This window comes from Sciurus carolinensis, chromosome 5 (genome assembly GCF_902686445.1).
Source record: "Sciurus carolinensis chromosome 5, mSciCar1.2, whole genome shotgun sequence".
Classification (NCBI taxonomy): Eukaryota; Metazoa; Chordata; class Mammalia; order Rodentia; family Sciuridae; genus Sciurus; species Sciurus carolinensis.
This window is the reverse complement of record NC_062217.1, coordinates 69,168,407-69,240,495: the sequence shown is the minus strand read 5'-3', so window position 1 is coordinate 69,240,495 and position 72,089 is coordinate 69,168,407. Positions and strand designations below refer to the sequence as shown.

Here is a 72,089-nt window from a genome sequence, read left to right as displayed (position 1 = left end):
ATCTGCAAGATGGAGACCCAGAAAAGCCAGTGGTGTAGTTTGAACACCTGAGGATCAGAGAAGCAGTCCCAGTATGAGAAATATGAAGGGCAAGAGAAGATCGATGTCCCAGCGGGCCAGGCAGTCAGAGGAAGCATGCAGCTCACCTTCCTATACCTTTTTGTTCTGTTTAGCCTTTCAATGGATGAGACTATGCCCACTCACATTATGGAGGACCATGTTTTCACTCAGTCCCTCAGTGCAGATGCGAATCTCTTCCAGAAATACCTTACACATGGAAACGGAAATAATATTTAAACAGATAGCTAGGCATCCTATGGTCCAGTCTCACTGACATATAAAATTAATCATAACGAGGTTCTTGAAAAAAAAGTTTGTAAGTGGCAATCTGGAATGAGGGAGTCTTTTCTGTTAATGATTTAGCTAAGGATGAAAAAAATTAATGAACTGAGGATGTATGATGTCAAAGTTTCAAAATATATCTCATGATTTGGTGATTTAAAACTGAAATTTAAAAATGCTTTAAGATTCTATTTATTGAAAAACATGTATTTCATACTCCTTTTAAATAAATGAACAAATAAATATTTGGGGTCAGCATTTGGTGTTGGGCCATGAAATTAAGAAATACTTTTTATCTTTTCTTATAGTAATATTACAACACACAAGATATTTTATTTTTAGGTGACATTTAGGTAGAAATTGATCATTCCTGATATAATAATTAATGCTATACTAAGATATGCTAAGGTTAGAAATTCCTCTCTTTTTCTCTTGTACTTTTCCTTTTTATTTTATCTTATTTATTTATTTTTGGTACCAGGGATTGAACCCAGGGGCACTTAACCACTGAGCCACATCCCCAATCCTTTTTTATATTTTATTTAGAGACAGGTTCTCACTGAGTTGCTTAGTGCCTCACTAAGTTGCTGAAGCTGACTTCGAACTCAATCCTCCTGCCTCAGCCTCTTGTTCTGCTGGGATTACAGGCATGTGCCAACCCCACCCAGCTCCTTTCTGTTTTTTATTTTTTTTTAAGTTACCTTTTCTTTCTTTAATTTCTGTTTGTACTGAATACAATGCCAATATTAATTAAATTCCAACTTTAGCTAATTTGTACCAAGACATGTGGCAGACACAAAGATAAACAGTGCATGGCCCTGAGCCCAAGGTCAATGTGACCCCAAGTAGCCTTTGAAAATTCCAGTGGGAATGTGGAGGAGGGGATGGAGCAGTATGGCATAGAGAATTCATGCTCTCGATTAAGGTCATAAACTGAATCTCAGATTTGCTGCCAGGAACTGTGCCATGATCTTAGGCAAGGTAATCTTTCCTAGCTTCAGTTTCTTTATTCTAAAATGGAGATATAAAATGGAGATAAAGTCCTTTTTTGGGGGGAGGGTTACTGTGAGGATGATTAAAATTATATCTAAAGTACCAACACTCTAACACAAAATAGTCAATTTTTAAAAAAATCAATGATTCTGAGTAGGGACGTGAATGAAGCTGTCATGAAGGAGAATACACCTGAGCTGCTCTGAAGCAGTAAATAAGCTTTTGACAACTGATCGAATATTCCCAAAGCAAGCAAAATGTAATAAAGAAAGGGGAAGTTTGCAAGTGTGCTGTGTATTGAAACAGTATGGACAAAAATATGGAGAAGAGTAATTGCCCTTGATAGTTCACCCTTCAAGGCTGAGTTTTCTGGCACATATTGGTTGGGCACAAAATTGAGCTTTAATTTAGCTGCATGATTTTGAGAAAATTATATAACCTTTCCCAGTCTTTTTTCTCAGCTTTAAATGAGGATAATAAATTCTGCAGCTGGCTGTTCTTAATGCTCAATATAGAATGTTATTATTTTATTAGTATTTGGGTGGGGTTTTTGATAGGCAAAAAGAGTGAGATATGAAGGAAAAAAGCACTTTGGGCAAAGTAATAGTGTACATGAAGACAGAAATGTGAAAAAAATCTGCTAACTGAGAAATTTGCCTGGGTTATCTATAGTATAAGAGGTAAGAAGGGAGATGTTGAAAGATAAAGCTAGCAAGGTCGGTAGTGAATGCAGGTTGTACCCTTGAATGTCGATTTGTATTTAGTGGACAGAAAATGGACAGAGAAATAACAAGAGCATAGTATGTTCTATAGGATGATGTTTCGGTCTTCTGGTTTTCTTCTTCCTGTTGGATGTTCTTTTTGTCCCAAATCTTGAAGGTGCTCCTTTGTCCTTTTGTGTTTACATCCTCAACTTAAGTCCTTTTATTTGTTCTGTAACTTCCATTAGTTTTATCAAGTTATCCAGCGCACAAACACTTATTAAGAAATAGACAAGATGTAAATGTGAGGAAGACATATTTTCTGTTCTCATGGGTGATGAAAGACATAATTCAGTAATTAAAATGCAGTACATGTTATGATATCCAAATGTGAACTATTGGGGGAAAGAGGCAAGTGACATAGTCTGTAGAATAGGGAGGATTGAGAAAGCTCTGGGTAGAAGGTAAAGCCTGATCTAAGTCATAAAGAAGAAATAGGAGTTATTCCAGAAATTGGCAAAGTAAGATGAAATACATCGTGGAGAATTTCCTGGAAAGAGAATAGCAAGAAAAGAGAGAGAGAGAGAGAGAGGGAGAGAGAGAGAGAGAGAGAGAGAAGAACAGCATAAAGAAGAAATGCACTTAATATCATTTCATATTTGATTCATACTCAAATCTCTCTAATTGTCCCAGGAATGTTTTCATAGCTATTTTATTTTCTCAAGCAGGGATCCAATTTAATTTTATATATTATACTTTTTTCTTATGCTTTTAAGTCACTTTTAGCTTGAAGAAGTCCTTTAAACTGCCTTTTAAAGAGTTTTCTGAATTCATATGATTGTTTCTTCATGATATCCTTTAACTTGTTCCTCTATCCTTAAGATTTACTAGTAGACTGGGAGATTGTTAGGTCTAAAAGCTTGGTGAGTTTCAGGTTAAAAATTATGACACAATAGTTGGTATAGATTACCTCCTATTGCAAAACATCAAGAGGGATACAATATCACCTTTTCCCTCTATTGGTGATGTAAAATTTCATCATTAATTAAGGGGTTGACCACGAGGTCATACCAGGTAAAGCAGAAAATTTCCATTTTCAATCATTAAACAGCCTGTACAATGACAAGTGTTAGGAAAAATGATTCATAGGTTTCTTCTTTTTCTGCACATTTTGCAAGTGTAAATATTGATTACTTTTGTTCTGTGTTTTTTTCCTACATATTTTTTTCTATATTTGCATAGCATGCAGCCTAGGAAGATTGAGATAGTGTTTTCCTCCAGAACCAAGAGGCAGATTTACTTGCTATCCAGTATAATAAAGATAATGTCTCCTCCAGTGAAGGTTGAGTAGGTTTGCTGAGTTCGGAGTTCCTAACCTAACAAGCAAACCTACTGGTTGCTTAACATTTACCTTAGTTAGTCTCTATCCTTTGCAGACTTTGAAGAATCAATGTAAACATGGTAATGCTGCCTCCTGGGTTGAATAATGAAGTCATTTCACTCTGACCTAGGAGTTTTGAGTCTCCTCCAGCACCCATGGAATTGTGCAACTTTGCCTTTAAGCTGTACAGAATCTCTGCACTTAAAAGTTCTTTATCTCCAATTATTCACCCAATGCTGAAATTCTAACATGATTGTTTCCACATTTTTAATTGACTTTCATTTGTCCAAAAAGAGGAAACTCGTTTCCTTCTCTTTTCGATTGCGTGTGGATTTCTACTTATTTGAAGTAAATAAAAATTTCTACTCAAAAAGTCACTTCCTTTTAATGGGAATTGGTACATTGAAACCCAGATCTAATCTCTAGGTATTTCTAGGCCTTCTTATTGGACATATTTAGCAAATTTATTTTTAATAGTCATGAATTTATATTGATATTTTAATTTTAACAATATAGGGATTTCCTCCTAACTTTATTTTCTGTTTGCACCTTTTTGTATTACATTATCAATCTTGATAAACTTCTCTTTAGTACAACATTCTAATTCTCTTGAGTGACTTTTTGAGTATCTGGTTGTGATCTGGATTTGTGATCTGGACAGGCTGATTGATCCAGCCTATAAACATGTGAATTCTTACACCCTCTAAGAGGCTGCATTTCATCCCATAGGAACATGTTTGGCATATTAGGAAAAGCTTCATTCAATTCATTTCATATTGTGAACCAAATCTCTGAAACTGAACTGTATCCATCTCCCTTACTTTCCTGAAACATCAAAACAAGCTCCTGATGGGTTTTCCTATTTCCATTCTTGACCTCTTATGTCCAATCTATTTTTTAATAACAGCTATTGAGTGTTCTACAGTATTTTCACAAATTAAAGATAGGACTGACCTTGAGGTTATACTATTATTTTATTTACTACTAAGAAAGAAAATGCCTAGCCATTTAAATGATGACTTGATTTTTTTTTAGCCATTAAAATTTCTAAACATATTGAAAATATCTTTTAGATTCTATTAGACATATGTATCACTTTAGATACATAAGTTTAAGGAAATAGGCAAGGGTTTTGATCTGACAAGTAAAGAGCTTGGAAGTTGAAATTTTGATCACTAAAGAACAAAGCTGAACAAACTGAAAATCAAAACTGTCCAAATCCATCAGAAAACTATGGTCATAGGGCAAACTACTACCCTAAAAACTGGGGAGACAAGCAACTATGGAGATCAGCATTTACTGGGAGCTGAAGGTGCATTTGGAGCTTTAAACTTAAATATTGAAAAGATAATTGAATAACAGCAGGAGAGTGGGGTGACACTTTCATGAATTTTGCCTCCAGGAATGCCACTGGGCTCTCAGGGTCAAGGTCAGAGAAAATTCCATCATCCTTTGGTGTGAGGGAGGAGAAAGGCAATCATTTAAAAATATACTTAGCCCATTTGTTGATTGGGTTATTTGTATTCTTGGTGTAGAGTTTTTTGAGTTCTTTATAGATTCTGGAAATTAGTGCTCTATCTGAAGTATGAGTGGCAAAGATTTTCTCCCACTCTGTAGGTTCTCTCTTTGCATTGCTGATAGTTTCCTTTGCTGAGAGAAAGCTATTTAGTTTGAATCTATCCCAGTTATTGATTCTTGCTTTTATTTCTTGTGTTATGGGAGTCCTGTTAAGGAAGTCTGATCCTAAGCCAACAAGTTGAAGATTTGAACCTACTTTTTCTTCTATAAGATGCAGGGTCTTTGGTCTGATTTCAAGGTCTTTGATCCATTTTGAGTTAATAATCCAATCAACAAATGGGCTAAGGAAATGAGCAGACACTTCACTGAAGAAGATCTACAAACAATCAACAGATATGTGAAAAAATGTTCAACATCTCTAGTAGTAAGAGAAATGCAAATCAAAACTACCCTAGGATTCCATCTCACCCCAATTAGAATGGCAATTATCAGGAATACAAGCAACAATAAGTGTTGGTGAGAATGTGGGGAAAAAGGTACACTCATACATTGCTGGTGGGGCTGCAAATTAGTGCAGCCCTTCTGGAAAGCAATGTGGAGATTCCTTAGAAAACTTGGAATGAACCCACCATTTGACCCAGCTATCCCACTCCTTGGCCTATACCCAAAGGACTTAAAATCAGCATACTACAGAGATACAGCCACATCAATGTTCACAATAGCCAGATTGTGGAACCAACCTAGATGTCCTTCAATTGATGAATGGATAAAGAAACTGTGGTATATATATACAATGGAATGTTACTCAGTAATAAATAATAATAAAATTATGACATTTGCAGGCAAATGGATGCAGTTGGAGAATATCATGCTAAGTGAGATAAGTCAATCTCAAAAAACTAAAGAACGAATGATCTCGCTGATAAGTGGATGATGACACATAATGGGGGGGTCCGAGGGGGGCAAGAATGGAGGAAGGAAGGATTGTATAGAGGGATAAGAGGGGTGGGAGGGGTGGGGGGAAGAAGAAATATAACAGAATGAATCAAAAACTATTACCCTAGGTAAATGTATGATTACAAAAATGGTATGCCTCTACTTCATGTACAAGAAGAGAAACAAGATGTATCCCATTTATTTACAATAAAAATGAATTTAAAAAAATATACTTAGTGTTCTGTTCTTATTAACAAAGGCCTGCTATCTGTTTACCAGGGGCTAACTAATGTGTTTTTTACCAAAGCCTAACCAACCCATGAGGGTGAGAAAATACTCAATTCCAGCTCCATTGATTTTTCCTGTCTCACCTGAGAAAGGAAGAACAAAACAAAACAAAACAAACAAACAAAAAAATAAAGTGTCTGTGAAGGACAGGCTCATTAAAAGATTGAGATACAATAATTGGATTGTATAATATTTAACTTCCCCTATTTCTCCCTTATCACCATATCATTAGTGTTCTTGTGTAATAACAGGGAATTACAGTTGGGAATAACTGCAAAGCACAACTCCATTTAGGAAGGAGTTTCTAGGGAAACCCAAACACAAGAAAGGAAAGAATACAACTGACGATAGTGGAAATTTTAGCCTCTGATGCCTATGATGACAATAAGTAGTAAGCAGCCTAAGTCCTAGCTAGGTATAAAGGCCTATCTACCTTAGTTCCTTTTGCCAGATACAACATGTTTGGCTTTCGACAACACAAAATTGCAAGGTATGCCCGAGGTATGGCAAAAAGCACAGCCTGAGAGACAAAACAAGGTGGCAGAACCAGATTTAGTTAAGGAAGAGGTATTGTAATTATCATATTGGAAATTTAAAATAACTAATTAACATGCCAAGGGAGCTAATTGAAAATGTGGGTGACATGCAAGAACAGATGGGTAACATAAGCTGAGAAGTGGAAACTCTAAGAATCACAAGAAAATGTTAGCAATGAGAAGCAGTGCAACAAAATAAAGAATGCCTTTGATGGGCTCACCAGGGGACTGGACATTCCTGTGGAAAACATCAGTGAGCTTGAAAATATGCCAATAGGATTTCCAAAATGCAAATGCAAAGAAGAAAATAAGGAAAACAATGGAGCAGAATGTCCAAGATCTGTAGAGTGGATATAAAAGGTGTAAAATACATATAATGGCATTACCAGCAGAGAAGAAAGAAAGGGACTGAAGAAATATGTGAAACAATAATGACTGAGAATTTTCCAAAATTAATGACAGACACCAATCATGAAGTTGAAGCTCATGAAGCTCAAATCATGAACACAAAGCAGCATCTATACTTAAGTACATAATATTTAAACTATAGAAAATTAAAGATGAAGAGAAAAATCTTGATAAAAGCCAGAGTGGGGGAACTTCACCTTACCAGAGAGGAACAAGGCTAAGAATTACATCAGATGTCCATCCAGAAACTATTTAAGCAAGAAGAAAGAGGAATGAAATGTTGAAAGAAAGAACAAAAGAAAGAAGAGACAACTTAAAATTCAGTGTCCAGCTACATTATTGCTCAAAAGTGAAGATGAAATAAAGATTTCCTCAAACAAATATTGAGGGATTTTTTTATTCACAAATAAAAAATCGATTGATTATAAGGCAAATCAATTGATTTGCCTTATAAGAAATAAATATATATATTTTTTAGAAAGAATAAAAATGATAGAGGTCAGAGGCCTTATCTGCAGAAAGAAAGAAAGAACATTAGAGAAGGAATAAATTAAGGTAAGATAGCACCTTTTCCTTTTTCATAATTGATCTAGTAGATAAAATTTTATTCAAAACAGTAAGAGTAGCGTTTGATTAATTTATTATATTTTAAGTGAGATAATTGACACCAGTGCTCTGAGAGATGGAGAGAGGAATTGGGAATATGTATTACAAGGTGCTATGTAGGAAAGAGTATTGGTATTTGAAATGAACTTAGATTTTGAAAAGTTATCTTATAATCTGTGTAACATCAATGATCTATTGGGAAAAAAAAAACATTAAAGGTTTTCATAAAACTTCTTCAAATTCAAAGCCAACTCTCCTGGCAGTCACTTCTGAATTCAGTCTCTGATGCACAATATTCTCCTCAAGAACATGGTGATACACCCTTATTTTTAAAAGAATTCACAGAACTAAAAACCAATGGTTTTAGAATTATGTGATTTGCTGAATTTTGACTCTCTCGTTAGGAAATCTGAAACATTGTTGAACTTGTCTGACATGCCACCTTCCACACTTTTCCCATAATCATCTGGTTCCTGTGTCTTAAAAGTGGTACAGATTTTGTATCCAGGCTTTTCTTCTAAACTGCTGAGACCTGTAAGTTTTGGTGCAAGCACTGTGGATGTTTGTATGTACAGAGGCAAAAATGACTATTTGACCCATGAGGATTATCTGATACTAGTAAGATACAGCCCAATTTTAAAGAAATTAAATTATCTTTAATATTTAACTCTAAACAGCATCTTAAAGTTGAAGAAATATAGTGAACTAAGTTGTATCACTCCTGTGTTTTAAAGTCCCTCGTGGATTCTGAAACATTCCACTCAGATCTTCTATAAAGAAAGGCATCGATGTCCTGCCTCTGGGAGAGCTGTCAGAGGACAGCCTTCAGTTGTCAGCCTGTTCAGGGGTTCCATAGCTGCAGAGAGCTCTCTAGACCCACATCCAGGGACCTATGGAGGCAGGAGTGTAAAGGCTTAGTCATGCCTGCACAATGCGGTGGCCCTGTTATTGGCCATACTACCTTCAGAGATTCCTGGGGGGGATCTCTGATCACCTTCTTCAAATCAGTACCACTTTCTCATTCTCTTCATAAAATTCGTAAGTTTATATGAAATCAACCAAATTGCCATATTGGGGCATTTTTTAGTTTGTCATTTATTTGCTATTTCCCCACCTCCCCACGTAAAAATATCAATTCCAGGAAGGTACATCATTGCAGCCCAATAAATGCTAGTCATAAATAGGTCTGCTCTAGAAGGATGAATGTTACCACTGCCACAGAGTTCTAGGGAATCTGAGAGATGTGAGAAGACTTGCTGTAAGCCATGATTCTCCCAAAGCTGGCCTGGCTTGGGAGAGCATATAGACAAGATATAGATTCTCTATCAGGTATCAACTATTTTATTTCTCTTTGTCACTTTTGTGAAGTGCTTGGCCAATTAAGACATGAGCACTGGTTAGGAGATGCTGCAATAACCATATTATGAAATTTTCAAAACAGGCTGAAAATTAACGCAATATTTGTGGTGGCAGATGTCACCCAAATTGGGCTGTGTATTCCCAGGAGCCCCTTGAAGAGGGCGATCTGGACTATGTATCTCTCAGAGTGGGTTGGAACCAGATTGCCCTCTGAATGTCTGGGACTCTCCTGGCCCTCACCTTCTGGTGTGTGTACTCTCCTAGAAGATTTCCAGTTGTAGCACTCTCCTGGATATTTAGTAAAAAATGCTGAGAGCACCTTTATCTTTATCTTGTACTCTTGCTAAACTGACTGAGTTCAATAGCAGCTTCTGGAAAGCATTCTAATAATCTCCAGCGCATTTCAGAAGCATTACTCACATTATCGCAGAAAAGTCTTGCTCCAGAAATGTATTTACTGTTCCTTTTTAGAAACACAGATGCAGTCTAGGTAAATAATTTAAAACAATTTTTTTTCTTGCCAAGGGAAAATGCTGTTTTTGTATTTATCTATTTAAAGAGCAAATGAAATCATTCATACTGGAGGAGGATGTTATGATAGAGGAAGATCTTAAGACTTGCTCACTTATTAATCTCTATATTTATTTATAAATATGTTTTCAAGTTTATCCTTGTGGAAGGCCCATCTTAATTCAGACTGGTTATAATGGAGAAAAATATATTGTCTTAGCTCTTTTATAATTAAGAGACAGGGTCACTATTAATTTACCATCTAGCAGTGTGTTCTTGAAAAAACTGGATTCAAGTCATTCTTGGAATGAGGAATTTGAAGGCTTAGAATTTAGAGGTTATCTATTTATAAAGTTTTAACTTATTAGGAATATAAAAAATTCCCCTTTGATGAGATGGAATTTGAATGCGTGCATAATGGCAGTAAAGATCAGGCCTCTTCTTGTTCTTGTCCCTGGATCTCAGGATGAAGAGCTATACCATTTACAGTTCAATGGTCATTTTCAGAATGTCCATAGATTGTAGGTGTGATGACTAATTCTTATTGTACCTCAACTACACTTGCATGATTTAACATATATGGCTGAAGCATTTTAGCCATCAAGTTCTTGATGCAAATCTGTAAAATACTGAATATGAGCCAAGTGTGTGGCTTATGGTATATACTCAAGAAATAAATTCTGAATGAATGTGTCCTTGCCTCTGAAATTCCATTTATGATATTGCAATAGCATGAAATTTTCACTGAGTCCCATTGCTCATGAGATTGGAGTTGAGGGAGGCTTTACCAGTTGGGACCTCCATGGCATATTTGCCAAAGAGTTCTGAGTGAACTTGAAGCAGCTGGCTAAGGTAGAAACCCTAGATATGGCTATTGGATCCATCTTGCAGTTCAATGTGGGATTTCTGTAGATTCTCACAGGAGTTTTTCTCTTCTGTTTATGGGCCCAGAGTCTATGGAGACCCAGGTGCCTGATTGGTTTGAAATGAAATGTGCAGATTTTGGCACCCCAAGTGTTTCTTGTTCTGCTCTGTAGTCTCAGAGAGAAAATCCAAGAATGAGTCAGAGGGACGTTTTAAGGCTGACAGGAGCTGCATCTTGGGCTCAGCTGTACGAATTGGGGAATAGGATGAATGAACTGTTGGCCCACTGATGTGCTGCCTGATTTGCCTAGCATATGTTATCTGACACCCCAGTCCTGGAACACTACTAATAGCTGCCTGAAAAATATAAAATCTCATGGAAAAGTAGCCCACTGAACCAGAAGGAATCAGCTGTTCATTCTAACTCTATTGGAATTTTTCTTAAAAATTCAAAGCAAGTCCGAATTTGTATCATTTCAAAGTCCAGAAAAAGGAAAGTTTTTAAAGCATCCTTAATAATCTGACCCTCTTGCATATCTAGTCAGTTACATGAATTTTGTGAAGAATTTTGTAAAATAGATGAATCCTTGACTTAAAACTTTTCTTGTGGGTGGGATCTACTGTTCTCATTAAGTGGGCTACTGTTTCATTGACACTCACTAATTCCTGTTATGGCCTATGAATTACCAGTTCTCCTACTGGTACAACAGAGTCCTATGATGAATTCCTCTACCAATTTCCACAACTGCTTTAGAGCTCCCCCTGGGCATAAAAATTTAAATACCCCTCAGCTGTGTACCCTGCCTCTGCCTTCCTCTCCCACCTGAATCATGGACAGTTCACTGTTTATGAAAACTAGTTTTGGCAAGAGGTCAAGTTAATATATTTTTATGATTATTGCTGGTGCAGAGCATGGTGGTTATGAGTGTGCATTCCACATTTACCTCTTACGGAAGCAGGGACAATGTAAACAGAGTCATTAGACAATGAATGGATTAAGTGGGATTCGTAGAAAGATCTGGGGTTCCAGCACACACGAAGGCACTAAGGGCTTTATATTAATGTTAGCCAGAAATTCTGGTTAATTTTAGAGATATTAGTTGACTGTTAGAATTTTAAGCATTTTTAAAAATTATAGTGCCTTAGTTTGGACTGTTATAACAGAATATCAAATACTGAGTAGCTTAAACAACAGAAATTTATTTCTAACAGTTTAGTTGGCTGGAAAATCCAAGATCAAGGTGCTGGCAGATTTTGTTGTCTGGCAGGGTCTGCTTCTTGGTGTGCAGATGGCTGTATTGTATCCTCATGTGGTAGAGAGCAGAGAGCTAGAGCAAATTCTTGTGAGGGCATTTATTACCTTCCTGAAGTCCTAGATCCTAAAAGCATCACATTGGAGGTTAGAATTTCAACATATGAATTTGGAGCAGGGGTGTGAGTGGAGGAGATGAGTGCAAATATTATGTCCATAGCATATGGAAAAAGGAAACTTCTTCATATGGTTATAACACATGGGAAGTACCTCCCAACTGTGGGTGAAGGTTATTTTTTCTTGATATTACATTGTGTTCTTTGCTTGTTATCTTTTAGAGTTCATGTGTTTGATGACTTGCTTGTTCTCAGATATACCAGTTGAAAGAAGTGAGTGCAGGACAATGTAATATGTAGAGCTGCCCACATTCCATGACTTCTTTGGTCAGAATCCTACGGGAACTATGAAGTGATGGAGAGAGCCCCACTCGGGGAGTCAGATGATTGGTGGCCATTCCAGCTCTGCGGGGCATCTCTAAGTCAGTCACTTAACAGGATGAAATTTCAAGTGTTCACTTGTAATGAAGAAACAATAATAATCCTTGCTGTACAAACCCTGTGGACTGGCTATACATGTCCTTACTGAGAAAGTACGGAGGAAGACCCTCTGAAAACTGGAGAGCATTAGACATGTATAAGGTATCAAACTATCAAAGAATTGTCCAGAATTTCTTAACCATTGGTTATTTAGTCAATTTAAATAATCCTTATGGGTGGAGATACATACATGGATTTTTCCCAAAAGGAATAGTTGGATATAAGCAGTTGTTTTTGGAGCATCTTCTGCATGGGATGACAACATTCCACTATTCTCACTTGAAATTCTAAAGGAGGACAAGTTATTACTTTCTTAATACATTCAGCAATTTTAATCCCTTTTCAGTTTATGAGATCCCAAATGCAGTACCGTTTCAAACCAGAAATCTCTATCATATTACTCTAGGGGCAAGTGGGAAATCTTGTCCCTGGACTAAAACAATTTATAATCATTGCTACATCTGGAATGCAAAGATACAGGAGCAATTTCAATTTCAGTTGCCCCAAATCTAGCATTCAAAGTTTACTTTCAACCAAGATTCTAGATGGTATGTCAATAGTGAAATAAAGTTTACTCCTTGACACAAATTGTGTAGCAGTGTTAGATCACACTGATGACGTAAGAGTAGGTTTGACAAATGATGTTGGGTGTTCAGACTACAAAACAAATTGTTGTGAGTGTCAGAGACATGAATGTCATTCAACCGTCATTTGAAACAATGTGCATATACATTCCATGTGATCATTCAACAAACAATTTTCTGATCATTTTTCTATATATTGTTATTATGTAACTCCTGGGAATATAGAGATGCACATATAGTATCTTCCCTCTCTGTTGGTGGTTTTAGCCAAGGCAACTCTTGAAGTATTTTTAAAAAGCTATTCTATAGTCCTAAAGATTTAGCATCAGTAACCCTGCAGTGGGACCAGGGCAAGCAGATTAACAAATACAAATGCCCCAGGGTTTTGCTGTGCCACCCTGGTTAATATTCAAACATGCTGGTAAGTGGGATGTATGTTACAGAATAAAAGCAATTTCTGAGATAGGAACAGGATATTGTGGACTCTCATATGGGAACACTTCATCTGTCCTCAGAGGGAGTTGGGTGGGGAAGGATTTCTGGGGAAGGTGTCTCCTAACTTTTCCAATTATTTTGTGCTATTTTTCTAATCACAAAGTCAATGCAGGGAACAAATGAACAAAAGAAGCAAAAGTCATTCATTATCTATGATGTTCATATTCTTATATTTTGCTATAAAATGCATATGGTAGATTTTATTAACTATTCCATTTTTAATTCTATAAATCTTTGAATTTAAAGATCCTTGATCATTCCGTAATTGAGGGGAATAGGTCATAATTATCTTCAAATATCTCAGGATTTTTGGCATTTTCTAGGATTTCTATTATCTATCTTTGAGCATCTAATTCTATTCATCATGTCTCTTAATTTTCATTTTTTAATTTAAAAAATATTTTAATTTTTGAGTGTATGTGTATATATATATGTATTCACAAAGTAAGAAGATTAAGAAAATAAAATATTTTCCTAAAACTTTTCCAAGACAGTTATACCATGATGAGAGTAACACACAAATTTCAAATACCCTGAAAGAATAAAAAGATGGAATTTACTGGTGAAACTAAAATAGAATTGATTCTTAAGTCTAATCACATTTGAAGATCTAGATCACATTTGAAAAGAAACTTATAGGGCTGAGGTTGTAGCTCAGTGGTAGAGCATTTGCCTGGCCTCTGTAAGGCACTGGGTTCAATCCTCAGCACCACATAAAAATAAATAAAAATAAAGATATTGTGTCCATTTACAACTAAAAATATTTTAAAAATTATTAATCAAGGAACACTAAGTTGGAAAGGATAAAAGCACAAAGTGAATTAACTTAAGAAAATAAAAACAAAGGGATTCCTTCATATAGTAGTTTTTATTTCATATCCCTTTGTAGACTCCACCAATTCTGCAATTTATTCCATCTCTTGTATTTGTATTTTCAACCATTGCATGTTTGTTACACAATATTTCTATTTGTTTTTTCCTCTTCCCCTGAGGGTACAACTATGCTTTTGGTGTATGGAAGGAACTATGATAAACCTGAGCACCAGCTTGTACACCTTTTGGTGAGTTTAAGGAAAAAACAGAGATGAGCTCCTCTTTCCTGTCCAGGTGGAAGATTCCAGAAGATTGCTTCTTTGTTTTCCTGCAAGGGGGTCTCATAGATTAGTTCTTTGAATATTCTTATTTATTTTTACTTCATAATTTTATTATTATTATTTTTTCAGAATTCAGCAGTCCAAGCACATTCTTCATCTGTAGGAACTGAAGGTTCTTCATTATACTTATTTTCTAAATAGTCTTTAATTATAGCTTTTATTTCTTCCTTGCCCAAGGAATTATTTAGAACAGTGTCAGTTTGTTTGCTAAAATTTTTATTCTATTCAATTAGATTTTATATACTTTAAAAGTATTTCCTACTTTTATTGCATTGTGGTCAAAGTGGCCTGTACAATTTCTACTTTAGAATACTTTCAGAATTTGAAGTTATTTTTATTGCTTAGTTGTACAATTATTGTTGCTTTTCGAAGGAATCTTGACTAGAATGTATTCTTTCCTTGTGAAACTGTATTTTTTTCCGCTTGGATTCCTTTTAGAATTCTCTCCTTATCCTTGAAATTCAGAACATGTTAAAGTCATTTTCATATGATGATCTCTTTTTGTTACTAGGCATATTGCAAAACAAACCATTTTAATTTGCATATGTAAGTCTTTGACTCAGGATTTTTTTCCAATATTAATCTATAATTATGCCTATTATTCATGATTTCATGTCTTCTTTAAAAATTCTTTTCCATCTTTCTCATCCCAAGATTATTAAACTGTTTTAAATGCAGTTTGATCTTTAATCTTATCTGGAAAAAAATTTATGTGTAGTAAGTAGCAAATCATTAGTTTGTTTTCTTTCAAAACTTATTACCAGTATTTCAATACTCGTGATTTAAGTGACGTATTTTATGATGTTGCAATTCCCATGTATATTTAAATATATTTCTGTACTGTCTAATTGTCCATTGATCTATGGTTCTATTTCTTTTAACATTTTCAATGTTGTTTTAATTATAGTGACTTTACATATATTTTAAAATTCCTTCAGGGAAAGTTCCCTTACCTTTCCTCCCTTTTGGTATTTTTATGATTCTCATAAATATATGTTCCAGATGGACTTTTGAAATTCATCAAGATAATTTGATGTTTATTACTTTTTGCATATTAATGTTCTGGGAAAGAAATATTCTACATCTGCATTCTCCAATTTAGTGATCACTAGCTACATGTGACTAGTGGCTACTGTATTAAACTATGGCTATCATAACTGAGGAACTGAATTTTAAATTTAACTTCACTTTAACTAATTTAAATTTAATTAGCCACATGTGATTGGAGGATGCTGTATTGTAAAATGTAGTCCTAAGAGCCAGAAATAGAGGGGGAAGGAATAAACCATAGGTATTTCCAGAAGGGAATGTTTCATTTTGATTCTGGGTTTTCTTTTCCTCCAATTATTGATGTCAAAATTCCCAGGTAAATTTCTTTACATAGACTTCTCTTTAGCCCAGCTTTTTATTCAGGGACATGGTGTGATTACATCCCACTTTCCTCCTGGTACCAATGGTCATTACGTCAAGGAAAAGTCCCACCAGACTGGGAAAACTTTCTCTTTCGTACACTTCAATTTCACACGTACTCAGTTGGCAAAACAGGTCGTAAGTAAGTTATCAGAGCAAGAATCCAGTAGCCCTCTTCTTGTTTGCTGCTTCATCCTCTTGAATTGTGAGAAGTTAACAAAGTTCTATTAGAAGATCTTTTATTCACTTGCTGTGCTAATTCACTACTATCTCAGTTTAAATAGAAAAATGTTGGTTTCTAAAATTGTGATTCATAATTTCTATCATTCTGGTTAAAGAATTAGTAGTCCCTTATGTCTTGGACACTATCTTGCATTGGATAAATCAACCATTGTAATATCTGCCATGTCCATGCCATCTTCTCCTTCCTGCTCTCAGAGTAATTCTGTTTTTATCATGGGAACTTGGCCTCATTACCACACTGTTTGGCCCAAGGGTGTCTGAAATTGACCAACAAATTTATGGATTAGGTAGCAATCTGTGCAGTGGCATGATAAAATGAATCCAATCAATTATTATTTTCCCAAAGTTTGAACTAAAAAAAAAAAAAAAAAAAGAAAAAAGAAAGTCTAAGTAAATGATCCAGTAGCATTCTTAAAAATTCTTGGAAGAATCAGAGGGATGTCAGCTTTGATGTGGTACTTTATAGACTAAGTAACTGGAGTGCAGATAATGAGAGTAAGCAGAAGCCAGTTGGTAACTAAGGGGCCCGCAGTGTAAGAAACAGCACGCTGCCTGAGGAGAAGGTAAAACGAGCAAAGTTAATAGGGTTGCTCCAGTTTCTGAAGTTATTAGTGCCCCAAAGTATAAATATGGTTAATACATTATAAGCATCTATTTTAATTTAATTTACTTCAGCATTTGCTCATTTATCTATTTATCTGCTTGAGATAACTTCTTGAGATAAGTTTATATTCCTTAACAATTAAAAGAACGTAGTCTGGAGGTTTGATTGTTTTCCCTGATTTTATGTCTTGTCTTTTTCTTTTAGTGAGGAGGTGACTAGATACCCATGCTCACGTCTCCTGTTTTCCTGATGGTTACCTGCGACCTGTTTGATCACAACCAAATGAACTGAATGGTGGAAGGGACACAACTTAGGCAAAGTCAGGCATTAGGAAAGGTAGCAAAGCAAGAAGTAGCACAGTTTATCTTCATAGTTTCCGAAGCAGTTTGGCATTTTGTAAATATAAATTATGATACAAAGAACAGGAAGAAAAGAGGGTTTCTGATTCCATGTAAGGCAGAATAATGTACTGAAGCATGATTTGTGTTTTGGTTTTTCTGATCTTAAGACATACAAATGAGGCATTTTCCTTCTCCTCCCCAATTCGGTTCCATGGTCTTCATTCATTTGGTCCTTCTCCCCTTCCTTCTTCCAACAATATGTCACTCTCCATCAATTGTCCCCTTCCTGTAACTTCTCCATTGCTCTTTATATTAGTCACCCCAATGCTACCTTAAAACTGTCTTCTTTATCCCCTTAAGAAAAAAAGAACCATTAATCTTTCTCTTTATTCTACACTTTGCACACTTTTAAGTCTTCACCAAACACCATGAAGGAATAGTACAGTCTTACTTTCTCATCTCCCAATCCCCCATTAATGTGCTGCAATCCAGTTTCTGATCCTGTGACCTAAAGTACTTACACATCCTATTTTAGCTTAGTTTTCTCTCTACTATATACTGTGCATGCCTTGGAGGCAAGAAAGACTGTCTTTTCAGATGTGGCAACAGGCATAAAATGTATAATCGAGAAAATGATTCAATCAACAAACATTCTTCACTTAAGCTTATATAGATGAACTTATATTTCCTAGGGTTTGAGAGTAACAGAAATCCAATGTAATCTACTATTTTATATATATATATATATATTATATATAACCATACTATTATGTATATATATATATATATATATAATGTACAATACCTATATTTTAAACATCCAATATTTATATTATACTGATTTTCTCTTAGAATTCAGTAGGATTATCTGTCCATTTGTTTCTCTGTCTGCATCCACCTGCCTTTTCATCATATATCTATACTATAATTTGATTTTCCATCTATGTTTAAAACCTGACTCTATCAGATTTATATATTGACTTAATAACTTTACACTCTGATGGTTCTCAATCCAAAATAATTTATATGAATGAGGCAGGCAAATGACACTTTTTGTTAAGGTAATTGTCCCCCATTAGTGTAGCAATAGAGTTAGTGACCAGTAGCATAAAGGCCAGTGTGGTTCGGGAGGTTAGATGGAATCTGGTTATTCCTGTACCAAGTGCTTGTGTCACATTTTTCTAACTCAAAAAAAAAAAAAAAAAGGTGTAAATTGCACGATATTATTGAGGCTATTGAGGCTGGGGCAAAAGGACAGTCAGTGTAGATAAGGAGTGATTGGGTCAGGAAGATGGGGGCTGGTTCAAAGGAAATAAAATGCTAATATCTCCAGAGCACTTCCCTCTCCTCCAACTTGTTGCCAAGGCTACCTGCCTCCAGGGAATTTTTCCTCCCAGCAAGAAGTTGTTAATGAAGGCCCCCTGGGCAGCTCCTTTCCTGCCTCTACCCCTGAAAGGATCCTTTCCCAGCTCTTGGATTGCTCCACCTTTTGGTCATGTAGGCAAGGCAAGAGGAGGAGGGGGCATGAGAACAAAGGAAATCTGAAATTTATAAAAGGACAGGACACCCTCCCCACTCCCTCAGGCACCAGCTTGGATGCCCTCCTTTACGTAGATCCTTGAAATAAAATTTTTCTCTTGCCTCAGTCTTTCTTGGGTGTTCAACCTTTAACACCGGGGGAATGGGACCTGGATCCTTATTTTCAACACTGGTAGACTCTCTGATCTCCCTATTGTGTAGTCGGAACACTGTACCTGGTACAAATAGCAAAGGAAATAAGAAGGAACTGATTCCTTTACCTGGAGAATTTTTTTTTTTTTAATTGGAATAGACAACACATACATGAGAACATCCCCAGAGACACATATACCCAGGTATGTTTGGGTTGTGTCCACTACCAAAGATTGCTAAAATTATCTTGAATGAATTGCAGTTTATTGATGGGGTGGCCAGCACCCGATGACAGAATAGGTTCCTGCTCAGGAGTTGTGAGCTGCCTGAGAAAATAAAAAGTCCGAAATAATCAGTAAAAGATTAAAGACAAAACCAAAGGTCAGATATAAAAAGCGTAGCACCTGATGGGTCTTCCAGTCCTGATAGGAACTGGAACTGAACAACTGAGAAAGGACCTCATTCTTTATTTAAGGGGGCGTACATCAAAGGCAGGGATAAGATTTCAGTGGGAGGAGTCTTGTTTCAGTGCTTGTTTCTCTTTGTGGCAGGGGTCTTGCAGTAAACAGTTTGATTGGCATTTGGCAGGCTACAACCATCTCAGGGAGGTTGTGCTTAAACTTGAACGGTGAGCAGGTCAGGGTGCCAGCAGTAAGTGGGCGGTCTCACAAGACAGTGACTTCCCTGCCTATGGCTCCAACATTGCTCAATTCACACACATGGTTCATAGATGGCTTCCAGTAGCTTATCTGCATTTGCTTTGTGGGAGAGGTCAATTTTAAGTCACATTGAGATTGAGAGTTTTTATCTACAAAGAAAGGGTGTGCTTTGAAGAGGATGATAAGACTTCCAGGTAAAGAAAACTTCGCATTTTGGGGGTTAACAAAGAAAGCAAACAAGATAGTAGACTGTTCTGGTCCTACCAATTAATAGATGCCAGAAGCGGTATGAATTATTTCTTAGCTGAGAAAGAAGTGTTGAAAATGAGTAAACACTGCAGGTGGGAAGTTGTTGCTATTTAACCAAAGAACTTTGAGTCTTGTATATAATATATAACATATAAAATATAATATATAATATAATTATGAACATGAGACTGAAAAGGCAGGAAGTTAATGTAAGCGTGGGGCATGGCATGTGACCATGAGGAAGAGCTAAGACATGGAGGAAGTGATAGCTCTGAGACATTATCATGATGTTGCTAGAGACCACGGGTTGGGTCCTGACAAATTGTTTGCATCTAAAACAAAACAGATGAGTAGAACATGTAACTAGAGGTGTTCTTTAGAGAGAGGGTAGAACACCAAGGGAGGAGAGGGAGAAAGATTAGGTTTTTAAAAATAATTATTTAAAAAGTAGTATTGAACATGGAAAACTGGTGAATTATTCGAAGATAAAGGAATGGAAAATGAAAGTGAGTATCTGGCAACAATACTACATGAACTAGGCTCTTTCCTTCCTGGGAAAGCTATTAAAAAAGCCCCAAAGTAAATGATTATCTTGGAGGTTTGAGTACAAGGGAGATGAGACTTTAGAGTACTTGATGAATTACAAAGAAATGGAATATTGGGTTTCAGTTCTTCAAGTGCAGCCCCAAGACCAGCATCCACCTCACCACCCAGGAAACTTAGGAAATGCAAGGTGTCTGTTCCCTCCCCAGACCTACTGAATCAGAAGCTTAGGGGCGGGTGAGGCAGCCAACTTTGCTGTGATGAGGTCTCCAGATGATGGAGAGGCAGGTAAAGTTTGAGAAAAGGATATAGCGTGTGCTCATTCCTGTATCTACACATCATGGTCAGTAAGAGTCCCATAGACAGGAAGACTGCAGGATGTTAATGTAAGCAACCCTGCAAAGAGAATCCATACATGAGTTGACAGAGAGGAAACTTGTGAGAAGGAACAGTAGAGAAAGTTTTTGGTTAGGAAAATGCCTTCCTTCAACAGTGAGGAAAACATTAAATTTTTATCAACCATGGGGCTTAAATTAATTTTATTTTGATGTAATTTTCTAAAAAACCAATTTGTGAGTGGCATTCACAAAAGGACATACACTCACTTCTTTCCCCTCCTTTTCTATATCAAATATTTTCTCAGTAGCATGGGGCAAAATTTTCTTTCTAAAATTTTTGTTTAGTTTTTAGAGATTCCTCTTGTACATTGTGAGAGAATGGTGCTTTCTCTACCTAAAGCAGCTGTTGAAATCTAAGGCTTTGCTAAGATGAGAAGATAACAATGGTTGGTGTATTAATCCTTTGCAAAGGCCATATGTGAACATGGAAAACACTTGAATCTGAAGTTTTAATTGAACATCAGTCAGAATTTGCCTTTTCTAAAATGTTAAATGATCACCAGTTTGTGAGCAATAAAGTCAATATATTCAGGAATAATTATGGTTGGCATATTCATTTTGAGAATTTGAGGGGAGGCAATAAATTAGAACACATTGTAATGGGTTAAAAAGACATTCATACAGTTTTTTTTTTTTTTCTGTGTTATCCAAGAAAAAGTCAGATTTGAAAATAATTTGTTGGAGTTGATAAGCATTGAGAAGCACCTAATTGTCACCCCAGTTTACAAATAAAGTTTCTTGTAAAAAAGTATAGAAACAAACAAAAAAAGAGCATAAAAATAAGGGTAGAGCATGGTGAGTTACCACACAGTAGATACGCCCATATAACCACAACCCCAAGCAAGGAATAGAACAAGAACAGCACCCAGGATCTCTTCTTGTTGTGTATTTCCCAAAAGCATCAACTGCCCTGATTTGCAACCTTATAGATTCATCTCACCAGCTCATAGAAAGGGTACATTCATCCATCATATTGTGTGTCCCTTTGTTCTGCTTTCTTTTGCTCATCATTTTGTTAGTGAAATTCATCTCCTGTTGAATATAGTACTTTGTGCACAGACAAGAATCTGTGTGGCATTATTTTTAACTTTAAAAGTAAAATTGCCACATTAATAAAAATTGGGAAAATAGATGTACAACAAAGTCCCATTAATATTCAAGTATGCAGATAGCATAAACTCAGGTTGATTTTCCTAAAGCTGACATCTGAGACTAGGAAGTGAGAACAGGTAGTTTATTAGGAGATGGTTCCAGGAAGTACCAATAGAAAGTTCTACAAAAGAGAGAAGGGAGAAGAGAAAGCCAATACTGGGTAACTAATAAGCCGACTACTATTTTTGGCTCAAGTCCACTTTAAACATGTCAGAGACAGTATAGAAGTCACCCTGAACTGTCCCACCCAAAGGACAAATAATCTGGGATATTTATCCACCAACCTCCACATTCGTTGGAGGTGCTCACCATGCTGCAAATGTCCACTTGGCAACTCCAGCTCACCTGGCATGAAGGTAGAACATGTTCCCACAGTTGAAAAAAAAACTCTCTGAGAGTTGCAGATTCTGTCATTGCCAGTGAACTCTGCAACCAGGAAATCTGAGTGCTAAGAACTTTAATGTGAGGCCCTGGCAGCACCTGCTACCAAAACATTCTCAACCTTGAAGCATCTCTAAGTAAAACACAGTGATGAATTACTGGCTGGCAGGTTGCTGTATCCAAATTCACAGTGAATAAACAGTAAATGTTTGGATGATCATCTTTTTATCTTGGGGAACACATTATTTCTAATAAGCATATATAAATTTCCTTGGGGTCCAAATTGGGTGTTTGTCTCTACTTCATGACTGAGTGTTAACTTTGAGCTCCAAGGAGTAGACTATTTAATCACAGCAGTGGCTCTCTATTGCAAATTCCTGGTTTACTTTGATAATTAACCATTCATAATTGACCTCTTAAAAAACACTGGATTAAAAATCAATCAGGACGTTCACACACAAAAATGGAATTGTGAAGGCAATAAAATTACATCAAATTGAATTTTTAAAACATGGTCTTATGTAAAGAATGAGATTAAAACTGACCCTCAATTTTTGATGACAGATTATTGCTGTGTTTGCACAAGTTTTAAACTTGGAGCTACAACTCACTTGTGTTATTTAGAGAGCTTATAAGAAATCTTTTTCATTTGAAAAAGAAAGGTGTATTAAGATGTATAAATTTCTTTATGTACTTCAATTTCCTTTTTTACTACCTGGAAACCATTTGTAGCCTAAGCCCATGAACACTGCATATTCATGATTATCCATAAAGGATATGATTCAGAATTTGGTCTTAAATGATTGCCCCTACTTTACATATTCTTCAGGCTCCCACTTTATTCATCAAAACTACTCAGAGATGAATATCATTCTAAAAAATCTAGACAGCTTCTTTAGCTCATTAAAAAAAAAAAAAAATCAGACTTTCTTTTGAGGTAGTTTTTGAACAGGTTACCATTACCATAAAGTTGTTTTCTGTTGAACAGAAATTCCCCTTCTTGTGTTTCTTGCTCATTCTCTTCTGTCTTAACACAGCAGCATCCAGAGCACCGGTCATTCATTCTGGATAACAGGCACAGACACATAACCCTCAACCCCTCTTTTCCTATTCAATTATCTTTCTTAAGGTGGAACCATAAATTGTTCATAATGACATTGTGTCAGGTCTCATTTCCTCTTACCTTTTACTTAAGCTTAAATTGGTGATGATGTGTTGGTAACATGTTATCTAGAAGTAAAACCAACCAGTTCTCTAGGTGTGTTCCTTGTATGGAATATGGCAGAACGCTTGACCCTCACAGTTTTGAAATCAGTTTCTCTTGTTGTGGAGAGGGTCAAATCAAGAAATCTTTGATGGAGACGATGTCAATAAAGAATTTCAAATCTGTATAGGAAATGGAAATCATGAGAGGCTTTAGGAGGAATTGTAAATCAGATTCAACTTTTAGAAAAGAAAGTTTGGTAGCAGTAAAGTATATATATCACAAAGGAAAAATAATAATTTTGGACTGAATTTATTCTGTTTTTACATAATCTATAGATTTGATCAGTAGACAATTCAAGTCTCTTTCTATGACCTATAATGTACATATTGAGCAGAGATGGGGGAAGATACAGTCCTACAGAGTCAACCAAGTTCCCCCTTCCAAGACACTCAGACCTTCTTCTGTATGATCATCCAGCCACTAACATCTCACTAGATGCATATTTATCTTTTATTCAGGTCTGCTATGATACAACAGTAATGATCAATTACACATCATAAAAATGGTATGCTCCTGAGTGCTCTAGCAATGTAAACTTATTTAATGCTCTTCTCAGCTCTTTGAGGTAGTATTATTTCCATCATCATTTGTCAAAGAGGAATCTCAGGGACAGAGATCATGGGAGGCTGAGGCAGGAGAACTGTTGAGTTCAAAACTGGCCCCAGCAAAAGTGAGGGGCTAAGCAACTCAGTGAGACCCTGTCTCTAAATAAAATACAAAATAGGGCTGGGGATGTGGCTCAGTGGTCCAGTGCCCCTGAGTTCAATCCCATGTACCAGAAAACAAAACAAAACAAAATTCCAAGAAATGTTAATTTTAAGAAGTTACCAATTCAGACTAACTTCATGGTAACCTTGATAACCAAAAGAATGTATTAATCTCTACTATTTTTCCTGCAGAGATTATTTCTCTTAAAGTCACAATAATTTTAGGTTGGTTTTAAAGATGAGACTCATACGTATTCTTCTATTGGTTCAGAATTCTCTTGCTGAGACGTGCTAATGGTATTAGCTGGGTTTGAATTCTACAATTTCCCTTTGCTTTACCTCTTAGAAACAGAGGATTATAGGCATTACAATTATATAAGTCTTTATAAAAAAGGCTTAAACATCTTTATATAAAGAACTGTTATAAAAGCAAAATTAGTCAAACTGGCGAAGACCAGAGACAAATCTCAAAAGCAGACAGGGACACATAATACACATGACCTTAAAAAATAGCAGTAATAAAGTCAATGACCAACTTTTTAACACGAAATTTAAAATCCAAAAGATAAAGAACGGTCATCTTTAAGGAGCTGAAAGGACAGAACTGCAAAGCTGGAATTCTACATATCAAGAAAATATCCTTAAAAACTGAGGGCTATCTAAAAACTTTTTCAGTTGAAGAAAATATTAGTTTGATACTAGCACACTGAGTGCAAAAAATATTAGCAGAAGTTCTTCAGAAAAGTGATCCTTGACAGAAAGGAATAAAGGAATTTTGTAATAATTTCAGAGCAAAAAGTGCAATGGAAAGATACATGTGTGGGTAAAGATAATATTGCATTACCTCTTTGAAATAATAATCGTAATATTAATAATAATGTCTTATGGTGTTTATATCTTATATTAGAAGTAAAATATATGAAGACAATGACAAAATAGGTAAGACTGTGTAGATAGAATTAACTACTTATAAATTCCTTGTATTCCTTGGGAAGTCCTAAAAGTACTTGGGTAAGGTAAAATGTAGTAAGTGAAGGATAGCATCATAAACTCCAGGATAACCACTAAATAATAACACAAGAATCATAGCTAAGGTAAGTAAGTGAAGGAGAATAAGAAACAGTACTCAAGTCACCTAAAAGAATGCAAGGAAGGAAAAATAAAGGGGTAAAGAGCAAATGGATACAGAAAATAGTAAAGTTCTAAGCATAAACTGAACAATTGCCCTATTAGGTCTTAATGTAAACAGACTAAGCATCCCTATAGAAGAGAAAATTATCAATCTGAACAAAAAATCAAATAAAGACCATATGTATGTACTTTAGAAGAAATACAAGGAAAATGATTGTCAGAAGAACAGGTTGAAAGTAAAGGATGGAAAAAAATACCTCAAAAAAGTCAATGTGACTGTGTTAATATAAGACTGACTTTACTTTGATGTAAGGAAGATTTCATAATCCTTAATGTCAATTCCAACAGAAGATGTAAAAGTCCTAAATGTGTATGTAACTAGTAACATACAAATATATAAATTTGTATGTACCTATAAAACAAAAATTAACCAAACAATCAGGATAAATAAGCACATTTATAATGAGAGATGGAGATTTAACATACTTGTCACTCTGTTGTAGACAAAAGAAGCAGACAAAAAAAATCTCTAAGGATATGGAAGATTTGCCAGTTACAACTAAGATATTTTACTAAATTAAAATATATAGAACTCTAGACTCAAAAATTCAGAATGCATATTTTTTTCAAGTGTCAGTGGAGCATGTACAAAAATCTATACTGAAAAACAAATTAAAACAACAGTTTTCAAGGGATGAAATAATATGGAGACTATTCTCTGAATATAGGAGACTTAAGCTAGAAATCAATAATGTAAGCATGACTAAAAATCCCTAAATATTTAGAAAATGATTATGGATAAAATAAGAAATCATATTGGAAATTAGAATGTAATTTGATATGTGTAGTCATGAAAATACACATATAAAATTTCCTTCATATCAAAAATTCAACATATTCCAAGGAACTTATAAGTTCATGACAAATTGAACTTTTGTTTCATCTTGTGTTAATTTGTTATATTTTTCAAGGACTTTCTTTATTTGTTTAATTGATCTTTGAAATTGTCAAATTTGCTTACATGCATTTTTCTTATTATTCTCAATATCTTTTTAATAATAAGAATCTCTAATGATAACTTCTCTTTGATTCCTCATATTGTTGACTTATATTCTGTCTTGTTGGGAACAGAGTAACTAGAGCTTTTTAAAAAAACATATTTTAGTTGAGTTTTTCACAGAATCAGCTTCTGGATTTGTTTATTTTCTCTCCCATTTGCCTATTTTCTATTTTATTGATTTCTGTTCTTTCTCTCTCTGGTTTACTTTGCTCTTCTTTTTCTAGGCTTCTTCAGGTAGAATTGTGGGCTTTAAGGTTTTTGACTTTTCTTATGTTGGACTGTAACCAAAAGCTATACATCTCTCCTTTGAGACATATACATTGGATATGTTGTATTTTTATTACCATTAGAACAAAATGTAATCAAATTGATTTTCTCAATTTATTCAGAAAGAGCATTTGATAAAATTTATGATTTTTAAAAAATGTTTATTAGGTGATCCAAGATGGTGGACTAGAGGGTGACTGCATCTCCTCTCACTCCAGAACCCAGGATTCAAGGAGGGGAGGCTTTGAGAGACTCAGACTAACATAGAGCCACGGGGTGAGTCTCCCCCACTGGGTGAAGCTTGGCCTGGGCAGCAGGCCCGGACAGGGGCGGCTTCTCAGAGCAGGGCAGGGCAGCTAGAGTCTTCCCTAGGCAGCCCTGCTCCCTCCGGGTGTGGGCTCCTTCCATGGCCAGCTTCTTGGAGCACGCCACCCAGTGAGAGCCTTTCTGCACAGAGCCAGCTCCAAGTCCCGGAGCCAGTGGCGAGCTCTGGTCCGCAGGCAGTCTCTGGGACCAGGGCAGGGCAGCCAGAGACTTCTCCAAGCAGCTGTGCTCCCTCCGGTAGCAGGCTCCTTCCAAGGCAAGCTTCTCAGAGCAGACAGCCCAGTGAGAGCCTTTCCGAACAAAGCCAGCTCCAAGCCCTGGAACCAGTAGCGGGGTAGGGGCAGCTTTCTTCAGGAGCACTGCATTATCAAGTTCCTCCAAGACTTCAGGCTACTGAAGGCGGGGAGGTGATATACTGGAAATCTACAAGGACACTATAAGCCAATAGAGGAAATCTGCAATATCTCAGAGTCCCACTGATATCTGACTAATATGAGAAAACAAGGGAAGAAAATGTCCCAAACAAACCTAGATACTATATCAATAAAACCAAATGACAGTACAGCATAAGAAATGTCAGAAAGGGAGTTCAGAATGTACATAATTAAAACAATCAGGGAAGCAAACGAGGAGATGAAAGAGTAAATGCAGGCATTGAAGGAGGAGATGAAAGAGCAAATGCAGGCATTAAATGATTGCACCAATCAACAGTGAAAAGAGCAAATACGGGAAGCAAGAGATCATTTCAATAAAGAGTTAGAGATACTGAAAAAAAACAAACAAACAGAAATCCTTGAAATGAAGGAAACAATAAACCAAGTTAAAAACTCCATAGAAAGCATAACCAATAGGATAGAACACCTGAAAGACAGAACCTCAGACATTGAACAAAAAATATTTAACCTTGAAAACAAAGTGGCCAAACAGAGAAGATGGTAAGAAATCATGAACAGAATCTACAAGAATTATGGGATATCATGAAAAGGCCAAATTTAAGAATTATTGGGATTGAGGAAGGCTTAGAGAAACAAACCAAAGGAATGAACAATCTATTCAATGAAATAATATCAGAAAATTTCCCAAATCTGACGAATGAAATGGAAAGCCAAGTACAAGAGGCTTATAGGACTCAAATATTCAAAATTACAACAGACCCACACCAAGGCACATTATTATGAAAATACCTAACATACAAAATAAAGACAGAATTTTAAAGGCCGCGAGAGAAAAGAATCAAATTACATTCAGGGGGAAACCAATAAGAATATCAGCAGATTTTTCAATTCAGACCCTAAAAGCTAGAAGGGCCTAGAACAACATTTACCAAGGCCTGAAAGAAAACGGATGCCAACTAAGAATCTTATATCCAGCAAAGCTTAATTTCAGATTTGACGATGAAATAAAATCCTTCCATGATAAACAAAAGCTAAAGGAATTTACAAAAAGTGAGCCGACATTACAGAACATTCTTAGCACAATATTCCATGAGGAAGAGATGAAAAACAACGATGCAAATCAGCAACGGGAGGAACTAGCCTAAAGGAATAGCCAAATAAAGGAGAAACCAATCATGTCAAAAAAACAAAAATGAGTCAAATGACTGGGAATACAAATCATATCACAATAATAACCCTGAATGTTAATGGCCTGAACTCATCAATCAAAAGACATAGACTGGCAGATTGGATTAAAAAGAAAGATCCAACAATATGCTGCTTGCAAGAGACTCATCTCATAGAAAGAGATACCCATAGATTAAAGGTGAAAGATGGGGAAAAACATACCATGCACATGGACACAGCAAGCTGGAGTATCCATCCTCATTTCAGATAATGTGGACTTCAAGCCAAAACTAGTCAGAAGGGGTAAAGAAGGACATTACATACTGCTTAAGGGAAGCATAAATCACCAAGACATAACAATCATAAATATCTATGCCCCGAACATTGGCTCATCCATGTACGTCAAACAAATCCTTCTTAATTCCAGAAATCAAATAGACCACAACACAATAATACTAGGTGATTTTAACACACTTCTCTCACCACTGGATAGATCTTCCAAACAAAAAATGAATAAACAAATCATAGATCTCAATAACATAATCAAAAATTTAGACTTAATGGACATATATAGAATATACCATCCAACAAAGAACAAATACACTTTCTTCTCAGCAGCACATGGATTCTTCTCTAAAATAGACCATATTTTATGCCACAAAGCTACTGTTAGCAAATACAAGAAGATAGAGATACTACCTTGTATTCTATCAGATCATAATGGATTGAAATTAGAAATAAATGACAGAATAAAAAACAGAAACTTCTCCAATACCTGGAGATTAAATAATACACTATTATATGATGAATGGAAAACAGAAGACATCAGGAGGGAAATAAAAAAATTCTTAGAAGTAAACGAGAACAAAGACACATCATATCAACATCTCTGGGACACTATGAAAGCAGTACTTAGAGGAAGATTTATTTCATGGGGCACATTCAACAAAAGAAGTAGAAATCAACAAATAAACAACTTAACACTACAGCTCAAAGCCCTAGAAAAAGAAGAGCAGACCAACATCAACAGTAGTAGAAGACAGGAAATGGGTAAAATCAGAGCTGAAATCAACGAAATTGAAACAAAAGAAGCAATCGGAAAAATTAACAAAATAAAAAGTTGGTTTTATGAAAAAATAAACAAAATTGATAAACTCTTAGCCACACTAACAAAGAGAAAGAGGGAGAAAACTCAAATTACTAAAATTCGGAATGAACAAGGAAATATCACAACAGACATGAGTGAAATACAAAACATAATTAGAAGCTATTTTGAAAATCTATATTCCAACAAAACAGAAAACCTCGAAGACATCAACAACTTTCTAGAGACATATGAATTACCTAAACTGAATGAGGAGGATATACACAACTTAAATAAATCAATTTCAAGCAATGAAATAGAAGAGGTCATCAAAAGCCTACCAACAAAGAAAAGCCCGGGACCAGACGGTTCTCAATCGAGTTCTACAAAATCTTTAAGAAGAGCTCATTCCAATACTCCTCAAAGTATTCCATGAAATAGAAGAGGAGGGAACCCTCCCAAACTCATTCTATGAAGCCAATATCACCCTGATACCTAAACCAGACAGAGACACATCGAGGAAAGAAAATTTCAGACCAATATCCTTAATGAACATCGACGCAAAAATTCTCAACAAAATTTTAGCAAATCGCATACAAATATATATTAAAAAGATAGTGCACCACGATCAAGTGGGTTTTATCCCAGGGATGCAAGGTTGGTTCAACATCCAGAAATCAATAAATGTCATTCACCATATCAACAGACTTAAAGTCAAGAATCACATGATTATTTCGATAGATGCAGAAAAAGCATTTGATAATATACAGCATCCCTTCATGCTCAAAACACTAGAAAAAATAGGGATAGTGGGAACATTCCTGAACATTGTAAAGGCCATCTATGCTAAGCCCATGGCCAATATCATTCTAAATGGTGAAAAACTGAAAGCATTCCCCCTAAAAACTGGAACAAGGCAGGGATGCCCTCTTTCACCACTTCTATTCAACATCGTCCTTGAGACTCTAGCCAGAGCAATTAGACACACCAAAGAAATTAAAGGGATAAGAATTGGAAAAGAAGAACTCAAACTGTCCCTATTCGCTGATGACATGATTATATATTTAGAGGAACCCGGAAATTCAACCAGAAAACTTTTAGAACTCATAAGTGAATTCAGTAAAGTAGCAGGTTACAAGATCAATGCTCATAAATCCAATGCATTTTTATACATAAGTGATGAATCTTCAGAAAGAGAAATTAGGAAAACTACCCCATTCACAATAGCCTCGAAAAAAATAAAATACTTGGGGATCAATCTAACCAAAGAGGTGAAAGACCTCTACAATGAGAACTACAGAACACTAAAGAAAGAATTTCAAGAAAACCTTAGAAGATGGAAAGATCTCCCATGTTCTTGGATAGGAAGAATTAATATTGTCAAAATGGCCATACTACCTACAGTGCTATACAGATTCAATGCAATTCCAATTAAAATCCCAATGATGTACCGTACAGAAATAGAGCAAGCAATTATGAAATTCATCTGGAAGAATAAGAAACCCAGAATAGCTAAAGCAATCTTCAGTAGAAAAAGCGAAGCAGGGGGTATCGCAATACCAGATCTTCAACTCTATTACAAAGCAATAGTAACAAAAACGGCATGGTAATGGTACCAAAATAGACAGGTAGATCAATGGTACGCAATAGAGGACACGAACACAAACCCAAATAAATTCAATTTTCTCATATTAGACAAAGGGGCCAAAAATATGCAATGGAGAAAAGATAGCCTCTTCAGCAAATGGTGCTGGCAAAACTGGAAAACCATTTGCAACAGAATGAAATTAAACCCCTATCTCTCACACTACACAAAACTCAACTCAAAATGGATCAAGGACCTCGGAATCAGACCAGAGACCCTGCATCTTATAGAAGAAAAAGTAGGTCCAAATCTTCAACTTGTTGGCTTAGGATCAGACTTCCCATAGCACAAGACTCCCATAGTACAAGAAATAAAAGCAAGAATCAACAACTGGGATAGATTCAAACTAAAAAGCTTTCTCTCAGCAAAGGAAACTATCAGTAATGTGAGGAGAGAGCCTACAGAGTGAGAGAATATCTTTGCCACTCATACTTCAGATAGAGCGCTAATTTCCAGAATATATAAAGAACTCAAAAAACTCTACACCAAAAATACAAATAATTCAATCAACAAATGGGCTAAGGAAATGAACAGACACTTCACAGAAGAAGATCTACAAGCAATCAACAGATATATGAAAAAATGTTCAACATCTCTAGTAATAAGAGAAATGCAAATCAAAACTACCCTATGATTCCATCTCACCCCAATTAGAATGGTGATTATCAAGAACACAAGCAACAATAGGTGTTGGCGAGGATATGGGGAAAAAGGTACAGTCATACATTGCTGGTGGGGTTGCAAATTAGTGCAGCCACTCTGGAAAGCAGTATGGAGATTCCTCAGAAAACTTGGAATGGAACCACCATTTGACCCAGCTATCCCACTCCTTGGCCTATACCCAAAGGACTTAAAATCAGCATACTACAGATATACAGCCACATCAATGTTCATAGCTGCTCAATTCACAATAGCCAGATTGTGGAACCAACCTAGACGTCCTTCAATTGATGAATGGATAAAGAAACTGTGACATATATATACAATGGAATATTACTCTGCCATAAAGAATGATAAAATTATGGCATTTGCAGGCAAATGGATGAAATTGGAGAATATCATGCTAAGTGAGATAAGCCAATCTCAAAAAACTAAAGGACGAATGATCTCACTGATAAGCAGATGAGGACATTTAAAGGGGGGTGGGAGGGGTTAGCGTTAGGGTTAGCGTTAGGTTTAGGGTTAGGGATAAGGAGGGTGGCAAGAATGGAGGAAGGAAGGACTGTATAGAGGGAAAAGAGGGGTGGGAGGGGTGCTGGGGAAGGAAAAAAAAATAACACAATATATCAAACAACATTACGCTATGTAAATTTATGATTACACAAATGGTATGCCTTGACTCCATGTACAAACAGAGAAACAACATGTATCCCAGTTGTTTACAATAAAAAAAAAAGTTTATTAATCTAGGAATATAAGGGAACACCCTAAATTTGATATAATATATCTGTATAAACCAATACTTAATAAACTATTGATTGTTTTACCTCTGAGGGCAGGAGCTAGACAAAGGATGCCCACTACCACTAATTCAACAATGTACAGGAGACCCTAGTTTGTGCAAGAAGTAAACAAAGAATAATGAATAATATAAAAACTGGGAAGAAAGAGCAACGTTGTTCCTGTTGGCAAGTGACATTATTGCATATAAAAATACACAATAATATATATGTAAAATAGATATATTTCTATAGCTATTAATCTAACTTAGCATTATTGCTGGGTAAATACCAATATATAAAAATCACTTTATTTCCATAAACTAGTAACAACCAAATGACCAGTTTGAAATTAATAATACAAAGAATCTATAGCATTTAGGAAATAAAGCTAATGAAGTAAGTATAAGACCCTGTCCCATAAAGTACATTGCAATGGGGAATTAAAGATGATGTGACAAAAGTGAAATACACACCTTGTTTCTGGAAGACTCAATGCCATTGAGATTTCAGGTCTCCCTAAATTGATATACAAACCTACTACAAATCTTAGCATGATTATATGTGTGTGTGTGATATTGATAAATTAATTCAAAAATACATGTGAGGGCTGGAGACATAGCTCAGTTGGTAGCATGCTTGCCTCGCATGCACAAGGCCCTGGGTTCAATCCCCAGCACCACAAACAAAACAAAACAAAAACAAAAACAAACAAACAAAAATACATGTGAACATTTAAGAACTTAGAACAGAATGAGACAATTTGAAGTATAATAAGCTGAAAACTTACTCAATCAAATATCAAGGTTAATTTATTAGAAAGCCACAAAAATGAAGACAGTGTTCAGTGTTGTAATGGAATAAGGATAAATAGAGAAATAGAACAAATGAGGATCCCAGAAACATACATATACATATACTGTTTCTGGGTTTATGACAAACGAGTTACTGTAATTTGTGAGAGGTAAGTCTTTTCATTAAGTGGCACTTGGTAAATTGGAAACCATACTATGAAAAAATTAACATTTATTCCTACCTCACACCATATGCAAAAACTAATGTGAGTTGTATTAGAGGCCTACATGTGAAAGATAAAACAACAAAGGTCTAGAATAAGACATAGAAGAATATCTTATTGAATTTAGGTTGAAAATGATTTCCTAACAGTATATTAAAAGACCCTAATTACAAAGCAATAGACTAATTGGACTTCATTAAAATGAAGCAGTGCTGGGCATAATCCCAGCAGCTGGGGAGGCTGAGAATAGGAGGATTACAAGTCTGAAACCAGCCTCAGCAACTTAGCAAGGCCCTGAGCAATTTAGTGAGACCAAGTCTCTAAATAAAATATAAAAAGGGCTGGGGATGTGACTCAGTGGTTGAGTGCCCCTGGGTTCAATCTCAATCCCCAGTACCAAAAAAAAAAAAAAAAAAAAAAAAGAAAAGAAAACTAAACACTGGTTAATCAAAAACACAATGAGTGTGACAAGGTAAAGCACCTACCAGGAAGACATCTAGCAATGCATAATTTGAGTTAAAAATGCTGTTAAATATCTTTTCCCAACATCCACCTGTCATCTACACCTTTATCTGTCATATTTCATAAGTAAATAACAAAAATAATTGAGAAAAAAATACTTGTTCACAAAAGAGGATACTGAAATTAAACCTTGCCGAAAAATATTCTATAAACTACCTGCCTACCACTGACTGGTGTGCCTGCGTGTTATTTGACTCTAAGGAACATGCAGCCCTCCAGGTCACCCTGGGCTATTTCATAGCTTGCTTCTCCAAGCTCAGAACTTCTTTCATCTCAAGCTGAGCACAACCTCCTCCTGCCAGTTGCCATAGCTAAGGCTCACCATGGTGACCCTGCTGAGATAATCCTAATACCAATGGTCCATTTCCCATAATTTTAGTTATTCAGCATGTTACAACTCCCAACAGCATGATAGTCTACATCCACATTTAGAGACAACCATTCTCCCTTTTCTAGGGTGCAGCTTGGCAAAAGACAAAATGATTCACCTTAATGTCTCAGTCTGCAGCCTCTGTGTTCATTTTATCCAAGCACAAAAGGTGAGGATTTGACTTTTTATTTATGTTCCCAGAGGGCCCATGCTGGTGAATTCCCCTAAGTGGATGAAGCAATTCCAAGCTACAAATTGTTCTTCAGCTAATCTATGAATAAGGAAGAAAAAATAGAAGGTAGGACGAAGGAAAGGAGGAACAAGGGAAGGAGGATAGAAATAAAACAAAGACTGGCCCTTTTTCTTGGGCTCTTACCTCAAATTATTTTAGTACTTTTCCAGTTCTCATTTAAAAGTCTAGGTAAACATTGTGTGGGAACTTTCTTCCTTCAGATTCAAGAAATATTCATAGATTTTTAAATGTCGTAAGAACAAACATCTGCAACCCAGCACTGTAACTATTTTAAACCAAGGGAAGGAGAAAGCATGGGAAGCAAAGGGCTCAGTTTTAAATCCTTAGGTGTAGCAGACAGTATGACAGCAGGACCTGGAGATTTTGTCCAGGTGGTGTAAATCATTCTATTTTAGAAAAAGGGAGAAACTGTATGAAAGCATTAGTGGAGATTGTGGCCACAGGAGAATATCAAGATTCACTCGTTCATGTATGGAAGTGATTGACACTTGGATAATATTGTGACCCCAAGAAGATGGGCACCACCCCTCCTCTCCTCCCAGGACCCAGTCACCCACTTCTCCATTTATTCCTCATTTACTATTATAGACATTCCCCTGCCTTTGGGGTGCATTGGGAGCATTCAGAGGTTCTGAGATAGGGGAGGTTCCATTGCTAAGCTCTCAGAAAACTGGCACTTTCAGTCTAATTTCCTCCTGTGAAAAGCAGCAATTACATTTTTCCCCCTCCAGGTCAGCTGCCTATGACATTTTCACTTGCTGGTATGATTGCCTTCCTGTCCCTGATAGAGGTTGTCCCCTGTACTTGACTGTCCTTCCCAGAATAAATGAGAGAAGTTAAGGGACACAACAAGGAGGATGCTTGAGGGCAGATCCCTCACTTATTTGTGTGTTTTTGAGAATTAAAACAAACCTTCCATTGTCTCTCCTACTGTCACTGCTCTGGAGCCTTGCAGCCTGTCTCAAACCTCCTGACCCACACTGACCCCATCTTCTGTTGTCAAGGAAGTTGAAAAAGGAAGACATTTCAGTCCTCTTGTCCTGTGTGTGGTATAAAGAGAGGCACCCTTAAAGTAGTTGTCTTCATGGTGAGGGTAAGATCACAGGCTCAAAGAAGAAATAGTTTTTAGAACAACTATTTGGTAGAGGCAGGACCCAAGTGTTTTGTTGAGTGTCAAAATTTGCCTTTAAATAACCACCTACCTTTGCAGGTATCCAGAATGGAGGGCAGACACTGGGGAGCCAGGGAAGCCTAACTGTTCACAAGATGTAATGTTTAATATGAATTGTCAACTTGATTGGATTAAGAGATGCTTTGGATTAAGAGATCCAAATAAAATAAAATAAAGCTACAAATTGCATACAAAGCATAGTAAGAAGATAGTGCACCACAATCAAGTGGGGTTCATCCCAGGGATGCAAGGTTGGTTCAACGTCCGGAAATCAATAAATGTAATTCATCACATCAATAGACTTAAGGTTAAGAATCATATGATTATTTCAAATGATGCAGAGAAAGTGTTGGACAAAATACATCACCCCTTCATGCTCAAAACACTAGAAAAAATAGGGATAGTAGGAACGTATCTCAACATTGTGAAGGCTATTTATGCTAAACCCACAGGCAACATCATTCTTAATGGAGAAAAACTGAAAGCATTCCCTTTAAAAACTGGAAAAAGACAGGGATGCCCTCTTTCACCACTTCTATTGAACATCGTCCTTGAAATACTAGCCAGAGCAATTAGACAGACCAAAGAAATTAAAGGGATATGAATAGGAAAAGAAGAACTGAAGTTGTCATTATTTGCCAATGACATGATTCTATATTTAGAGGATCCTAAAAACTCCACTAGAAAACTTCTAGACCTCATAAATGAATGCAGCAAAATAGTAGGATATAAAATCAACATGCATAAATCTAAAGTATTTTTATTCATAAGTAATGAAACAACTGAAAGGGAAATAAGGAAAACAACTCTGTTCACAATAGCCTCAAAGAAAATAAAATACTTGGGAATCAATCTAACCAAAGAGGTGAAAGATCTCTATGATGACAACTACAGATCATTAAAGAAAGAAATTGAGGAAGACCTTAGAAGACGGAAAGATTTCTCATGTTCTTGGATAGGCAGAATTAATATTGTAAAATGACCATACTTCCAAAAGTTCTATACAGACTTAATGCAATTCCTATTAAAATCCCAATGACATTTCTCATAGAAATAGAGAAAGCAATCATGAAATTCACCTGAAATAACAAAAGACCCAGAATAGCCAAAGCAGTCCTGGACAGGAAGAGTGATGCAGGAGGTATCACAATACCAGACCTTAAACTCTACTATAGAGCAATAGTAAAAAAAAAAAAAACAAAACAAAACAACAACAACAACAACAAAAAAAAAACAAACAAAAAAACCAGCATGGTATTGGCACCAAAATAGGCAGAACAATGGTACAGGATAGAAGACACAGAGACATAAGTATAAGTATAGTAACCTCATACTATACAAAGGTGCCAAAAATTTACAATGGAGAGAAGATAGCCTCTTCAACAAATGATGTTGGCAAAACTGGAAATCCATATGCGGTAAAATGAAATTAAACCCCTATCTCTCGCTCTGTACAAAACTCGACTCAAAATGGATCAAGGATCTAGGAATTAGACCTGAGACCCTTCACCAAATAGAAGAAAAAGTAGGCCTGAATCTCCATCACATTGGTTTAGGACCAGACTTCCTTAAGAAGACCCCCATAGTGAAAGAAGTAAAAGCAAGAATCAATAAATGGAATAGATTCAAACTAAAAAGTTTTTTTCTCAGCACAGGAAACAATCAATTATGTGAAAAGAGAGTCTATAGAATGGGAGAAAATCTTTTCCACACACACTTCAGACAGAGCACTCATCTCCAAAGTTTATAAAGAACTTAAAAAATTTTACACCCAAAATACAAAGAACCCAATCAATAAATAGGCTAAGGAAATGAGCAGACACGTCACAGAAGAAGATATACAGGTGAACAACAAATATATGAAAAAGTGGTCATCATCCCTAGTAATTAGAGAAATGCAAATTAAAACCATCCTATGATTTCATCTAACTCCAATTAGAATGACTATTATCAAGAACACAAGCAATAATAAGAGTTGGCGTGGATGTGGGGAAAAAGTCACACTCATACATTGCTGGTGGAGTTGCAAATTTGTGCAGCCACCCTGGAAAGCTGTATGGAGATTCCTCAGAAAACTTGGAATGGATCCACCATTTGAACCAGCTATCCCACTCCTCAGTTTATACCCGCAGGACTTAAAATCAGCATACCACAGTGATGCAGCCACAGCAATGTTCATAGCAGCTCAATTCACAATAGCTAGATTGAGGAACCAACCAAGATGCCCTTCAATTGATAAATGGATAAAGAAACAGTGGTATATATACACAATGGAATATTATTCAGTCATAAAGAAGAACAAAATTATGGCATTTTCTGGTAAAAGGATGAAGTTGGAAAATATCATGTTAAGTGAAATAGGCCAAGCCCAAAAAACCAAAGATCGAATGTTTTCTCTGATAAGTGGATGACAATATATAACAAGGTGGTGGGGAGAAGAATGAAGGAACTTTGGATGTCATAGAGGAAAATGGGTCTTGTATAAACATATACCCTCTGTGTATATATGATTACATGAATAGTGTGAATCTACATTGTGTAAAACCATAGAAATGAAAAGTTGTACCCCATTTGTGTACAATGAATCAAAATGCAGTCTGTAAAATTAAAAAAATTAATTAAAAAAAAAAGATTCTTCTGAGTGTGTCAGTGAGGGTGTGTCTATAAATGATTGGCATGTGGGATAGCAAACTGAAGAGGAGATCTTCCCTAAGTGTGGGTAGCACCATCCAATAGTTTGGAGGCTTGGATGGAATAAAAATTGGAAGAACAAGGAAGTAGCAGCAGATGCAAGCTTGATTGCTCTTAAACAGGTTCTTGATTGCTGCTGAAATTGCCTGAGAACATCAGACTCCAGCTCCATCACTCTTCCAAAGTGGACTCTGCCAGGCACTCTCCAGGCAGTTTCCAGAAACCTTTAATCTTGGACTGGGGTAGCATCACTGATCCCTCTTGTTCTGAGGGTTCAACATCTTGGACTGTGCAGCTACTGGTTCCTCCAGCTCTCCAGCCTGCAGACAGCCAAAGTGGACTATCCAGCTTCTGGTCCCATAACCCAATCTAATGAGTCCCCTTTTTATAATCATAATGTATACATATCATATATATCATATGTCTGTATATATGATACATATATCCTGTATGTTATATACGCATATGTATCCTGTATGATATATATCCTATGTTATATATATAGCCTGTATGATATATATATACATGTGTATATATATGTATATACATATATGTGTGTGTGTGTGTATATATCTCTATATATCTCCTGTTGGTTCTGTTCCTCTAGAGAACCCTGACTAATTTACAGGGTTACCTAGACAAGGAGATAAGCAGTTCCACCTGAGATAAGGTGACTGAGGGGATCTGGAGAAACAATTGTCAAGAAATGGGGTGGAAGATCAGCCAGGATTGATGGTTGAAAAATGATGATTGGGGACTTCCAAGTCTAGACTAGAAAAAGACAAAATAAAGTGATTTTTCCAGAGTGACCAAAAAGAAGAAATTCCCTATGTAAGGTCTTACATGAACAAAGATGCATTTTAATTATTTATCCTAGAGTGGCCAGTCTTGTATAAAAATATGCTATATTTCCCCCATGTCTCTGGTGAAGCGGTTTTTGCTAAAATTGGAATATCTGACATAAGAATAGTTTGTTATTCATGGCAGCACTGTGTGGTGAGATGTAGGTATGACAATCTTATTTCGGGGAAGATTCACCTAGAAATATATTGGATCAAAATAAACATGTATTTATCATACATGCTTTTTGACTTGTGCATCAGAATATGTGACCCATATTATAGGGAACATAAACAATAATAATGTTTTTTCCAAAGTCATAGTCATAGAAAGAGCTCCAAGACCGTGTGTTGGTTGGAAAACTCAGTAAAGATGATGTCAGTGTGGGTTTGTGCCTTGTGTACACAGTGTGTGTGGCCATGTTGTGTCCCCAGTGGTGGACAATCCCATGCTGTGTAGGGTGGATGGGGGTCAGCAAGGCAAAGAAAAGGTTCTTACCAGGTGGAATTTGGACCAAATTAACCCTGATTACAACATCCATGATGAAACTGATCCAGATGCTGTTATGGTTTAGATATGAGGTATCCCCCAAAAGCTCATGTGAGAGGCAATGAAGGAATTCTCAGAAGTGAAATGGTTGACTTATGGAAGCCTTAACCTGATCACTGGATTAATCCACTGATATGAATCATTTGTACAGTAACTGTAGGCAGGTAGTGTGCAGAGGGAAGCAGCAGGTCACTGGGGGTGTGACTTTGAGTTTAATGTTATTTTCCTAGTAGGAGAGAACTCTCTGTCTGTTTCCTGATGGCCATGTCCTGAGCTGCTGCTTTCCTCCACACTCTTACTCTTTTTCCATGATCCTCTGCCTCACTTTGGGTGCAGGAGGTTAGAGTCAACTATCTAAGGACTGAGACCTCTGAAATCATGAGCCAAATAACTTTTCCTTCTCTAATTGTTCTTGTCAGGTTTTTTGGTCATAGTAATAAAAAAAAACTGAGTCAAACAGATGCTGTGAGTAGAAATAAAATAGGAAGTGGCACTGATGAAGTGTTGTATAATGAAATACATAGATTTTTAAAAATAATTATTAGTGCATATTAATTGTACAAAATATTGGGTTTCAGTGTGACAATTTCATACATACATATAATGGACTTGGACAGTATCTGCACTCCCTACTTCCCTCTCCCCACTCCTCTTCTATTCCCTAATTACCCTCCCTCTACTTGCACTTCATACTTTTTTTTTCTTTCTAGATTTCATATTTGAGAGAAAACTTGTGATACTTGTCTTTCTGAGTCTGACTTATTTCACTTAACTTGATAGTCTCCAGTTCCATCCATTTTCCTGCAAATGACGTGATTTCATCTTTCTTTATGACTCAATTATACACCACTGTGTGTATTTAACATACTTTATCTGTTCATAACTTAGTTATTGTGAATAGTGCCACAATAAACCTGGTATTCAGGTGTCCATTGTATGCTGAGTTCAATACCTTCTGATATATACCAGGAGTGATATCGCTCGATCATAGGGTAGTTCTATTTGGGTTTTTTGAGGAAGCTCCATACTGTGTTCCACAGTGGCTGTATTAATTTACATTCCCACCAACAGTGTATAGGGTTCCCTTTTCCTACAGCCTCACCAGCTTTTGCTATTTGTTTTGTTTTATTTTTTGTTTGCTGGTTTGGATAATAATCATTGTGACTGGGGTGAGATGGAATCTCAATGTTATTTCAATTTGCTTTTTCCTGATGACTAGAGATGTTGAACATTTTTAAAAACATATTTACTAGCCATTTGTGTTTCTTTTGAGATGTGCCTATTCAGTTCTTTTGTCCATTTGTTAACTAAATTATTTGTTTTTTGTTGTCATTAAATTTTTTGAGTTCTTTATATATTCTGGATATTAATCCTCTGTCAGATGAATAGTTGAAAAAGATTTTCTTCCATTCTGTAGGCAGTCTTTCAATCTGTTGATTGTTTCCTTTATTGCTTAGAAGCTAAAGAAAGTCCCTGAGACCTTAAAAGGTGCTATTCCTTTTTTTAAAAAATGTAGACTTTGGAGTTCTACTGTTTGAGTTTGTATCTCAGCATTATCACTCAGTGACCTCTGCACCTCAGTTTCTTGTGTGAATAAAATGATCATGACTGTATTTAAAAAAAATGATTGGAATGGCTTAGCATATAATAGACTTTATCCAATATTGGTTATTATTTTTTGTGCATAAGATCAAATGTGGAGAAAAGGCATTCAGTATCCTCTTTCAATTGTTACTAATATTTTGACCACCTATTTTCTTGTATAAATATATAAGAGAAGGAAATGATTCAAGTTTTCGAAAGTGTTTTGTTGATAACCAACTTAAGTTATTAAGGCACATATATAAAACCACACATGAGCGTATGGATGTACGTGTGTGCTCATGATTGTGTGTGCGTGCATGGATGTGTTTCAATATGTGTGCATATCCATAGGTGTTGCATGAGTTTTCTGAGGCTGCTGTGAAAAACAACCACAAATTTGGCAGCCTAAAACAACAGCAATTGCTCTCTTACTGTTGTAGGGCTAGAAGGCTGACGTCAGTATTACTGTGCTAAAATCAAGGTGGGTCAGTGCCGTACTCCTCACAGTAGCTGGAGGCAAGCCCTCTGATCCTTGCTTATTCCAGCTTCCAGTGCTTGCTGCCGATCCTTGAATTATGGCCACCTCACTCCACTCTGCCTCTGTATTCACAAGGCCTTTCCCTTCTTTCCGTGAGAAATCTCTCTTTGCCACTCCCTTTCACCATAAAACACTTGTGATGGCATTTAGGGCCCATCTGGATAATCCAGGATAATCTTCCCATCACAAGATCATTATTAATGTTAGCAAAAAAACTTTTTCCAAATAAAGTAAGAGATTTCAGGGATCTTTGGAGGGACACTTTTGAACCTATTATAGGTGTGTTTGTGTATGAGCATATATGTGGGGGGCCTTGGGTGGGTATAGATGTATACACATATACTTGCATGATTGTTATATGTATGTGTGAGTATATGTGTATGTAGGTGTTTATTGTGCATGCATATGTGCAGGGGCTATGAGCATGTATGTATACATGTACATACTCATACTCACGTGTGCATATGAGTATGCATATGCGAGCACTTGCATGAATGTGGATATGTGTGTGAATGAGTCATGGGTATGTATGTATGTTTGTAATACATGTGGGCATTTTTATGGAAAGTAGGTTATCAATCTGACCTTTGCCTAAGATATTTTATTAGATTTCTGAAATGTGAAACAGTTGGAAGTCTGTTCTAATGAAATCAGTAGTCTCTTAACAGATGGTCAAATAAACACAATGTTTCTACCTTCCCAGAAATCATCTTAAGCACAAAATTGTTATGGTTTGTGAGAAAAGAGCAACCCTGTTTAAATGCTAGTAAACAAGCAAGCACATACCTCTCTTACCTCTGTCTGAACCTCAGAAAGAGGACCCAAGTGGGAGTTCAACTTAATGAAAAATGCATTAGGAGCTGTCCTGATGACTCGGAGGATCTATTGCTCATTTTAATCTCAGCCAACCAGGTAAATAGGCGCTGGTCCATGAACCCTGACTTCAAACAAATCAGGGAAAGCTTAATGACAGACAGTGGCCCTAAATGAGGGTTTTAAGCTTTTTTTCCCCCTGCATTTAAAACCTGCCTGTGGAAATAACAGTTAGGTTTTATGAGAACTGGAATGTGTTCCAATCTGCTTTGCTGTTTGGCGTAAGGAAGAGATTAGAGCAGACAGAGTCAGGTTGAGATAACCCTAAGAAGACAACTTCTTAAAAACTTAATATATATTTAGTATATATTAGTTGGATATATTAATTGACATATGCAAATATTTAAAGTAATTATTTTAGGCATCTCTATATGCTGGAAAAATGCAAACGAGAGCCCATTCAATGATATGTAAAGCACTCCACTAGCTACTGTGGAGATGTCCATGATAATAAAGAAGTAGTATCCACCTTGATCACTTCATAATCTATTATTGGAATATAAACTGAGGCAGGTTCTATGTGACATACAAGCACCTATAAGACAATTCAGAGGAGGAACAGAACTATGGTAAGGGCAGCTGTGATGCATTCATAGAGCAGGAGCGGCATCATCAGGACCTTGATCCATGACTAAGAGATTGCTAGAGCTGACTTCAGGGAAGACAAAAACTAGTTGTAATATAATGAGTAAAGAAAGGAAAATGCAGGATATATTAGAATAACATAATCCCTTCCTTCTGGAACATATGCTAACAAGGTATCTCAACCTCAGGAGTGTTGATATCTTGGATCAGATAAATCATTGACGTAGGGCTTTCCCATGTATGCAAGGATATATGACAGCATCTGTGGTCTCCACCCATGGATGCCAATACCACCTTGCCTTCCCGTACCTCACTTTTGTTGTCACAAACAAAATTTTCTCCAGAGTGCCAGATACCTCCTGGCAGCTGACAGCCCCTAGTTGAGGACCACTGCTACTAGGACACTGCTACTCTTTTCTAGCAGCACCAGCATCACCTGGGAGCTTGTTAGAAATTCAGAACCTTGGGCCTCACCCCAGATCTACTAAAGCATTCTGCATTTTAACAAGGTTCCCCAGGTGACTTATGTGCACATTAAAATCTGAGAGTTACTACTTTGAGGACTAGTACACAAAAAGGGCTGGTAATACTGTTTAGGGTTAGATCATGAAAAGGTTTGAACATTTTGATACAAATTTAAATTTAACTTGGTAGGCATGAGGCTATGTTCAGTTTTTCCTTTCATTACAAATTTATTTCAGGAATACTAGACTGGTCGTTCAATATTGCCTCCTTAACCTTCTGACCTTTCTTACAACTTTAAACTCAATATTTAGGAGGATGGCAAGTGTCGACTAAAAAAACTGTATTTCCTAAGCTCTCTTGTGGTTAAAGGGTCCAAGAGAATATATTCTGAACAGAAGTTACTTTGGGGGGCTTATAGGGAAACACCTTAAGAAGAAGCGGACCCTGTTCATTTTCCCCAGATCTTTCTTATTTCCTTCCTGGAAAAGAGAATAATGGTTTCAATTCCAATAGTTGTCTTTAAAGTTTGAGAGGAGCCAATGTCAAAATATGGTAGAGCACTAAGCCAGAAGGAACCTGGCCAGTAAGAGAAAAAAGATTAAAAAAATTAATCCAAATCTTTTAAGTCACTGTTTTTTTTTTTAACATTCCTTTTATTATTTGTTGTTTTTAGACATATATGACACTAGAGTATGTTTGACACATTATGCACTCATGAAGTACAACCTATTCCAGTTAGGATCCCATCCCACTGTTTTTCAGAGCTCTCTTACTCAGATAAATGCACCTCCTAAATTACTGAGATTGTTGATGTGATGGATGAGCTGTAGGAAAGCAAAGCCATCTAGAACAATTATAAGAGTCTTGGTGGAAAATGGGAGAACATCAATGGAAGTAAAGAGAGACATTGAAAACCTGATTTTCTTTGGAGGCATGATAATATTTTTGCTTATCACTGGTGGTGGGGAAGTGATGAGGTTTATAAATATTTAAAAGTCAAGATGAGGAGTGCAAGTTAGAGAGGAAAAAAGAAAAGAAAGGTGGGTGTGCATCTCATGAAAATCCAAGGGAGATCAGTAGAGTAGAGGAAAGGGTTGTGGGTGGGGAGGGAGGAGTAAGGGAAAGGAGAAATTCTGGGGAATGATATTGGCCAAATTGCACTGTGTGCATGTACAAATATCTAACAAATATGTATATTGTGTGCATGCACAAATAGGTAACCATGAATCCCACCATTATGTACAACTATAATGCACCTATAAAAATATGAAAAAGAAACAAAAAAAAAACAAAGAGAAGATTGAGATTGGAATTGAGATCCTGTGATGAGTTTGGTTTGCAGATGTGTATGTGCAGCAGAAATTGCCTGTGAGGATATTAGGCTGCTGGAGAGCAGAAAGTGGGCAGGATTGAGGATTTACAAAATGAAGAGAGGAGAAAGGGGTGATCATGTGTGTACTAAACTTGACAGAAAAACTATAGTAATGGGCTAGGGACAGTTAAGGAGTTGCTGCCGAACAGGTTCCTCAGGAAGTATTTTCAATGGTATTCAAAGTTGAAACTACCTGGGGCTCTTCTGAGAAAGTCCACTTGCTGTGGGATGGGTACTTCCTCCCTGCAGTGGCCCTGTGATCAGTGAGACCAGGCCTTTGCTTAATCTCAGCAGACAGGCTGAGGTGTGCTCCATCTTGGACAGACTCCTCCAAGTCATGACTCTTTAGACTGTCCTTCAGCCAATCCATCATGGAAATTGTGTAGCCATGCTGCATAAATATGGTCAGGGTTACTGCCTTCTAGAAAACATTTTCATCTTTCTCTAGTCCATAGCTTTTGTATACCCCAAAGAATTAATTCCACAAAAATCACATTATTAAATAGCTCTATACATAGGTCATATGCTAGATGTATTCAGGAACACGAAGATAAGAACACTATGAAATAGCCCTGGGAAGCTTATGCCCAATATAGAAATGAGATAGATGTGATCAATGCTGTAGCACCGTAGACTGCGGGGTGCCCTGGACCTGGGTACATCTACAGATAGGAGTCTCATTTGTCCAAAATGTTGGAACTCTAAGATCCATGTGTTTTCACCTCTTTGGGGAGCACTTAGTCTTTCTTCTCTTTTGTTCACTTAACTGTATTCTCTTTTAGCATCTCCCTCTTCTCTACTTAAAAACCTCAAGTTTCATCCATTTTTCTTCTCCAGAAAGTTGCCTATTACATCCACTGTTTCCTGTTTTGTGTCCACAGTCACTTTCCTGCAGTATGGAATCCCAAAGCTGTGAAATCAGAAGTTTGCAAAATTTTTAAAAAATATGTAACTCACTTGGCATCAAGATCCACTCCAAACTGATGTAAGGTATTATGTGGTCTTTATTCATCCCTAGAATATTGATTTTGTCTGTATTGAAGAAATGTTAATGTGTTAAGGAATGCTGCCTTATACCTTAGTAGGGGAAAGAATATTACTATCTTTTGAAAATTGGAAACATTCTGAATTCCAAAATAAATCTGATCTCAAATACTTTGGATGAGGAAATGTGGGCCTGTCCTTTCCTCAAAATGCAAAGATAAAAATAGGAGGTTATCAATACCAATTAATCTACCATGATGGACTAATATTCATGAATCTACCCTATCAAGTTAATATCAACAAATCTATATTGACAAATTGATATTGACTAATCGATATCAATGTATCTATACTTATGTGTTGATTTTGATAAATCTAAATGAAGGGTTGATGTCAATAAATCTACACAGAATAGGTACAAAAAAAAAAACAAAAAAAAAAATAGGAGGTTATGATGAAAGGGAAAGTAGAGACAGCATGAACATCATTTGCAAGTGACATCCTATGCTAACTGCAAAGCCTGTGAGAATCAACTAACAAGCAAATAGTTGTAAGATACTGAATCCAAAGCAAGAGTTCATGTAAGCAATTCAGCCTTGCATTAGCTTCTGGATTAATCTTGCAATTTGGAGAACTTAAGGAGCTTTGCTTAGTTCATTAGTTTAAATGACTGAGACCAAATGGAGTTTAAGGACAACTTTGCCTGGTCTTGTACTCCAAACCAGTAGCCCAGTTCCTTCCTGCACATAGGGCTGATTCCCTACTTTGCTTTTCTGATTCTTCCAGACTCCTAGGGCTGGCAATTCTGACTCTGAACAGTGTATCTGTGAGGAGGGAACCACAGCCTGCTCAGGGGGACTCTCCAAGTCTGGGCTGCCTGTCTAGTCCCTTTTCTCAGGTCCCATCGACTTGTTCCCAAGTTTCTACCTGGCTGGATTCTGCTCCCTGGTGTCCCTGATCTTTCGCCTCTAACACTTGTCTGCTTGTCTCCAGAATGATGTCCCTTGTATTATCATAGCTGTCAACTTTGGTCTTTTTTGGAGATGACATTCAGACAGCTTTGTTGAAACTTTACCTACAGAGTGAATGTGCAGCTTGTCATGGGAATAGCCTCAATAATCACAGAGACTTGCACTGCTATGCCTACGTGCCCAGAGAAGGCATTGAGCTTTGGTGACATTTGAAATCAGATTGATGACTAATGATGCAAATGGGATATAAATGATGAATCATACAAAATCATTAATTGTCTCTGTACCAGGAAAAACTGAAACAGTGGGGACTCTTTTGTATGGTACATGTTTGAGTCTCACAGATGAGCAGGGTCACAGAAGGAATATATTCAGAGGATATTCAGAGGATAACTTCCATGTTGCAAAGTCTTCTTCCTTTCTCTTCCTCTCTCCTCTTACTCCTTCCCTCCCAATCTCACCTCCTTCCTTTCTTTCATTTCCCATTCATTAATCAGTCTTTTTATCTGAAGGTGTAGATAATAACAGTATCTTCCTTAAAAAGATGACTGCAGGATTAAACAAGTTGAGATGTTAAGTGTGTGTGTGTGTGTGTGTGTGTGTGTGTGTTTGTGTGTGCTTGTGTGTGTGCTTTGAATACCTGGCCTAGTCAACTGTTGAGCCACATCCCCAGCCCTATTTGGTATTTCATTTAGAAACAGGGTCTCATTGAGTTGCTGAGTGTCTCGCTTTTGCTGAGGCTGGTTTTGAACTCGAGATTCTCCTGCCTCAGCCTCTTGAGCCACTGGAATTATAGGTGTGTACAAGTTAAGTGTTTTTTTAATTGTTGGAACTGACCCAATGCCAGAAGCTGTTCTAGGAGATAGGAACACAAACATGAAAAGTCAGGAGCTTAAGTATCTCCAATATATGGGTTCTCCCAGTATGTGTTATTCCAAAGTATAAACCCTATAAATCCAGACATGAGATGGTCTGGATTTGAAAGCCATCTCCAACCTGTCACTCATTAATGATATGACCTTGGGCAAGTTGCTTAATCACTGTAAGTCTTGGTCTCCTCCAATGAGGATAATAATACCAATGGGTAAAATAATAATTTCTACTTTACAGGTTTGTTATGAGAAATAAAGTTCACAAAAGCAAATGAAGTACTTAACAGGATACCCAAATAATAAATACTGAGTTCCTTTTTCCTTAGGTACTACTGATTACAGGTTCTAAGATGGTCTTTGACAACTTTTTTATTTTTTTTGCAGTTAACACATATATTTAAAAAAAAATCTTTTTAGATATACATGACAACAGAGTATATTTTAACATATTATACTTACATGGAGTATCACTTCCCATTCTTGTGGTTGCTCATGATGCAGAGGTGCATTGGTCATGTATTCATATATGAACATAGGAAAGTTATGTCCAATTCATTCTACCGTCTTTCCTAACAAAACTTTACATTAGGATCCTCATCTTCATGGATAGGATTGAAAGAATATGAGGTTTGTTGAGCTGCTCTGGAACTAGTACCTGGGGAAATTTTTGAGTAAAATATTTCTTCCCTAATATATTGCCTCCATCCAGACCACTGAGGGATCACATGGAAAAGAAAGGGACTCTGGAGTAAGGCTGTTCACACCTCAACTCCTACCATGTCTTGTCCTGTGACTAGCATTTATCTCACCTTTCACATTAGTTTTCCATCTTTAATGTGGATGTAATGATAGTCCCTAATTCACACTGATGATGAAGGTCAACTAAGATAATCTAGGTAGAGAACTGAGTACAAAAATACACGTTTGATGAGTAGTTAATATTAAGTTGACAGTAATTATTTATTTGTATTTGATTCCGTGTTTGAGAAAAAGCTTATATAGCTGGATTTCTGAGCCTTTCCACACTCATTTCATTTTTATTTTATTAAATTTAAAAATTAAATTATTTTATAACTAATTTTACTTTTTTGTAACTATTTTTTTCTTGTTTCGATAGTAACATATGTTCATCACTATCCAAAATCTGTTTTCTGGTAACTGACCCTGTCCCTGGGCATGCTGGGAGTTGTAGTAGATGAGTTGTTGCATGACAGCTGTTTGCTCTTGCCTTGCATAGTTGGTGTTATGACTTGGATCTGGAATGCCCCCCCCGATTACTAAGGCTCATGTGCTAAAGGGTTGGTCCCCAGCTGATGGCACTATTGGGACGTGGTAAAAACTTTAGAAAGTGTGAGGATGTCTAGCTGGAGCAAGAAGTTCACTGGGGTGCTGTCATTGCAGGCTATATCTTGTCGCTGTCCCTTCTCTCTCTGCTTCTTGGCCATCATGAGGTAAATAGCTTTTCTCAACCATGTGATACCCACTATGATGTTCTGTCTCCCAAAGACCCAAAGCAACAGGGCCAAGTCACTTGAACTAAAATCTCTGAAGCAATGAGTCAAAATAAATCTTTCTTCTCTTAAGTTGACATTTTGTCACAGTGAAGGAAAGCTAACAGTTTACATTCAGCCTCATAAGGAATATCACCAAGAATCATAGGTTACCCCATAATTGATTGTCTTCAAAGCAAGCAAAAGATAGGATAACTGTTTACATTTTCTCCTTTGGGACTGTAGTTTTTAAGTTTCTTCTAGGTTTTTTGAAAAAGTTCTCAACAAAGCTTTTTAAGTCAGATTCAGAGATAGAGGAGTGTGATGAGGGAGAATGGATCTATATGGTCTGCCATTGTCCTTGTTTATTTCTAGCATGATTGCACATGAGGCAGTGGGTGACGCTGCCAGCAGCTACCATTTATTAAGCATCAGGCACTTCCCATGCATCAGTTCATTTGTTCCAGAGAGCAACCCTGTGAAGTATGTATTGGCTTCCTCTTAGCCATGAGAAAACTAGATCCAGATTAAACAACCTGCCCAAGTTCACAGAATTCAAACCTGTCTCAATATGCCTTGAAAGTTGTTTAAACTACAATGCCTCTAGTTAGAATAGATTTAAGCAAATAAATAAAGAGAAAAAAAAAACTTTCAACAATGATCTTTACTGAAGGGAAATAAATATCCTAGGGACACAAAAATAAAAACACAACATTGTAATGTTAAACTGCAGCTAAAGCATATTTCCCCAACCTCCAAGCCTTATTCTAACACATACACCTAGTCTTGATATTTAAAAATCTAATCCAGCTGGGCATAGCAGCACATACCTGTAAACCCAGCAGGTCGGGAAACTGAGGCAAGAGAACTGCAAGTTCAAAGCCAGCCTCAACAACTGAGTGAAGTCCTACGCAATTTAGTGAGACCCTGTCACAAAATAAAAAATAAAAAGGACTGGGGATGTGGCTCAGTGGTTAAGCACCCCTGAGTCCAATCCCTGGTATCAAAAAAAAAAAAAAATTATCTAATCTAGTAAGCCAGTGCAGTTCATAAAACTTTGACCTCATTTAAATTGTCAGGTAGATGAAGTTTATAATAAACAAATAGACAAGAGCAACCCAAAATTGCACACAAAGAGTTTTGGAAACATCTGAATACAAATGACTTTCTAAACGTAGGATGCTCTTATCATTGATTGTATAAGAAAACACAACCTTAGACCTTCCTAGCATTGCAGTAATAATGAAGGAAAGCCCTTATGCTCAAAATGATTAAAGCATTTAACACACAAAATGAGCACTGGGGAGAAAGTCTTGTCTTCATTATTCTCAGTGTTATGACACACAGTGAATATCATCTCCCTCAGGTTTTGCTAAACATCCAAGCTCTTTAATTTCCACTATTTTATTCATTTGAATTCACCTTGGATTTACTAAAGAGAAAAAAAAAGACCTCACAATAAATGAGAAGGTACGGTTAACAAGGTACTTTAGCGGTTCTTAATAAAATCCATGTGGCAGTAAAATGAACATCGCCCTACTCTCAAGTTACACTGTTTGGTGGCCAAGGGTTTTATGGGGTGAGAGTAAGTGAATTCATCATTAAAAGATAACTAATTAAAATTACAGATGCAATATGCCCTTCACCTTAAGTTATGCCCACATAATATCTCTCAATTTTTGCTTCACATGCAAAGTGTTTTAGAAAAAAAGAAGATAGTAACCTTAGAAAGTAGGCTACAGTATTTGCCATGAAGATTTTCCTACAAGAAGTCAGTGGAGGTGGGTGACAGGCTGAAGGGACAGGAACTCTTCTTGTTTTCACCATATTACACTTTAGATGTCATGGATAACTTGGAATCTACTTACATTTACAGTTTCAACACTCCCAAGTGCTACTGATGGCTTTGATGTACAGACTTAGAACATTTTGCTGAAAATTATATTTGCAATTGTTTCCCCTTTTAATAAAAATATTTAATATTTAGCAAATGTGGCAAAGGAAGAAAATGACAGTATTAGCAGTCTGTAATTAAGTAAGCAACATGTTCATCTACGTGGTCAAAAGACAAGACTGATGTGATCCTGCAATATGTATAATCAGAAAAATGAGAGATTACATTCTATGTATGATCTATCAAAATGTATAAATACATTCTACTCTCCCGTACAACTAATTAGAACAAGTAAAATTAAAAAAAAATTAAAAAGCAAAAAAAGAATAAAAATAAAGACAAGATTAGAACAGATTTAGCATAGATCTAATTCACTTTTATTCTGGATTTATGAATTAGAACAACCTCAATTCTATAAAATGGAAAGGCAGTTTCCACTGGTCAATCGCCGAAGAGTGGGTTTTCTAAGGTGGCAACTTGGAAACAGAATAACAGAAAGAAGCTAGTTGGTTAATGTCCAGTTATTTCAGGTTAATCTTTTAAATATAAAGGTTAAATCAGAGGTACTTCCTAATTCTGCTGAGTGGAATCTCCTATTTTCAGGAAAAAACTGGTCTGTTTGGGGATATTTCTGCTTCCTTAAAATTTGGTTATGTGGCATTTAACATGAGTGATTCCATTTTGGTTTGTTCTCTTCTTTGGAGACTGACAGAGGAGCTTAGTTAAAAAACAATGGCCTTCCATAGTTTTTCTTTTATAATAATAAAATAATTCTTTTATAATAATAAAATAATAGTAAAATAAATTCTAAAATAATAAAAAAGCAATTTTTTTCTGAATATATGCCTTGTTTATTTTCTCTTTCTTCTTTTTCTTTTTCTTTTTTTTTTTTTTGTATTGTACATTTTTCATTTCCCAGGTCAGGTACTAATCTGTCATTGTCATCATTGATAACCCAGAATCTAGTACTACATGCTCGATGAACATTTTTTTTTAATAAATATGTTAGGGTCTTTCCATATCATTACATATCCTACAGCATCTTTTTGATGACTGTGTTGGATTCCATACTGTGAAAATATTATGATTTATTTAGCTAGATTCTTTTTTGCTTATCTAAGATATCACTGATGTTTTACTATTATAAATGAAAGTAAATATTCATGCAGCAAAATATTTTCTTAGAAATTCACTTTGACTCCTGGAATTTTTGGTATAAATAATAAGGAAAAGTAAAAAAAAAATTGATAATTATAAAAAAAAAATCACTAAACATATTTAAATATTTTACATTGGCATGTAACTATTTTCCACACTTTGTGACTTGCAGGTCTTTGAAGACAAATATGAGAAAAAATCTAACTAGTGAGGTAACTAACTGAGAAGCATTTCTTCCTTTACAAGATTTTTTCTCAAGTATACGTTTTATGAGAGAAGTTATATCTCCACATTTTCAAACTATAAAAACTATTGGAATAATTCTTTTTTGCATGTTAAGAGTCAATAGTAAAACTAGTATCAAAGATACTCTTTGCCTCTTTCCTTACCTAGCGTAGCCTTGGCTTGTGATTTCAAGAAGCATCTGAAATGGGTAGCAGCTCCAAAGCCATGGAAGTTGGATAAATGACTGACATGTTTGCTCCTTGTATACCCACAAGTCCCTGCAAGCTAAGAGAACATCTTCCTCTCATCATTTTTCTAAGGAGCAGACTTAAGAATGACCTGTCAGGAGATAAAGATCTGTATGCAATAGTTCATTAAGATTGACAGCAAAGTCCAAACTGCTACAACTCCCCCGCCTGGTTTCACAGATGTCAGAATGGACAAGACCTAAGAGAATTGCCTTCTGATCTAGTACAGCAAAGGGTCACTTTGTCGTTCATCATATTACACCCAGAGGAAGCCAAGTACAAGTTGGGCAAAGTGAGAAATATCTTGTGGACACCAAAAGAATCCATCATCAGGTAATCCATTATGCTTACACCATTCACTGCCTTGATAACCTCCTCAAAGTGAATGACACCATTCAGATTGATTTGGAGCAAGATTTCGGATTTCATATTCGACACTGGTAATCTGTGTGTGATACCAGAGATGCAAGTAACTTGGAAAGAAGTGATGTGATCACCAACTGAGAAAGGTCCTGACTCTTTTGATATGGTTCATGAGAAAAATGCCAATAGCAACAGCTTTGCTGCCCAGTTCTCCCACATTTTAATTATTGGCAAAGTCAATATAACATGGATTACTCTTTTCTGAGGAAAAAGAATCCATCTCACCATTGCTGAAAAGAGACAAGAGACTGGTGGCCAAACAGTGGTGGGTGAGATGGTCTCTAGATGACAGGTTGGAGGTCTTTGTACTTAGTTAAAGATAACATAGAATGATTGAAAAGATCCTCTCTAGCCAGTGAAAGCCAAACTCCTTTGTCAAGATGAATGAAATCTCAGTACATGAAAACATTTTGTTGGATGGTGATCAGTAACTCATCCCAAATCTCATTTAAGAAAGTAAATACAGCTGGAGCAATAATGCATGTCCTGGAGGTGCCAGGCGAGAGAAGATTTAACACCACACAATACACTATAAATAAACAAGATGATTCTGAAGAACCACTGCACATTCATTATTGTCAGAGAAGAAATTTGGAAATAAGATAGCCATCAACCCGCAATTGTGGGGATAGTAACATTTCAGACTTCATTAGTGGAGAAAGAAAATTCATGATCAAGAAATAGAAATAAAGGAATTTTCCAATTATCTTTTGATTCCAAGAGATGATGTAATTGACCCTCTTGAAGATGACCCTTTAAATGTGTGAAATAAGTGTACCATTTATAAGCCAAGCATTTCCCGAAGTCCACGAACTCTGAAAGCAACGCACTTAAGCTTTCAAGTTGGATATAAAATGGCACCAAACAGTGTAATTTTTAAAAGCATGAAAAAGACAAAACTATTAAAGTTTAATAAAACGTCTATGCTAGTGAATTAAGATAACATCAAAAAAGGAAGAATCCTATGGAACTGAGAAAGCCAACCAGGATACAAACACTGAGTTTGCAAGAACAAACACTGAGTATCAGAGAGTGTGGTCACAAACTCCTAAGAGGAATGTCCAATTATAAGGTCACCTGGGTACTTGCTAAAGAGTGCCTTGGCTCCATTACAGATACAGTGAAGCAGAGTCTCTCAGGAGTGGCCTAGGAAACCTTAATTTTAGCAATCACCTTGTATGATTATTATTTTTTTTTAACATCAAGGACGTTGGAGACCCTTCATAGAAAAGGGTTCCTGTGTGATACAGTGCAGCACTGGAGGCTTGGAAGAGGAGAGGTTTGGTTGTAAGGAAGAGGAGATTAAAAGGTCATTAGATGTTACTGATTAAACTAAGGACCTTATTCAAAGTACCTAGCACAATATCTGGCACAACACAAATACTCATTAGTGTCAGTGTTGAAGAATCACATTTGAATGCTATGATCAGATGTGCAAAGCATCTTCTTTACCTTTCATAATCTTCCTTATGGAGGCGATAGAGGAGTAATAGAGAAAAAATAATTGAGTCAAGTCCAGAATACCCAATCTGATTTGTTAATTTAAATAATCTCAGTGTCTCCCTCTCTCTCATTCTCTCTCTCTCTCTTCAAATAAAATCTCATTTTCGAAGATTTTTCTCGTTTGGTTGTGCATCTTCTCAGAGGAGCATCTGATTGGGAGAGAGTGGCTTGTTCCTGGGAAGAAGTTACATGAGAGACTTGGGGATCATGGAAGAGGAGCAACTTAAATACACAGAGTATTAGGACTGGAACAGACTCAAGGAACAGAACAGTGACCTAATTTTACAGATGTTTAAGTCAATGCCCTGAAGTGCTAAGTGTTCTGTATGAATTATATTGCTAGTGAAAGAAAGGTTTGGGATTTAGTCACGCCCACAGAGGGTCTACTTTTTAATCCAGGGAAGATTCACAGTACACCATCTTTAATAGCAGTTTTCTCCCAAGGATCACATTTGGATAGAACTTCAATTTTTTGTATTAATTTGAATTGTCATTATTAGTTATACTCTCATTTAGGTAAGTGTCTCCCAAAAGGCTCAGGTAAAAAGGCTTGGTTCCCAGGTGGTACTTTTGGGAGGTGGTGGGATTTTTAGAAGATGGGGGTCTAGTTGAATTTCCTTAGAGAGGGCATGCCCTGAAAGCGATTGTAGGACCCAGTCTTTTCTCTCTTTCTCTTTGCTTTCTGTCTCATGAGGTGAGTAGTTTGTTCTACAGGACCTCCCACCATCCTGTGCCATCCTCATCAGAGGCTCAAAGCAATGGGGTTGATCAATTTTGGACTAGAATCTCCAGAACTGTGAGCCCAAATAAACTTTTTCTCCTTATAAGTTAATTATCTTAGGTGTTTTGTTATAGTAATGAGAAACTGACTAATACAGGCAATATTAACTGCTATAACAGATAACTTCTGAGGCAGGCTGATATGAGTGTTAGGTCCTTTCTGTTTTGTGGCTTTGCCATCCTGCAGGGGAAGGGTTCCCTCACTTTCTCAGTTCATGGTACCCTTATGCCTGTAATTTTTTCACAGTAGTCCTAAGCCACAAAAATATCTGTTAGTTCTGTTGACTGAACAGATTGGCTCTAAAATGTAATAAGTATATATGTTCTGACAACAAAGTAGCTGTTTATAAAATTTATAAACAAATCAGAAGTGAAATATTTTTATTAATATAAAATTATATTAAAATATAATATTTTTATATTTTATTTTATACAAGAACAAGGTATCAATTGGGAAGAGTGTGCCCATGGAACATTGTGCAGTTTCTCAAACTTTGAGATCAGATTGGATACAACCCAACTTCATTTCCTGTTCTGTATTGATTTTCACACTTCACTTTCTTTTTTTCAGCAACCACAAAGATAAGTAACTCTGGAAAGAAATGTAATATAATCTAATATTGGAACTCAGGACTACCTTGAGCTAGTAGTATATGTAATACACAGTTTGTCACTGACTTCCAATGGTGGGATTTAGGATTTTTTGACTTCATGATTATGGAAAGGTGATACACATTCAGTCATACTTTATATTTTCAGTTTTGATCTTTTCCCTGGCTGTGATAGCTCTTGTGGTGCTGGGCAGTGGAAGCAACCTGGAACTCCAAGTCAGCCCTGTGATGGCGAAGGTAAACTGCCCTACCCTCCACAGTGGGCTGTGTTGCTAAGCTACCAGATTTGGGGGAGTTTGATGTGCTCAATGCGTTTCTGATTTACAACATTTTATTTTATAGGGACATCATCCCATAGAAAGTCTAAGAGTGTCTGTATTTGATAGATGTTGAGTTTCCCTGGAAAATTCATAATATCTCAGGATAACACTGAATCTGCTGAGTTCCCCAGGGGGGATCAAACACACTCTTTTGGAACTTAAGTTCTTAAGCTTGGAGTTGTTGCCTTCCAGCTGAGTGATGGAAAATGAGAAAAAAGGGTCATCCATGGGAGATGTCTATGTGTGCAAGGGGCACACATCACTTTTGCTTCTTGTTCTTCAGCTGTGGATGCCTGGCTAAACATGTGACATGTTTTGCTGTGATAAGAACTTGTTGTGTACTCCTGCTTTCCACTGAGAATGTGACATCACACCTTATTGGGCTCTGTGTATGGGCTATTCATCTAAAACCCTAGAGGCTGACGGATAACTCTGAAAGTTTGTGCCACAAGCTGCGGACCGCTTCTCTGAAGACTGTGTTTGAGTGACAAGGTTTCACTTCTGTCAGGGACTTCTCAGAAGACCAAAAGCTCTGGCTGCAACAGGGCCACACCTTGTTAGTCTTCGAGCAGCTCTGCCAAGCCTTGTCCTCCAACACCAGTGCCAACCTCCAGTGTCAAGGGACTGTGTGTGTTCTCAGGTATCGATGCTGCGTTGATCACTCTAGTCTCCCCTGAGAAACACTCTTATAAATGTATATCTCAAACTTTAATTAGACTTTACTCTCCTCAGAGGTCTGCTTTTAGCTTAATTGAGCAACTAGATTTAATTATTTAGAACTCACTCATGACGTGGTTAATGTGCCTCATCTCTGTATTCCCTGTGAGGTTTGTTCTCATTATTCTCCACTGATTTATGCATTTGTGAATCAAAAAGGGGAAATAAAGTCTATGACACTGAGTCATATGATTTGTGAACTCAGACTTTGATCATAAGTTAACCATTCTCTTCTGTGGATGAGACTTCAGATGCTCAGTAACCCAAATCGCAAAGACTGAGACACGTAGCCCCACTCCATGCTTCTCCAAAAGAAGAAAGATGTTGAAACAAGAATAGTCTCTGCTACTGTCTTAATTCTTGGCATGGAATCTTTTCCAACACAATTGTGTCAAATGGTGAAAATGAGATACAAGAAGCAATTTGCAACCAACAATTTGAAATTCAAAAAAACAACTAAGACAAATATTTTCTATCTCCAACTGCTGATGAAAGCATTGGTTTGGACCAGGGTTTCTCAGTCTTTCCACTGCTGACATGTTGGTCCAGATATTCCTTTTCTCTGAGTGTCATCCCATGCCTTGCAGGGTGTCGCTGTATCCTGGCAAATACCGACCAGATGCCACCAGCATGCCCCTGCAGTTATGACAACCAGATTGTCTCTAAATATTGCCAAATATCTCCTCAGGGATGGAAGGTAGCAAAATTTACATGGATGGATATGATCAGAAGGGATTGAAAGAAGTTTGAGTTGCACCCTTACTAGAAAATCCCAGGAACAGTTATATATGCAATTCAAGTTTCACACTGTACTTCTCATTGAATTCATTTTACTTGTATTTAAATTCTTTTCAAATAGACTTTTGATTGTATATTAATGAGCCCCACTTTGGAATCAAAGTACTCATTTTCTACCTTCAGGAAAGAAAGCTGCTGGTGGTTCACAGTAGAGTTACTCCCTGGTACCTGCCTTCTACCCAGGGGAGCTGGGCTGCCTTGCCTGTGCACATCTCTTCTTCATGGGACAGCCCTCTTCCAGTGGACTAGGGGAGTGGGAGGGAGGCTGGATAAGGCCTATATCCCACCTCAACTCGATCACTCTGAGCGTTTCAACTTTTCCCTCGGCACTGTCTCCACGTCATCCCTCACTTCTTGATAGGTGTCCCTCCCTAGGGCAATCCCAATAAACTCCCTGAATGAAAATCTGTCTCCAAGTCTATTTCTAGAGAGCACAACCTACAATTCACACCTTCAGCATTTTATTTTAACTTAACACAAATACTAGTGTTGTTTCCCCCATCTTTCCATGTTGTGAGAATGCCTTTTCTTGATTCCAATTCTCCTTAGCAAAGTTCCCCCATCCTTTATGCATTAACCATATTTACAAGTTCATGTTTTGGTTTGTTTAAGTGGAGTGAAAACCTAAATATAGAATGCAAGGCTGAGTACTGGATGTGTTTAGATTTTTAAAACTATTTTACAATTGTGTTGCCACGCCTACTTTAAGAGCAATTTTAGTTCTGGACTCACTTTTACTATTTCTCCTCGGGGGCATTCATCTTGGTTAGAGAAATTATTTTCTTTTACAGAATCGTATTATTTGTTTATATATTGTTTAATTCAATTACAAATGACAATTATATATAAAACTTGCATAAATAGGCTGAGAACAAGCATATTTAAGAGTAAACCCATCTAATGAGCAAAAGGTTAATCCGTGGCATTGGGTAAGCAGAGGTCTCAGAGCCTTTAGACCTACACTGTTGAAAGAATCATGGGAACCCAGGGCTTGATTCTCGTCTGACCAGTGCTGAACTGGTCAGAAAGGTAAAACAGAATTATATCCCTTCAGGAGACCCAATGTCTTCCAGGTCCTTTATTACGGAAAAGGGAACTCAGATATAGATAGAGAATGTGTCTTGGGTACAGCCAATATTAAAAAAATAGATTTCTGACTTTTAATCAAAACTCTTTCTTCTACGCTACAGACTCAGACTAGATAGATCAATTAGGAATTATAATTTATTCACAAATCTTAGGCCTTAGGTTATTTGAAAGTACCATTAAAAAATTAATGTCTGATTCTCACTGGAATGTATGGAAGATAGTGTGTTCTGGTACTTCTTTAGCATTCAGACCTGTGACCACCTTCCTTGATGCTCCAATCAAGCTAAAATTAACAAACTCTGAGGTAATGAGGATATAGGTAAACTAGTTCACATATGTAATTATGAAAACAGCTCTTACCATTAAATAGCAAGCATTTTGGTTTGGGTCCCATTATCATAGTCTAATGAAAGCCTGTTCTATGCAAACCTTCCTGAGATATTACAGAGGAAAAATAATCAAGCTGTTCTTTCTCTTTTTTTTTTTTTTGAAAAATAAATCAGAGAAAACGTTTTTCTTCATTCTTCTCAGTGGAAATGACAGGAAGAGAAATTTCCAACAATTCTTTTTTCAGTCTACATATTATAAAATTTCCAATGTGGAGTAATTATCTCCTGTATTTTCAAAGTATTAAGTCTATATCCTTAAAATTTGTGGTTTATTTTTAGATATTTATTGAATATGATATAGCTTTTTGAGTTGTTTTTGCACAAAATGTTCCACAAAATTTGTTGCACAAAATTAAAATATATTTTTCTTATTCCATGAGTTATGTGTATATATATAATATATATACTATATATATATATATCCCTCATTCAATTATATAAATGCATGTATTTATGTATATATACTCACAGACAAAGAATACTATTGTTTAGACACCATAAACCTCCATTTGAGGGGGAAGTAAATTTTATCTCATTTGACACTCACCTGGAAGCAGGTCAATTATTTAAAATTATAAATTAACTAAATTATAAATTAACTAAAGTTCTAGTTACTAAATACATAGGCAATTAACAATAACTCACCCTGCTTATTTCTATGTACCAAACTTTTGGCATTTAGATAGTTTTAAATTTTGAGCTATTACTAAAGGTGCTGAACATATTTTCTGATATATATATATATATATATATATATATATATGTATATACGTATATATATATATATATGCTCATATTTCTCTTGGTGTAAAACCTAGGAGATAGACTTGCTGGGTCATAGTATACACATTTAGTTTTAGTAGCTACTCTCAACTGTTTTTCCCTAGAGATTACACCAATTTAGACTATACTAGCAAAGTTGTTCACTACTGTATACCCTCACCCATTTAGTCTGTTTCATATAAGGTATATTGGTTCATGCATAATGATATTCCACCATAGTTTTAATATGCATTTCCATGATGACTAATGAATGAATGCTTTTATATACATATTTTAGCCATTTAAAAATGCTGTTTTAGGAAGTACCTGTTCAAATCTTTTACTCATTCTTCTATTTCTTTGTTTATATTTGTCTTATTGATTTGTGGAAACTCTTCCTATATTTTCTGTGTGAGTCCCTTTTTAGATCTGTTTATTGTAAATATTTTCTTCCACTCCATAGGTAGGCAATAATTTTTGTAATTGACCCTGGTGCTATTGGATTGTTCAGTGGTCAATCAATTCTGAGAGGAAGGAAAGAATACTTTCATAACAATAACCTTGAGTTGAATGCAAATCTGCTAAGCTTGATGAAACTCTTTTCTCATCTTACAAGATGAATGATACTATTTACAAAGTTTTGTGAGAGTTAAATGAGTCATTTCATGTGACAAGGCCTAGCAGGGTACTTAGGACATACTAGATGTTTAACAAATTTTGTAGGATGGAGGGCAATAAAATACTTCTTGATTTACTTTCATCTTGGGTATTTGATAGTAGCTACAGAATTAAAAATTCTCAGTGACAAGTTCAGTGTTAAGGATGGGGCATCATGATCTCAGCCAATCACCTGAGTGCAAATCTGAAGAATAATTGGGAAAATACCATTCGTGGATGTGAGAATTTTCTAATCAGATGATAAAGTGGAAATTCATTATTAATTTTTATTTCTTTAAAATTCACCACTCAGCATTTCTATGGTAGCTACAGATATTATTCATTCCTACTTGAACTCAATAGCTTGAAATTATAGGCAGTGGACCCCCACTTAATTAGATGCAAAACACAAAAAGAAGAATTGAACATGATCTCAAGAATTGAAAAAATAATTTTTTTCTTATCAAAAGTGCTACATCAATTTCTCTGTATTCTGAAAAGGTAGATTTGCTCAGATGAAAATATATAGTATTCTGCCTGTTGCTTTCTAATAAGTGTCTACTATAACTGAGCACTCTGAGGGATTATTAAAGTTGATAATCTTTCTAGCAATAAAATGGTTTCAGAAATCTCCAACTTCCATTCCACTTGCAGATCTTTGTTTTCTCCTCTGAGGAATTCAGAAGAAATGGGAAAATGCCAGGCGTAGAATACTTACTTTTACAACTTGTTACTATATAATTAAACTAGTTCCAAGCGGCCTATTGACTTCCAAGGTTTAATGGGTTAGTGTGGTTTGTGAACACTTAAGAGGAATCCTGTAAAACCCTATTTGGGACAACATCCTGGTTTTCAATGATATTGTCCTTTGAGGAATTGTGGAAGAATTAGTCCTTTATTGTTAGTTTTTCTGAAGTGCAAGGAGGACCTTATATAGACCAACAACCAGGCATACTGTTTACAGTCATTATTTGAGACAATTTGTTCATTAGCTCTGGAAATCCCACAGTAAAATCCTTTCCCCATCCTCATCAGATTTGTTCCAGATGTTTGTAGAATGTCACCCATGGGCAAGTTTTTAATATTTACATTTCATGATCTCCTGAATTTTTAAATTTGGATGACATCTATTGACAAAATGGAAAAATAACAAAACTTTCTTAGACATTTTAAAGTTAAAAATTAAAATCTAGCTGGGCATGGTGGCATACACCTGTAATCACAGTGTCTTGGGAGGGTGAGGCAGGAGGATGGCAAGTTCAAAGCCAGCCTCAGCAAAAGTAAGGTGCTAAGCAACTCAGCGAGACCCTGTCTCTAAAAAATTACAAAAGATGGCTGGGGATGTGGCTCAGTGGTGAGTACCCTGAGTTCAATCCCCAGTATCCCCCTGCCTCCCAAAATTAAAATCTAGACACTAAATCAGTTTAACAAATGCAGTTGGGCAGAATCAAAGGATGTTAAATGTCCATCTAAGTTGGGTGGATTTTGTTAACTGTTTTGAAAAATTTCTTGAATGGATTGCTTTGAAGGGAAAATGTCCAGGGAAGTTGCTCTAACTAAAGTCTGGAAGTTCTTAAGAGATACAAAGAAATATTGAGATAGAGGACACTGTGTTTTTCTGGGTCTCCCAGGAGGACGGGATGTACAGAATCTCTGGTTTGGAAATTGGGAGGAAGAAGAAAGGACTGGTTTTGTGAGTTTTATTCTCAGCATAGAAGCTGTGGGTGGAAATCCAGTGGGGAATCTTGCTTATCATGTCTGCAATCAATCCGTGGACCAGGTATGAATCCCTAAGGTTTGTAATTTCCCTGGCTATGTTAGTCATCTTACATATTTCCTGTGAGGACGGGCAGTAAAATCATTGAAATGTGAAAGTCTGAATGTGTTAGTCTTTGGAAGCAGTGATGGAAAGAAGTTATTTACTTTTTTTATTCAGAGCCACTTCTGGTAAAAGAATGAGTGACATGCCAGCCATCAAAGGACTGTGACACAAAGGAAAAATGGGATCCTCGAAATGGCCTGGATCTTCACCACTGAATGTTCATGAACTTTGTTCTTATTCCAAATGATTTAAATTTTACTTAAAAATATTTTCAGAATGTCATATTGAAGTTCTTATAATCTGAAATGCTTAAAAATGTTTTTAGAGGACTGGGGAGATAGCTCAGTTGGTAGAGTGCTTGCCTTGTAAGCACAAGGCCCTGGGTTCAATCCCCAGCACTGCAAAAAAGAAAAAATGTTCATAGAATTTATATTTTAATAGCAGCACTCTTGTCATGATAATGGTAGCATATATAGTGTTGGAAGTAATGCTTAGGTATAGGTTATTTTATAAATAGGGTATAAGAAGATAACTGTGATGTCATCCCAACAAACCCTAACAAATAAAAGGCTAACTCATGACATTGTAGGTATCTGGATTCCACTAATAACAGTGGCTTGTATTCCCTACCTTTATAAAGTAGTCCACATTTTTGTTATGCAAATTTTCTAACACAGAAATACAGAGAATAGTATAATGAACCATTATATACCTGTCACCTGTGTAATCAGGAATTTTTCCCACTGCTTTACCTATCCTTTGTGTTGAGCTAAAATATTTTAAAGCACATCTTAGGCCTCATTAAGGATTTTAAAATTTCCAGTTTTTTAAAATTTCATTTATCATCATACTGATCTCACTGCAAGTATTAGCAGATGATACTGTCACCACCAGACAGGGAAGGAAGCTGAGGCCCAGACCCTTCACTTGTTTATGTTAATTAACAAATTGCTAATAGCAGAGCAGTGAACACCTCTTTCTTAGCTCTGCTAGACTTGGTGGCTTGCCATGGTTCCCAGTGCCCCCATTCTTGGTCCCTGTGTCAGACCAATCTTAAGCAGCTCTTTTTATTTTACTAAGTGACAACCCTGCCACTCCCAATCAGGGTGAAACTGATATAACCATGGTGGACACTCAAGCTCGGATGAGTTATTCAGATTCTGTCATTTTGGAACGCAGTATAGAGACTACAAACAAGTCTGTCTTGGAGGAGGTGTTGAGATCTGTGCCACTTTGGAAATGGCAGGTCAGAGATGGTCTCTCTGATAGGAGACACTTGAAAAGAGTCCTGAAAAAAGATAGGGAGCAAACCATGCTGATGTCCAGAGGAACGATTACCCCATTTTACATATAAGAAAAATTGAAAGGCTTAACATCACACAATTTATAAACCTCATGCCAGTTTTGAACTAGATGGTATGGACTCTGAATTATCCCATTTACTTGAACACTACCCTCGATGGTCTCAGACCCCCTTGGACTGTTTTTCAGGTCATTTTGCCTCAATTGTGTTTCCATTATATCCAGTAGTTGTCACAATATATAGGAATAGCAAGGATAACATAGTGCAGAACAGTTAATCTAAGAAGTATTTCTTTGCTATTTTGTCTAAAATTTTTTAAAAAGGAAACAAAAACAAAGTCATGGGCTCCTGATAGGTACGCATTTCAGTAGATGAAATAAAGCAAAACAGACAGACTGACTGACCCCCAAGAATACTTTTCCCCAAAACTAAATGAAAAACTGTCTCCTGAAAAATTCAGAGAATTTTAAGCATCCTGGTAAACACACTTATGTGTATTCTTTGTTGTGTTATGACCACTATTTCATTTTGTCTTGAAAACAAGGACTTTGTAGAAAATTATGAGAATAGGTTCAAATATGCCTTTGGACATGACTCAAGACAGTAGTGTAAGTAGGTCAAATATTTTGTTTCCACTATTCCCTTCCACTAATCCCCTTTTTCATTTTTTTTGTTTTTGTTTTTGTTTTTGGTCCCTGTTTCTCCACAGTGACTCTCAGCCTGCTCGATAAATTCTAAATTTAATCAATTTAATCCAGCAAATATTTATTGAGCTCTGAATTTCTGATAGGCAGTATGACCAGCTAACCCAATGTGTATCTCTCATGATGTGAATGGTAGAAGGATATTAGGGACAGAGGATTGGGGCTTACTATGGGAGAAGTTATCCAAAAATTTCAATGAGAACATCAGAGGTAGGATTTGGAATCTGCAAGCAGGAACAGGGAGAAGGGTGTTTCAGGGAGATGCAGCCAACAGGAGCAAAGGTTATGTGTTATGTAAGTACAGAGTTTAGGTAGCAGGGAACAGTCCCTGTGCTGGAGGGCATTTTCAAGAGAGGAAGGGCAAGGGAGATCAAAGTGGAATCAGAAGATCGGCAGTTATACACTTATGGTGCTTCTGATCTTGGTATGTAAAATTAGGCATTTTACTTATCCTTTTGCTAAATTGTCAACCTAAATCTGAGGTAAGAGGGACCTGCCTATACCCAAAGGACTCCAGAAAGGGGCAGAATGCAAATCCTATGACTAAATTAACTCCGAAGAGGTATTAACTCCAGGTTCTCAACTCTAATTGTGAAATGGAATGTTTGAGCTGCAGTTTAAAGAATTTTTGCCTTAGGGGAAGGATTTTTAGGAGTGGAGAGTTGAAAGCTGACTTTATTAGGCAGTACATATCACTTGCAGAATTACAACCTGCACAACACAGTCTTGCTATCTAATTTCCAGAGCAATTTGTGCAAGCACTTGCTGGGATTTGCTCTCTGGTAAAAGGTAGGATAGGATGGTCTCCTGGTCCTGAATTGGCTGGAAGAGCAGTGTGGCCTCAGGGTCAGCAAACAATCCTACTTCTTTCTTAACAGTCTGTTTCCTCATTTGTAAGATGGGACATACTGCTAATCCTACTTGCATCAAAGGATGTCAGTGACAATTCAAAATAATTAGACAACCATTTCTGTTACAATGAAGTTTTGCCTTTTTATCTTGGACAATTCTATTTAATTTTAACACAATTTAAAATTTCTAATCTCTTCTCTGAGTGTTGGAGTAGGCAAGGAGGAGCTGATTTTTTTTTTCCCCTTTACCAGTATGATAACAGTAGAAAGGAAACTAAATTTCGAGTCCAAACACCCAAGTTTGGAATCCTGGCTTAGCCATTTATAAATCAGTGGGTCTGGAGTGACCCTGGATCTTGTGAATATTGTGTACCTTCAAACAACCCATCATCTACCTCACAGGGCTGTTCCATAGGACATGATACTTTTATAAAGAAGAAGAAAGTGCTTTGTAAATTATAAACTGTTCTATCAATATTTGGTGTAGAGCAGTTTTTGTGTGACTAGGAACTGGTACAATCTGTGCATATTTGGAAGAGACTTTGTTTTCTAATAAGACTCACGACCAGGAATGAGACATCCATAAACCAGTTCACAGGCAGACTCATAAATCACATTTTGCCCTTGTTTGAAAAATCTAGTGTGTCTGTCATGTGTTACCCTAATGAAAGTCTGATGGGCAGTACATAATCCTCATCTATGTATCTATATACAATATATTCATTTACTGCAGTTCTTGGTGCTTTGTATTTTACATATGTACTAACGTATAAGAGAAGCAGCACATAGGTTTTGTCAAGATTTGAATATTAAAATCTTAAAAGGATAAGGAGAAGTGCATTCTTTTTCTGCCAAAAGAGATCAAAGTACCGAAGTAAAATATTGTTTCTGATTTCCATGTACATAAGTTTTCCATATGTTTTAATATATAGCAATACTTAAAGCTCTAAGGATTTTATAGATAATAAAAGTTGCCCTATGTAGCCAGTATTCTATCTCAAGTCAATGAAAAAAGGAAATACAGTAGCCTCTCCTTACTCATTAGCAAATAGATGGTCATACAGTAGCCTCTCCTTATCCATTAGCAGATAGATGGTCTTGGTATCTCAGTGCTTATGTTCAAGGGACCCTTATTTAACTTAATAATGTCCCCAAAGTACAAGAATAGTGATGCAGTCAATTTGGATATACCAAAGAGAAGTTGTAAGTGAAAGGTGAAATTTCACAATTTAAGAAGGAAACGGGAAAAAAAAAAAGCAAGATCTACTATAATAATAATAAATCTTCTCAATTCATTAAATTAAGAAGGAAAAAGACATCAGGGCTAGTTTTACTATCACACCTGAAACTGCAGGAGATCCTGCTCTAGCACCTGACAAGTGTTTGGTAAGATTATAGGTTTGGTAATATGGCTAGTTTCAGGCATCCACTGGATGCTTCACGATGTATCCCCCTGGACAGGTGGGACTACCATTGAAGGATGTGGATGAACACAAACTATAGTTCTTGCAGACTTTGTTTCATGTGATCCATGTGCTTTTACTTTCTTTGGAGCTTAAGTTGATCTTGAAAGAGACTTTTAGGGAGAGAACATTGTTTTGTTTTCCAGGGCATTTTGTCTGGTGGGTAAGCTGGTAGGTAGACTTTATTCTTTCTCTCTCCTTACTTGTAATGTTTATATAAAGAATTTCACAGAGTAAATGCTACTTGGGGAAAGCTTTTTACTTTAATATGCATGAATGGCTTGTCATATAGAATTTAAAGTCATGTTACATCATAGAGACCAAAGCACAACAAAATAGTTATTTTATCAACTAATCACATGCTGCTGGATTTGATTTAAGCCTGCTCTATTGCCCTCATAAAAATCACTATCTGCACTTGCATAGGCTTCATGCAATGTGCTAGTGGGATCTATTTCTGTCCTTAAAGACCTTCCTATCTCCAGAGTGACATTAATGATTATCTCTCTCTTTCACATGGGCGCCCACCAGCTGAATTACCTAGGTGACTTCCTGCCCACTCAGATGATTAGAGTTTTGCAGCTCATATTGACTTGGGCAGCAGGATCAAATTCCCCACTTCCATCTGGCAGTTCCCCGCTTCGGTCTCCTGCACCCTAAGGACGAAATGAGGGCAGCAGTGTCACCCTTACCTGACTCTCTCCGAGGGTTAGAATTTCTCATTGAATGAATGTGCAGGCACCAGGGCGTTGCTTCATTTGGGGTGAACATTAATATTAAACAGTGCATCTTCCTGGGACTGGGCCGCTGCTGCTTGAATGCTAAGCTGCTTTGTTAAGATTGAGAGTGAACAAGAAATTAAAAGGAAATTAAACCTACAAGAGGGGCTGGAGAAGCAAATAACAGATTTTTAAAAACTCGCCAAACGCGTAAAATTTAGAGGGATTAAAGAAAAAAATTGTCTGTAAAAGATGGTGATTTTCCATTGGTGAATTTCATGAAGGCTTTCGAAATATTGAATTTAGGTTAGAAATACATTTGCAATCTTACTCAGAACCTTAGCATTTTATATTATAATGGGAAATACATTATTCATATTTTGATGATTTGTATTACGGGATTTTAGCAGATTATTTCATTGCACCAATTTTTCACACTTGGCCCACATCTTTTACGATGTGGTTTTGGTGGTTTCTCCCATCAAGAGAGGCATCAATTTCTTCACCCCCTTGAATATGGATTGGCCTCATGACATGCTTTGGTCAATACAATTTGGTGAAAGTCTCTGCATCAGATTGAGCTTAAGCCTTGAACACTTCCTCCCTATTTTGAAACTCTGCTGGGCAAAGAGTTTGCTGAAGGGCAGATCCCAGGTGGGAGAGGTTAGTTGTGTACCTTAAGGCCTTGTTAGACTGTTAAGACAAGCCCACAACTGTCTGAACACCAAACACTGACCCTACCTCACTACAGATGAGCTCAGTGAGTCAGGCATGAAAGGTGATTGTTTTAAGATTCTGAAGTTGAGGTGGTTTGTTATGCAGTGACAGCTAACTGAGGCTGCTGCAGTTTTTGTTTTGTTTTTGCATATTCATTTAAAAAGATAATATTTTAAAGCTTTAGACCCATAAAATTATGGGATAAAGTGAATTGTTTCACTGGTCCACCTAGATCACTCAAATGGTAGGAGACAGGGCTAGAGGTACAATTTGAAGCCAGATGCTTGTGAATTGTGATGATGTGATTGGAATTTTTTCTCAGGGAAATGGCAATTCTTGAAATGTTTTTTAAAAATATTTTTAAAACAATAAAAATACAGAAATGGTACATAGAGGCCCATGAAAACTTTATCCAGCTTTTTCTAGTGTGAAATCTCATGTAAGTGTATCACAATAGCAAAATCAAGAGACTGACATTCACATAATGTTCTTAACTTAGACTATTGACCTTACTCAGTTTAGACTATTTTTTTTTTTTTTTTGATGTTGAAGATTGAATCCAGGACCTCTTAAATGTTAGGCAATAGTTCTATCTCTGAGCCTCACCCCAGCTCCATAGGCCAGTTTTTATATTTATGGTGTGTGTTTGTATGCGTGTGCACTCATGTAGTTCTATGAAACCTGATCCTGCTTATAAATCCATGTAACCAATCAAGAAGCAGAGCTGTTGCATCACTATGAAGGAAATCTCTGGAGTCACCACCTTATTGCTGAGCTTCCCCCACCTCTGACCAGCTACTCAATTTGTTCTCATTCTCTTCAGTTTCATAATTTTAAGAATGTTATAAAAATGGAATCATATAGCATGTAAAATTTTGGTATTTCTTTGAAACATTTTAAGCAATGGAGCAATCTGATGGATCCCCATGTTCATAATAGCACTGACTCCACTTAGAAGACTGTTTGGGGGGAAATGGGTGACTTGAAGAAGGAGGGCAAGTAAAATGTCATTTTAGTTACACAGTGGGAAATGATAATGGCTTAAGACAGGATAGTGGTGGTGTGAAGAGAACATGATGTGTGAAAGATATTCAGGAGACTGAATTGACAGAATTTGTATTGATTGATGATAAGAGGCAAGAAATGAGAGGAGTTGAGAATTCAACCATCAGTCATTCATTTGTTCAAAAGTATTTCCATGTCTGTTATGCTGTGAGGTGCTGGAAATATAGCAGCAAGTACAGTTACGCCCTCATGAGAACTTATATTTTAGTTGAGAAAATTGCTACACACACACACACACACACACACACACACACACACAAAACCAATTGCAAAGCACTGGATTAAAACTGGGCAATGTGAATAAAAATGAATAGATATTATTACCACTAATTGTGATAGGAAACTCCAGAATAGAAGATCAAGGAACGAAGGAGAATGACTTAGGAACATGCCAGCTTCAAAGATCCCCAGGGGATGTCCTGAGAGCAATCGTATAAGCATCTCAGCTAACTTATTAATAAAAAATGTCTTCAGATCCTCCCAGATCTCAAATTAAGACACTTTGGATACCAGTTATCATCTTTAGAAGAGTTAGAAGAATTAAAAAATAATGACTGAGCTAATATGGTTTAAATGTTTGCACTGCTTTAAACTTTTCATATATATTAACTCACTTAAAATTCACAGCATTCTTTGAGATAAGTGCCACTATTATTATTGACTTTTTCCAGATGAGAAAACTGCTAAGGTAGAGAAAGAATAAATGATACTCAGGCCACATACTAGTAATGGCAGAGCATTATAGGCCTTCAATCCTAATCACTATTCCATATTATCTGTCTTTATGTATATACCTTTACTTGTATTGCATAAGCACACTTATTTACTTTAATTTTTATTATTCCTGTATTTATGGTGATTGTGATTACCAACATATCTAAAGTGATTAATTTCTGAAGTGCCCCCTTTAATAGAAGGTGTTCACCCATGTCCTATAATACATTTAATTTGCTGTTAGAGAGGATCCGGGTATCTAGAATCTACCAATCTTCCATGGGATACTTTCACAGTGACTATTAGTTTATATGCGCAGGTTGTAAATTTCCATCAGGGCAAGGACTAGGGTGAGGTGCCTAGGAAACACAATTTAAGGAGATGTTCATGTTCATCTCAGGAGCCCACCCTACACTTGCTTGACTCTAAGGGTTAGTGCCTCATTAAATTTTGTCTCTAAGTGCCTAGTTCTTCTCTCCTTAGTCCCAGCCTTATTTCCCATCCTGTCTGCTGGAGATGAAACGCTTTGCTTATGCTCTTACAGCATCTGAACTGATTCTATACTAGCATTTTGCTCTTCTGTTTTGTGTTCCTTACCTTCTGGAGGGTGGGTCAAACTGTTACCTTCACAATTACATTTCTAGCATTTAGCACACAGTAGGTTCTCAGTGGTTATTTTCTAGGTGACATTAAGGGAAGTTCATTCAGAACTCTACTTTAGGGTGGGAGGGGTGGGGGGAAGGAAAAAAATAACAGAATGAATCAAACAACATTAGCCTATGTAAATTTATGATTACACAAATGGTATGCCTTGACTCCATGTACAAACAGGGAAACAACATGTATCCCATTTGTTTACAATAAAAAAAAAAAAGAACTCTATTTTAGGGAACTGGAGTATATTAAGAAGACGGGACATATCCTCTGCCTTTCAGGAACTCAAACCCCAATGAGAAAGAGACTTTAATCAACTGGTCACACATTGGCAAGCTAAGTTCTGCAATAGAGGCATGCACACAAATCTTTGCAGGCATAGAGAAGGGAGGAAGAACAGACATCTGCAAGATGTAGACTATGGATGGGTAGCTCGAGTCTCTCCTGCCCATCCTAACAACTTCTCCATGTTATTGAAGTCTGCAGGATAGCTGGGCTGATCTTTGAAAGCAAGCAAATAGGGTATGGGATAGATTTCTAACCATGATTTACCTAATAGATTAGTTGGGGATAGGGTATAGAAAGGAGGAGGAATTTGTCTTCCAACAAAGAGTAAGAATACCCAAGTGGAGTGTTCTCTGGATAGCTTGAAATTCTGAGTTTAGGATTCAAGAGAGAAATAGGAATAAGGCTAT

General features: G+C 36.6%; 1 pseudogene; it reads left to right on the top strand.

Moving 5' to 3' along the window:
- The first annotated feature begins 49,674 nt into the window (after nt 1–49,674).
- Nucleotides 49,675–64,558, top strand: LOC124985611 (40S ribosomal protein S4, X isoform-like; annotated as a pseudogene).
- The last annotated feature ends 7,531 nt before the right edge of the window (nt 64,559–72,089 follow it).